Source organism: Dicentrarchus labrax, unplaced genomic scaffold, assembly GCF_905237075.1.
Source record: "Dicentrarchus labrax unplaced genomic scaffold, dlabrax2021, whole genome shotgun sequence".
Taxonomy (NCBI): Eukaryota; Metazoa; Chordata; class Actinopteri; family Moronidae; genus Dicentrarchus; species Dicentrarchus labrax.
The window spans coordinates 13853005-13923271 of record NW_026136705.1 but is presented as its reverse complement, the minus strand read 5'-3'; the positions used below and the strand labels follow the sequence as shown (position 1 = coordinate 13923271).

Genomic DNA, 70267 nt, shown 5'->3' with positions numbered 1-70267 from the left:
GTCCAGCAATAAATCCTGTATCACTGCCCAGTACAGTGTTTTGCTATAATGAGCAAAGCATACAGTGAGAATGTTGCCTGCCACGTTATTAATCTTCATTAGACTAACAAATCATTTCATGTCGTACGTATGTCCTAAAAATATTCTAGACCTGAAGAAAATGGAAACCGGTGGCTTTATGGACATATCTGTCTTGGTTGGGGGAAAGTAGACACCACACATTGTTACCATGGGAACACAGAGCGAACAGCAGTGCCACAGTCTAATTAATGACAGTCAGTGCTTCAGCAGAGGGACACGATGACATCATCAATACCGGTATCACAGATGTAGCCACAGGGAATATGGCATAATGTCTGAGTGATTATGAATATGATCCAGTGTGTCACAGATGTAAGGGCAAGCAGTGGGGACAAAGGTATAGGATGTAAAGATCCCAACACTGAGCATTTATAATGTAGTGAGGCCTGATTATGAGCACTAAATGTCATCTCATCATCCAATAGCATGACCTACATAAAAGAGCGGAACTAATCTCTATGTAGGCGGATGGTGAATAATGCAGTAAAATGTGGGAGATCTTTATGAATCTTAGATGTCTCACACTTGTTGGTCGCTGGCATAGCAACGATTTAGTCCAGAATGAGTCTATATCATCACTCTGCTATTGTAATTTCTTGCTGTAATTTGTGTACCAAGTAGTGTGCAAGTTATATAACTGAGTGCATGAGACAGATTTTCTTTTTTGAACCTCTCTTAAGTCTTAACTATTCTTTCATCAGTTGACTTATTTCTATTTTTTTCTCTATTTCAGCAGTTCAATCTTAGATGAAATATTTCTGTTCACCTACAAGGCTAAGACTAAGCATCGAGCATAGATAAAATTTAGCACAGATAAAAACCAACCAACAAACCGGGTTTACATTACAACAAAATACAAATTCGGTTGTATGTTTTAATGTAAGTAAAGAAAAATCTGTGGTTGCTATCAAATCTGATTTACTCGGCAGGGCAGCTAGCAAATCTAAATAAATGCAGGTACATAGAATACCTCATACAAAAACTCACACTTACTATTATTTACTTATTCTCAACATTTAACTCTGCAAGCTTCCATATGAGGCCCTAAACAAGGACACAACTGAGTGCTGCTTGCTGACAGTAGCAAAAGTGTTACTAGTAACACATTAGACAGTCGTTGCAGGCGCACTGACACATGCATGGGCAGTAATTTCATACTTTTTGTGTATTCCCTAGGGCAGCAACACCATTTCAGGTGATTGAATGGAATAGTCTTGGTTTACACTGGCTGATAGCATTGTGTCTTTGTCTGGGTTGAATAAGTCACCCCTACCATATAACTGATGTTGGATTTTAAACTAATTTTAACTAATTTGGTAGGGTACAGTAACAATAGGTGCATCATTCTTGTTGTGTTGTGTCTTACTCCAATTTTTTTCTTGTGGTCACTTGGTGTTTACTGGTGGTCGGCTGCAATATGCAAGCAAACTACTGCCTGATTAGCTGCGCTGTATGTGCTGCAGCCTAATTGGCTACATTTACACAACACCTATAAGTTACCATAGTTATTGACAAATGTATAATTGCAGCCCTACCTCCCTACTTTCTTCCAGCCACCTGACTTTCATGTCATTCGAACATGAGAGAAACCGGAGCAACCAGTGTGATCGCACAGTGGGAGCTCCAAGCAGAAAGGGAATTGAATGTGGCCAATGTAGTGGGGGGGCCTCAGTGGTGCCTGGTGGCTCCTGCTGTGTTTGGTCTGGATAAACTGTAGTCAGATTTACCGGATGTACACTGTAGGTATAAGCCTGCCATTTGCAGCGTATTTCATTTACGCGTTCTGCTCCCCTTCCGCTATCTGCACGTTACACCAAAACAAGTTAAGAAGTTACAAACAAACTGGGTTTTTTCCCCCTGTAGCAAAATAATAACAATCTCCAGCGCTGTGAAGAGGTTCAGGCTGAGCAAGACCAGATAAACTGTACTACAGCTTGGAGGTTTTAACCAATACACAGCATTGTCTACCCCGTGTGATTTACTGTCATTTTGTTCATAAACTCCAACATAATCAATAGTATATTTTTATTTTAGTTGCATGCTAAAAGGTTCAGCAGACACCCTACTTGACCCGCCATCACTTTAATGTATGTTGTGTGGAGGACTTGTGTCATAGACTGTTTACAAGAGATGCCTCAAAACTCTGTACCTGTTGTGGAGCAGCCACAGTGAGGAGTGGTGAGACAGTGGACAAAGACGCAGGCATTCAGTTGATGAAGGAGGTATAAGTGAGTGGGGGACCAAAGAGACTGGCTGTGCTGCTGTGGCTACATGTCTCACAAGCTGGTTAGAATGGCATCATACTGGTACTGGCACATTCAATCTGGACTACTATAACAGTTGCAGTCTGGGAAAGTGTGATTCATTACATGAAGATGGCCGTTGAGACAAGTGGTCTGAAAATATAGCATGCTACAACTCTGTCAGGCTCATTGAGATAAACAGAAACAGAGAGCTGGTTGGCTTTGACTTTTAAATCACGTGCCCACAGACCATTTTGTCTTTTAAAAGTAATGTTGGAAAAAGCTATTAAACACAACCACAAGACCCTGAAATGGGTAAGATGAAGAATTTGTGTCCCTTGTGCAGCTCAACTATACACACAGTATTTTATATTTTGTTATATTACATCTTATAACTTTTATTGCATGTGCTTGAAAGGGATACAGACTATTTCAACCTTTAAAATGATTTGCTGAAACCATCGTAAGAACCAGCACAAGCCAGCACTTGTCCTCTCCATTATGAGCAGCTCCGTTTGTCTAATTGGGAACATTCACTTAAGATTGTCAGTCAGTTCTGTTGTGCTCTGTTGTCTGTCGTCTTAACCCACATGACAAGTGGCCTTTATCACAAGACCGTCTATCATTAGGGAAACTCTCGTTCGAAACCTGAACATCCAGTATTTAAAGGAAAGGACGATGACAGATTATGAAAGAGATGGCAGCATTAGAGTAAGAGCTATACATGTATCTTCTAACACAGCACGGCACTAAGGCTGAGTGTAAATGTCAAGAGATCCTGACAGAAGTAAATGTTTCTTATCAGATGTCTGTCAGACATCACTAAGTCAACATGGCTCAGAGGGAAAAAAAAATCTTTATAGTGATTATCATGACAAACAGTTTAGCAGCTGGCGTCCTGGTGGATCAGTGTCAGAGTCGTAGCCCTGTACAGTAACAGTGATGGTCTTGGTTGGAATCAGACTCTGGACCATCGTTGCACATCATCCTCCACACTTGGCAATGTCGGTGTGTTGGTCGTTTGCCATTCATGGTGCCTATAGAATGAATCTGGGATGACTGACGCCGCCATGAGATTCACATTTGTGGTTTAGAGTGAAATGTCACGACAACATGGGTTGCCATGACGTTAATTACAGACATTCATGTTCCCATCCGGATAAATTGTAATCACTTTGGTGATTCAGTTTTTTCAATCTCCATCAAGTCAACATTTTCATTTGTCATTTGTGCCTTCAGAACTAATGACATTCCTATCAGCCACTACGATTTGTGTTTATTGCTAATTAGCAAATGGTAGAATGTTAACATTTAACAAAGAAGGTGGACATTAAACCTACAAAACATCAATATGTTATCACTGTCATTGTGAGCATTTCGCCATGCTAGCATTAGCATTTAGATGTGCCTAAGTACAGCTTCTGAGAGCTCCTTGCACGGCTATAGCCTCTTAACATTGTTCTACTTTATAGTATGAACAAAAAAATAAATGTCAAAAGTTGTTTAAAACAGAAACAACTGGAATAGCTAAATTTAAGGTTATATGTATCCTAATAAAAATGCTGTTTTTTTTCTTTAAAACACTGCATTACGTTATATTAACAAGTTAATAACAAGTTTTAATATAATTCAGGATGTAGTTGTTCAGTTGTTTATGAACAACAGACATTACACAGATTTAAAATGGCCTACCAGTGTCAACTAGTGCAAAACCTCCCATCTGCTTTACTAAGAACAACACAGGACTTATCTTGACCGCGAAAAGACTCTGAGACACATATTTACCAACTAACTTTCCAAGATTAAAAATGCTTCTGTTCACAAAACACAAGATCACAAAACACAAGATCACAGCAAGGTTTGTCATAAAAATAACAAAATCAAAACCAACCTCTAATCATTGAAGTCAGGACTTGTCTACAGTCGACTGCACAATTATATACTACATACAATCAAACACTGATATTGTTGTTGCAGAGTCTAACGTTTCACCTCCTCCTCAATATCTGAAAATAGTCTTAAAGTGAACAGGTTGTCTTAAAAGCTCACTTTCAGATGTTTTTGTCGTTTTAAAAGTTTTAAAACACCTGGATATATGTGTGCATCTGCAGCCATTGGCGTGATCCTTTGACAGAAGCGAAAACATTTGGACCCGGTCCATTACGAGCCCTTGAAATTAGTCATGCAGACTGCTGACCCACATTTGAGACTTCAGCTGAGGGAAAGGCAACCAGGAAGTTGTGGGGGAAAAAAACAAAACATAGGAAGTGGGGAAGTACTTGAGGGGAGAAACAAAAGCCTTCAGCTTCTTGTTTTTCTCGTGGATTTCAGTGTCATCTTTTTTGTACGGCCTAGGTCCTTTTTTCCAGACTTAAATGAGTGGGTTTTATATATTTATAAACAGGGTCAGACAGGCTAATCTCCTCTGTCTTGCTGGCAGGGAGGAGACACCATTTACCCTCACCTCCTCTAACTGCCTTCATACTGTGAAGTTACACAGAGGGGCCAGTCCTGATCAATCAATGTACACTTTTCTTTTTTTTTATCTTTCTGGATAAATGTGAGCCCATCCTGATAGATTAAAGGCTGCTTGTCATGCCTCCATGGCCAAGTGGTACTAGGCTCCACTTTAGACGGTACCATTCACAAATCCACAGCCCTCTGCAAACACACACTCCACACATATTGATCATTCTCCCGTCTTTTAGTGCTCAGAATGACATTTAGTGGGGTGCTGTTAGGCATTAAGCACGTGTTAAAGATTACTATCCCCCCCCCCCCCCCTCCTCCTCCCGGCCACTACAGGTTTTCTTTCGGTTGTGTTGCACAGCCGACTGCTTATGCTGCCGCTGCCGTCGTTAGCCGAGTATTGAGCTACCAGCTGACCTACTTTCTCTCAGCCACTCGGTCCTGTTTACAAGGCACTGCCAGCGGAGGATGTGGAGTACAGTGCCTGAAAAACAGACGAACACAGTCCGCAACTGGCGAATATAGACCGGATTGGGGCATTTTGGTCGTGTGTTGGTGATAAATTAGGACTGCCAGAGTCACAGACGGCGCACCGGCGATTAATAACAGCACGTTATTAACTTAAGGCGTTGTTATGCAATTTAACGCTTTCAGCGGCTGGTCAGTCGGACGCTGGTAGTTGCGCTCAGCTGCTATGTTGTAGTTGTTTTTTATATATAAAAAGATGACTACATTGGTTGAAGTTAAGTGTGGATCTTTCTTTCTGCTGGAGTCTCGTTGTCAAGGTACGTGAGATTTAATTTAAGCTTACGGTTTTTCTTTTTCCGTCACTCCTGACAGACTTCACTGTTCATAGCGTCAAAGTTCATATAAGTGGCCTGTTTCCAAATGAAAGCAGAGGTGGTCGACCGCAACCCCCTTTTTTCTCCTTAAACACTGTTTTCTACGAGAGACAGACAGTGAAGGCTGGATGTATATATGCTGTCATGTACAGGGAGTCTGTATTGGCAACGTTAGCGCTCTTGAACGCTGCTTACATGTTTTCAGCTCTCAGTCATCATGTGCCCTGGTTACAAGGTTGAAATAACCTATTCCCCCCCCATTCGTGGCAATATACACTGAAGGGATTTTTGTCATATTATCCTCAAAGACGTCAGATAGCAAAATGTTAAATGTCACAAGAAAAGAAATCATTAAATAATTTCTCAGCGGGCTTAGGTCAGGCTGATGTTACCCAACCTGGCAGCTTTAAGTCTACTGGAGTTCACATTTCTCTGACTAACCCCACTGTTTTCTTGATCAGGAGGCACTTTGGGCTTCTCCTTTGCAGTTGCATGGCTTACTTTGAGAGAGAGAGAGAGAGAGAGAGAGAGAGAGAGAGAGAGAGAGATTTCCTTTGTGTGACCCAGGGATGAAGTGTGCAGAATTACTTATTTACCATGTACATACTGGGGAAGTTAAAGGGTCACCGAGTGCACTTATTGGACTTCCCTCTGGTTTTCATTTGTAGGTGTGTAACCAATAGAAGTGCTTCCTGTTTCCTTAAGCTTTGCTCACAGCAGAAATGAGACTTGTTTTCAAATTTAGCAACGGATCAATATGTTATGAATCAATTTTTATGTTTACACTTATATGTATAGACTGCACATATGGACTAATATGTTGATTCAACCAAAGGTCCAGCAGATGCATTTGTCATCACATAGATGTTGGATATTGTTACTGTTGTCAGTTTAATTATAATACCTATCTTATGGGGAAATGAAGCAAATGAGTTCCAGGTAATTCTGTACAAATGTTATTTCGGATTATAAGCTAAAGCAACCAGACCTAGATACATGTTAAAACACACCATTCCAGATTGACTGAAACTAAGCTTGTCCAGGCCCAGTTAATGTTTACCTGACAGCTTGAGCTGTCGGCTCAAAACCAGATGCAGGTGGAGGTGGTCAGGCAATGTAAACTTTTACACAAGCAGACAGTAGCAGGCACTGCTCCAGACTCTACGGCTGGATTAGCAAGTAGCTTAAATTCATCTATCAGCACAGGAGCAACAAAAACACTGTGAGCTCTTTGGCTACAATACCATAGTATTTTGGAGGTGAAACAGTCATGTGCAAGAAAAACGCCGTGAAAAAGTCCTGTCTTCTGCAGCACATAATGGTTGGATTCATTGTGGTATGCCAGGGAATATATTTTTGGTAGTACTTGATAAATGATAACTAAGGGCTGTGTGAATTATTGCTTTTTAATTATTTATCGAGGGACAAATACAGTCAACAGCAATAAAGTGACAATAAGTATTTATTTCATTGTGAGCTGCTAGTCTGGGGACTTTATTACCCAGATTTTTGCTCATGTTTGGTCACCTGGCACCTGATTTGTTTCTGTTTTTTACAGGATGTCTATGTTTTATACTTGTGTGTCATTACAGCTAAATATTGCTTTGCTTTTTCAGTATGGGTGTAAAATAGGTCTTAAATTGCATTCATAATGGTCTTGAAAAGGTTTTAAAAAGTCTTAAATTGGCCTTGGACACCAGACAAATCCATCTGCTTCCTCACACTGATGCAACAATCCAGTATTGCCATAAAGTTGTCCTGCTCCTTGATTTGCAGCATTGCTTATAACAGCCTAATATGCTCAGAGTTATTAAAGGGCTGGCTACCACGGTATCAGCGGTATGGTAAAATCTCTGACGATGGACACATTATTTAGTCTCGCCCTAATAAAAACTCTCCAGTTGAATTATTTGTCTTTCTAAATGCAAGGTAATTGTGCAAGTCTTAATTCTAATTTGTGAGTTGTAGAAGAAATAAATGGCATGCTAATTACACAGCTCTTGTCCTGTATGATAGAAATCAACAAAGTTTTCTTTGGTCTTTAGGCTTACAGTAGATTGAAGATAAAAACCCCTCTTGACTTACCCAGTAAACATCATCTATGCTAAAATAATAAAGGTAAAAAGTCTGGGTGTTGCTCTTAATCTACTTCATGATTTGCAGACAGTAATATCTCAAGCTGCCTGTGTGACGATACTGGGCGTGAGATCTTAAAGCTCAGCATGGACATAAAATTAAATGTCTATCTACTAATCTACAGTCTGTGCATACCATTGTCAAAAATGTTACTTATGTCTATAAATCACGTCAGAAAATCATTGCAGCTCCAATCCTGACGTGCTGAAGCTTACGGGCTTGGCAAACACGCCCCAATCATTGATGTCAAACAAGTATTTTGTCTTTGACAGCTACAGGAAAATATCTGCTGTCAACATCTGTGCTCAGATCATCTACACGCCATCATCATTGTAAAGTTATTGATGGCATCAAATACAACCAGTTTGAGAGCTGCAGTCCATCATTAACTAGGTGCTCACATTAAAGCAGTCCGTGGTTTTCAGTGGTGGTTTAAAATCTGCTGGTTGTTTAGGAAAGCATCTCTGGGTGCTGACTTTCATTATGCGAGTGCTTCAGGAAACCTTGTGAGTACAGTGAAATTAAATATACAGATGGTCAGCATTATTTCCTATACCAAGCTATAGGGTGAGGTGTGAGGTTCAGGTGTTTTTCCTCCATTAAACTTTAAAATGAAACGTACACTCTTTCAACGCTGTTGTTCTACCGTCCCTCTTTGGGAGGTTATGTACAGTAAGGAGGCTATTCCTCCTCCTTATTGCACATAACCTCCCTTTATATAGCCTGTTGACATACTGTTTGGCCACGAACTTGAACTTCAGTTTACTGACTCGTGTGTCGTGAGTTGAAGTTGCTAGTCAAAGGCTTTAAATACCCGATGGCACGGGTGTAACTAGACTCTGGTGTTTTTTAGCTGTTAACCTTGCAAGGTGTGGTTTAACCTCAATACATTGCAGACTGCTGATATGTGAGGTGTTATTTTACACAGCTTGGCAAAGTTAAAGTTGCATACAGCGATTCAAGATTCAAGAAGCTTTATTTATCCCGAGGGAAATTACTGTGCAACAGTTTAAATACAAAGGTGGTAAAGTAAAGTGCTACAGGGTTAGAGTAAAAATAATTAAATTAAAATAAAGGCTAACATAAAATAACACAACAATTAACTAAATGCAACAAAATGTAAGCACTTACAGGTAACATAAGTAGAAAAGAAGAACACAAGTAACTAAATGTGACAAAGTGCAACAAAAATTGCAGTTAAACGTAGGTACAGTATATACAATATACAACAATACGCAGCGTGCAGTTTAGCAGCAAAAATTGAAATAAAATAAGTACGATTATTGTTGCATCTAAAGTTGCATATTTTTTAGTTAATATAAAAGTAGGTTAAATTAAATGATTGGTATTTACTAACTAGCCTTATGTTGCATATATAGGAAATTAGTCAACAGGAACCTCCGACAACAGTTTTATATTTTGTAACTCTTTCCGTCTCGTGCTGTAACACTGTTTGGTTGTAACTGCAGTAAATGCAGTAGTTGTGTTTCTAATTAAGGATTAGTTAGTTTCCCTCAGCTAATGGTTTTTTTTGCTGAACATGAAAAGTATTTCAAGATCAATTTGGGAAACATTAAAATTGTAATAACCCAATGGAATAATAGCTTGAATTTTCAGTAACGATTTCAGTCGTCTGTAGTTCAGCGTCCTGTGCTCTGCTTGCAAGGTTTCTCCCTGCTGCTTTCCTGCTCTATTTTCTCATGCGTCCGTGTGGGCAGGGGAGGAAAGGAGTAGATATCGGTTTGTTTACATTAATTAAGACTCTAATTGAAAGGTGTTTCAATTAGCTTGCACTGAAAAGTAATTCCTACCTTCTTTGAACTCGGTAAAGGGTTGACAGCATTACATCATTGAGGGAGTGTGAGATTATAACAAATAACCAACCAACCAAAAACAAAATGTCAACCTGTTAAAATCTTAAGGAGGTAAAGACTGTGTTCATGGTTCAAAGTTGCTGACTTGCAGTAGGAGATGGGATGTGAAACTGGGCCTCCTGTTTTTTAAGTCAAACACTTTGTCCATCGAATGCTACTTCCTGCTAAAGTAACTCACTATTGCAAATTAGATGAACATAATGTATTGAGGACATGGTTGCTCTATCCCCTGGTGGTTGTCTTTGGCAGAATCAACACTTGCTGCTTTTGATTTTTGAAGGAATGTCTCATCAGATTTTGATGTGTAAAATGTGAACCAATATATGCACAATATGCAGTATATCGGGGGGATTTTACTGTGAAGCAGTTACATAAAGCATTGACAGTACAGAGCTTGTGATAAGCATGAGTGCTATGCTTATAGCTTAACAGTGGTCTCTTTTCAACTCACATAGACTGTATAATTTGTGAGAGGTATTCTTCAGTTTTCAAATTCTATATATAAGGATTTTATATCACATTATATTATATGACATGATTTCAGAAATGATGCAAATGTTTATTGAGACTTAAGATGAAGTAAACATATATTACACATATGTTTTTGCCATTACAACAATCTAGTGACAAAAGTATTCTTTATAATAAAATATGTGTTGATTGAAATTAAACATTCTCAGCAGCTACATGGGGAAAAATATAACATGGTTTTTCTGCAAGACATTGCTGTTTAGTCATCGCCATCCACCCATCCATTAGCTATACCCGCATATCCGTCAGGGTCGCGAGTGGGGTGTGGGGCTGGAGCTGATCACAGCTGACATTTGGCGAGAGGCGGGGTACACCCCGGACAGATTGCACGTCAATCACAGGGCTGACACATAGAGACAGACAACCATTGACGCCCATTCACATATTTACATTTTTATAAGTCACACAGTGTTGAGTGTGAGTGAGCAAGTGGTCTGCAGCATGGCGGTGACGTGGTGCTCAAAGAGCAGCTACATACAGTTGTATGTTCGCACACACTTTGAGAAGAAAAAAAACAGGATTTTTATAATATTGTTCCTATTCCTTCAATGAAATCTCTCCATTGCAGGATTAGATTTTTCTCCTTTACATCACAAAAGGGTATAAGACTGCCTGTCAGCTCAGGCTAGTTTAAAGTGCCGGATGCGGACATTCAAGGTTTTTGTTTTGAGTAGTTAATTAAACAGGGTAGCACCACACCACTCTTAAATTTCCATGAAAGTATTCCCCCTCTGACGATGGGTCTCATCTTAATTGAAAATGATGGAAAATGCAATAACTGGTAGTTTCCCCTGAGGCTTTTTATGTGCATCACTCTCTCTGTGTACATGCGGAATAAAGACAAGCCCACAAAAACACTGACGGCTGCCTAAATTCACATTACCCACCAACTGTAATAATAAGTTGGACATAATTGATATATAATGTCAAATATTTCCCGACCACAAAACCACAAATTAACTTAATCAAGGTTAAAGGAAAGTAGTGTGTGTATAGTTTTCCTACTGGAAAATAATTACTCGTTGTTATTGTGACTATTTCAGTCCGAGATGATGTATGTTCTGTTAACCAAAGAAAGAAAAAAACAAGTGAAGTGTAGAATAGTATAGAATCCAGTGTGTGAGTTTGGTTTATAATAGAGGTGTCTGCTCCATGTTGTTTAAGCTTGCCTTATGCAGAGGATGTGAAGGAGGTGGCTGTTTTACACTCTTTTTTTTTTTTATGTTGGGTTATCAAAAGAGGCTTCTGCTGACATTTTTCTAGGTCAGGGAAGCTCCTCCTGTGCAAAAACACTTCTTTGGTGATGAAGTACTGTACCCAGGTAGTAACTGTTAATGCACTGTACATTGTATTATTAATGGTTAGCCAGCAAAACGCATTTGGTTGTTTAAGTAAAAAAAACAGACATTCTTTACAGACAAATGGAGGATCTTCCTGGATTTTTGTTAAAGCACCTCCAGCTTATATTAACATGAATTCAAAAACACAAAATTCCCTCTTTCAGGATGTTGCAATCAGTTATGTCTGTTTTCACAGGATTTGGCGTTTCGTTGGAGGATTCGAGGAGGCGGCGGGCAGCTGGTCCATGATAGATTTTTCCAAAAGAGTGTTCAAACGAGGTCAGCGCGGATGGGACTTATAAGACTTCAGAAAGGGCCTGGTTGGGAAAGGGAGTGAGTATGGACAACCTTTCTGACTTCGGTGGCCCCTGTCCATCCACCCACAGGGAATGGGAGTGAGTATCAAAACATGTTCACTTCACTTTGTGATATTAATTGTATTTGTGCTCCATATACAGTATTTTATACTTACATATTCTCTATTGTGCAAGTAGTTTTTCAGCATTTGAATTATTCATAACAAATATGTTGCATTAAAGGGTGAAAGGGTGCATTGGAGACCCCCTTTACTCTGCTCTAACAGGCATCTTATATCCTGGATGTAGTCCAGTTATGAAATGGGCAGTGAAGTATTCAACATAGGTATTTAACAGTTTTCTTCATGGATTGTTAGAATTAATGGACAAAACGAGTGTTTAAAAGAAGACAAACGTTTTTTTTTTATTAAACTCATCTATACCGTCTTAAATTTAATTGGACATGGCTGCACGATGTGGTAAAAAAAATAATATTGGAATTTTGGAAGTTTTTGCGTCACAATGTAAATCTTTTCACTAAAAAATACAAGTTGTTGGTGTCTGTACCAAACAAACATGTTTTCTTACATCTGGAGAACACGATTTGTAGGCCCTACCTCTTCAGAACTACAGTATTTCATTATAATGCTGTTTTGCCACACATTTATCCCTGTATCAAACAAATTGTAGGTTCTGCGATTGGACCACAATTTAATATTTCAATGGTCAATCTAAAAAAGTCCACACATAATATTCTTTTTAGAGCTGCTGAACAGTAGATCAATGTGCTGCATAGATCTATTATTATTCCTGTGAAAATAATCAAAAAGGAGCTGGGCTGTTCGTCAGAAAGTCTGAAAGGACGTCTTTCAGTCAAATTACAGCAAGGTTGCTGTTAAAGAGAAATTGATGAGTGTGGGTTGACTAATTAAATAATAAGATGATTGGCGACAAATGTGGGGTGAAATTGTTTCTAAGAAGGATTCAGCTGACTCAGATTTTTTTTACAAGAATTTGGCATTCAGGGAACTTTTCCATAGTTTCTAATTCTAAAGTTTATAATACTACAAGGCAAAAGGGGATATATTAAATATGCACTAGTGTAAAAACACATTCTAAGAATTCATTTAGTGAATTTAGCTCTGAATAATTGAAGAAATCTGTGTCATGTACTTTGCATAACCCTCCCAGTTTGAGAGAGAGGGTGCTACAATTTTTGAGCTATACATGTACATACTGCAGTGCATCTGCAAAGCACAGAACATTTCTCACAGATGTGATCAACATCTGCAAAGGGTAATGAAGCATTTTAATGAACCACTGCTGATCTAACACAACTAAGAGTTAAACTCACAACACAGGGGAACAAATTGAAGAAACCTCAGTAACATGGTAAATGTACATCTCTAGTCAATACTAAGTATAATTGTCTTATAATAAAATTATATAATTATTGATCGTTAGCTCACCAGGCTAATTCTACACTCTTTCACTCTTTTTCTTCTCTACTTGCAACACATGCTGTACATGGATGCAGACAGCTGTTAAAAGTGAGGGAGAGAAATTGCATTAGAAAATAACTAGACCTGACCTGAGCCTGAAGGTTTATACCAGAAGGTGGCACTCCTTGAAATTGATTATCTGTGGAGTAGTAACATGCACAGAGAAACCGCCGTAATCAGGGTAAAGTCTTTTTATTTATTTATGTACGGTTCAACGCTGTACAACTGATTATCTCCTTTGCCATTAATGAACCTGTTACTTTATATAAAACTCACATGGCAAGTATCTACTAGCAATAATGTGTAAAAAAGGAAAACATTGGCTTCTGGCTAAGTCCTCCCTCTGCTCTTTGACAGTTGACATATTGTCTTCTGATACAAGTGACATATAATGTGAATCCACATGTTAAACCCGCTGCCACATTTCTTGTTATTATCAAACTGTGTGAGCCTGAATATGCAGCATAACCCAAATATACGTATATTGAGTAGGGCATTTACATGCCACAGTGACCTGTTAAATATGGGAGAAAATGAAGGCTCAGCAACTGGGTTACCCAGTTATTTGAACAGTGCTTTGGATGAAGCCAGTGAGATCACAGTTTGTCTCTGTTACACTTTATTTACCATGTACCCCTCTGTTTTCTAGCACCAACAGCTGTGTGGACGATTTAATGGATGAAGATGAGAAAGACAGGGCAAAAAGGTAGGCTCAGTGTTCATGTTTGTATGTCTGTCAGTGTGGGATTTTTCCTCCCTGATCCTGCAGTAATGAGGATAGAAAACATGTATCTGTGGTGGTAGTTAATCATTTTAAAAGAAACTTCTAAGTTAAGAATGAAGTCCATGGAAATTAATACTATCTGAGCATAACTTACAAGACATAGTTCACAAAAAATGCATCCAAGTGATGATTAAGTTTTGTCATCTCTTGCAGCTGTATAATATAACTTAATATTCCACACTACTTAATTGTGCTAATAGTTACAGATTTTTTTTTTTTATGATTGCTGACCATAATCTAATCTCTACAAATTAAATTTGTCAGAGTTGCTCCAAAATGCCTGCTCTGACCCCGTTGTTGATGAAATGTGTAATTTGTTGCACAAACAAAAATGGCAGATGTAAATGTTCCAAAATAATTCCAGATTAGTCGACATTAAAATAGCCACAAACTAATTATTTCTCTTTCTCAATTCATGAGGAAAGAAGAATGAATGAATGAACCAGTATGATGTAACCTACTGTGTAAATTGGTCTAAATTGAACTGCTGTATTCTGTATTTAATCACCTGGCTCATATCCTTTGTATAAAATCCACCTCTGTGTTTGAGTGTGATTTATAATTATGTATTTGTATAGTTAATTACCTACTCTGTAATTGTCTGTTTAAAGAACTGAACTGTATTAATCCTTTGTCATGCTGTCTTTATAACATAGTTATTTTACTCACAGATAGGCGCAAACACATTCTCTGTTTTCAGAACTGTGCTGCTGTGCCCCCCTCCCCCCCACTAATTTCTTTGCTCATTTATTGTGAACTGTTTCGATTCTTCTGTCTGTCCTTGCAATCTTGGCTTGGTTTTTGTTTGGAAAAGCGATGTACTGCCTGAGCAGGATAAATTAATGTTGATTGGCTCGGCTTCCACGTATAATTCCCCAGACTTATAATTGTTCTCATGTGTTCACCGCTGAAGGGCATCGCGTAACAAATCTGAAAAGAAGAGAAGAGACCAGTTCAATGTGCTCATCAAGGAGCTATGCACCATGCTGCAGGGTCAAGGCCATCCGCGCAAGATGGACAAGTCCACCATACTGCAGAGAACTATTGACTTCTTGCAGAAACAGAAAGGTATGAATATGTAGTTAGCTCTTCTCATTTCATTTTTTTTTTAATTTTCCATCATTTAGTCGATTTAATCCTCATCTTTGTCTTTTTCAGACATCACTGCACAGAATGACACTTGTGATGTGAGACAAGACTGGAAGCCTTCGTTCCTCAGTAATGAGGAGTTCACTCAGCTAATGCTGGAGGTAAAGCACAAGAGGATCTTTGTAGAGAAGTAGAAGTCGATTAAGCTCTGCCATTGACTGATATTGATATTGAAGAAAGGAAATGTTCACCCATGGATACCCGGGCAAGATGACATGATGGGAATTTATTTTCAGCTGATCTATATTTACTGTTTTTTGGAAATGTAAGAACTCTGTGACTGTGGTAGAGTAGAGGAGACACTTTGAGGCAAATAGGGCACAGAAAGAGAAGTAAATAGTAGCACATGTCAATATAAGTGTGTCACGCATTTAACTACCACAGATGATGATGATGATGGTATGTGGCAATGCTGTTTGTCATCAAAGTACCCACTTTCTTCCTCTTCTTACAGGCCCTAGATGGTTTCTTGGTGGCATTAACTACAGATGGCAACATCATATACGTATCTGACAGCGTTTCTTCACTTATTGGCCATTTACCGGTAAGTGAAAAAGCTTAATTAAGTTACTTTTATTCTCTTGCTAACATCGTTTTATTGTTTGTCCTTTGTATTTGTTTTTCAGCTTCAGGCTCATTCTGATCCAGACATACAAACATATATTTATCTGTAAATCTCTTACCTATTTGTATCACAATTTAACTTTCTCATGATGTATCTTTACATTCCTACACAGTATTTATCTTACATAACTTCTTTCATGGCAATGAATTAAGATCAATTACGTCAATTACTGTATGTGCTGGTTCAAAAGTGCAAACTACTTTAAAACGCATTCAGAAATAAAGATATTTTGCAGTGTATAATAATGATATATACTGTATATTGTTGCATGTGAAACGCTCACCAGCAGACTGACCATCATATATATATCCTTTTCAACCAGTCAGATATGGTGGACCAAAATATCTTGAATTTCCTCCCGGAGCGGGAACACGGGGAGGTGTATAAACTGCTATCATCCCACATGCTGATGACTGACCCCATTGCTGCTGACTTCCTTGACAGTGAGTTATCCTACTGGGCACGCAGTCTGGCCCCTGTCTGTTTCTGTCTGTGTCTCCCATATCAGGAGGTCAAAAGTTCAGTGCATATTAGCCAGTCTTGTAATTCTTCACTTGGAGCTTCTGTTCGATATGATCGATGTCTGAAATACAAAGACAGTTGACTCTTGATATCAGTCTTGTCAAGTTCCTTTCCAAGTTTGTGTTTCAGAACATGCCCAACGATTGCTCTGACACTAATAATGGCGCTTGACACTCTTTATATTTAGAGCAGGTTGCTGAATTGGGATCTAAAGTTTATTGGATTGCTGATAAGTGTGTATCTAAGATTAGCCTTTTTGCTAATAATAGGAGCTAGCTTAGTATCATAGTTAAGACTTTAAATCACTGTTCTGTTAGCACAGTAATCCAAAGCAATGTAGTATCTGGGGCTCAAGACACTGACCTTAATCTTGTGTTACTATTTGGCTTTTCCGAGGAAGAGAGATGGTGATTCGCTAGTGTGTTGGTCTATCCTTAGAACCCTAAATAGCAAACTGTCACAGGGCCATGTCTGGAGTGATCATCATGTCTTGGGGACATTTCAAAAGAGACATCTATCATTTGTCTTCCTTGCATAAAAAGCTTTCAAGCAAAGTGCCTTACTGTGCAAATTATGCTAAATCGTGTTACACAAGATCTCATCTTCTTTTAGCCACTGGCTGAACTCACATGAATTCAAGTGGTGCCCAAACTACCTTGGTCTGTCCACCCAAAATGTAATGATTTTTGAGCTTCCGTGTAACTGCCTGCTTATTATGCACACTATAATAGTGAATTTGCAGGAAATTCAAAATCTTGTTGCAGTCAAATTGTTCCATTATTAAGTTTCTCCATCTGAGAGTTCACATTAGAGAGCGATTGAAGTGCATTTGTTATGCTGTCAAACCATGAATCTGCAACTTTGACTCCTCCAAGGGATGTAAGAATTGTTTTAACGACGGTATTAAAAGATTACATAAGCATGGTGCCATAACCCTGTGTTAATGTGAACTCTTTCTTTCTCCTCGGGCTATTTGAACATTTAATAGCAAAACATTATTTATTGTCAGATCTGAAGTATGATGAAGTAGAAGTACTGCAGATCTGTAACTACTGTGTTGTCAGTATCATACAAAACCTGATCAAAACACACCTCATTAAGAATTGGGACACTTTGTTATACAAATGCACATATACAGGCTTATAAATGGTCTGTTAGTCATGAAAATGCTGCTGTTTTTCAGGTGAGGCACACATTGAATTCTGCTGTCATCTAGCCAGAGGTAACATTGACCCAAAGGAGCCGCCTGTATACGAGTATGTCAAGTTTGTTGGAGATTTCAAGTTTCATAACAATGGTAAGGATTTCTATTTTCTCCTTGTTTAAAAGACTTAAAATTCAGTGAACTGTGTAACTCTCGTGCATTTAGTAAACACTTTTGTTAAGGTCAATAAATACTCTTAAAGGTCCAGTGTGTAACATTTATTATTCATGTTGTGTTTTTGTATGGCTGCTACCTTGGCCAGGTCTCTCTTGTAAAAGAGATTTTTAATCTCAATGGGACTTCCTGGTAAAATAAAAGTAAAATAAAATAAAAAACAAATTTATTGGGATCTATTGGCAGAAATGGAATATAATATTCATAGGCATGTTTTCATTAGTGTATAATCACCTGAATAGAGGAATTGTTAAGTTTTGTTAAGGTTACCTTATAATGAGTATTTTATATCTACAGACGCAGCGGGTCACCTCCATGTAGTCCGCCATGTTGAACTGCCATGTTTCTACAGTAGCCCACAAGGGACAAACCAAACACTGGCTTTAGATAGGGGCATTCCCTTTTTATCACGTTTCACAGCCACCATAGCAGACACCACTAGATGCCCCGAAATCCTACACAGTGGACCTTTTAACTAAGCATTAATTTAACCAACTGAATGGGGGGGAAAAAAGAAAGTAGTTGTCTTTCATGTGATAATATTAAAGCGGTACCTTGTCTTCTGTCACACAGTGCCTACATCTTCTTGTAACGGGCTTGAGTTGACGTTACCAAGAAGCCTGCAGTCATCGCTGGAGGAGCAGGTCTGCCTCATTGCTACTGTACGATTAGTCACTCCACAGTTTCTAAAGGTAAGACTGGCTTGGACCTTAAAATGTCTGCCTTTGTTTGTCAGTTTGTGTTGCACGTGTGTGGCGTCATTACTCTCAAAGGAATAAAACAGGTGGCTCTGAAAACAATAATAATCTAAATCTGCATGGTCCACTGCATGAGGGGGGTTTTGTCTGAGGGATCAGACATTTTGGTTCATACTGAGTCCATCATGTCAAGCACTCTCTGGAGATTTCTTGTGGCACGCTGTGTACCTTCCAACTGATTACATCAGTAGGATACATCTGCTCCCAAAGGTGCTCTACGGGTTGAAATATGGAAGTAAATTTGAGTCACATCAGGATGTCATGTTGGGGTTAGAGTGTGGCCTTTTTTGTACTAAGAAGCGAAGGACAGTCCAAAGAATAATGTGTTTATAAATGGGTTTTTTGTTCAGAGGCAGTTTGACAGGTCTTTTCGTTCTGACTTTTTTTTTTTATCCATGCCTTTTTCTGCCTTAAAATGTGCCAGAAGGACCAGATCTATTGGACAGGCTTCAACTCTTCCCCCACTACTTGTTCCAAAATGTAAAAGACACTGATTACACTGATTTGCCAGATGGAATGACTGTAACGGTAAAGTCTGGACCATATGGCATGGAATATTTTTTCCCCTCAGATACTCAGACACAAGACAAACCTAGTGCAATTACTGGTTTTAATTTGTAGTTTTTTTTTTTTAACTCTGCACCTAACATATTGTTCACAAGTTCTCCCACAGACTAGTTGCGGTCATCATTTGCTTTTTCACAATATATTTGAATGTTCAAGGGTACAGCTCTCAGCCAATATTGAGAGCATGCAAAAAAATATGATTACAAGTTGATTGCAAGTAAATAAAATCTTCAGGCACTATTGCTAAATGATTGATCATCAAGCCCCCTCCATGCCTCAGCCTACCAAGAGTACCTCTGCATTGCCTGAGATCTGCTGGGCTCTGTGCGTTGCTATAGACACCGTTTTGTATATTTGAATTTTGTAGACTAGTCTGTCATGACGATGTGACATTGTTGTGCAAATAAAGTTTTCGGATTTGGGCTTTTATTTGTTTAAAGCCCCTACAAAGAACTTCAAAAAGTTTTGTTTCATTGATTTCAAGGGGAATCTGACCAGGTGGTAGGCATCGAGAACTACTGAAGATAGATAGAAATCACCAGTCTTCTCATGGATAGTCTTGTTTGTTTATGTAGGTCATATAGGGGCATCAGTATTAAATTGAGTGTTTCATAACCAGTTTAAAAACTCATAGACACTTGTAGTACGTTTAATTTTCAGATACCTTTTTAACATTTAAGACTTTCCTTTCTCCTACAAAAATGATGAAATCTTCACAAAATATTTAACACATTATATTTAAACTGCCTACATCAGCTTGGTTGTTATGTATGAGCAAAGTCGATGATCTTAAATCAAGATTAACTTTAATCTGCTTCACTTTAGAGCAGCTGAATTGAGTGGACAAACTTAAACTCTCCCAACTACTACAACTACTGTGACTCACCTTGTGTCTTTATTTTTGTTTAGGATTTGTGTAATGTGGAAGATCCTTGCGATGAATTCACATCCAGACACAGCCTTGAGTGGAAGTTCCTGTTTTTAGATCACAGGTAAAAGATTCTCCATAATTACATCTCTGATCAATCAGAAGTGTAGATTTTATTTTCTTTCTCTCTTACATACTTATGATCTTCTTTGTGGTTTCAGAGCTTCACCAATCATCGGCTACTTACCCTTTGAGGTTCTTGGAACTTCTGGCTATGATTACTATCATGTGGATGACTTGGAGCTTATAGCACAGTGTCATAAGCAATGTAAGTAACTCATCTCTCTCTGTTGCTTATCAAATCGCCTTTGTTCCCACCACATCCAGGAATCCATCTGTGTGAAATCGCTCATAGTTAAATGCATTCTTCCACTGTACTTGTGCACAGAAAAAGCGTTGACACCTAAACACAGCCCTGATGTTCTTTTTTTTCTCTCCTCAGTAATGCAGTTTGGAAAGGGTAAATCCTGCTACTATCGCTTCCTGACCAAAGGTCAGCAGTGGATTTGGTTGCAGACTCACTACTACATCACCTACCACCAGTGGAACTCCAAACCTGAGTTCATTGTCTGCACTCACACTGTTGTCAGGTAAGTCTTTGTCAGTGTCTTGGGATGTATAAGGCATCGGTTGTCTTGGCAAAAATAGCAATTTGTTTAAATGAAGGTTAAATTAGTTCTTTCTATGTGTTGTTTTCCTTGCAGTTATGCTGAGGTGCGAGCTGAAAGGAGGAGAGCGTTTGGCTTTGAAGAGCTGTCTCCTCCTGAGATAGCTCCCTCTTCAGTGAAGGTAAGAGTCCAGACAGTATGTGACGTTAACAAGGTCAGTTCTCTCTGTCAGCTTCAGATCTGACCCTCGGTGTTGAACTCTGTGTTCCAGGCTCAGGAGCTGTACTTGGACATCTGCTCCACACTGGATCCTCCACGGGACAGAAACAGCGGTGCACGTTCGGTATCCTCCCACAGCTCCCGGAAGTCCTCCCACACAGCACTGTCGGACTCTGCATGTGAGTCATCCTCAGCTCCCTAAAGTGCTAACTCACTCAACAGCATGTCAATATGTACAGAAATCCTGCACCTACATGGCTGCAGGAGCTGTTGTTTAAATGTAGATTGTGTTGATAATTTATAGATGGTGACACTTTCCAAGGCAGCAAATAATACGACTCTTACCGTTATTCAACACAACAGTTATAACGCTCAAGCTTTGATTGGGTCAGAGTAATGGAGATGTTAGAATCGTTTTAATAGAATCAAATCCGAGAAGACTTTGTGATCAAAGGTAAAACCTCTGTAACTAAGCAGAGTTGAAGCCAATAAAACACCTACCCTAATATATGTGGGTGACAATGCATCTATGAAGAAATGTTTCCGAGGCTCACTTTAGCATGTTTGAGCCTCCGGTCTCTCTCACTTCAGCTGCTCTTCCACCCACCGTCTAATATACCAAATCACTTGGCTTCCATCTGCATGTTTATGAACAATACACAGTGGCAGATTCATTACAGCTGTGGCTCATAAACATAGCTGCTGCTTCCCTTAACCCCACGCACATATACAGTAAACACGTATTTATTATTTTCAAAGACGTTTTCATAAAAACTGCATCTGTCAGAAAAACAGTTGGTAGATGATTTTTTTATTTTTTCTTCCAATTTGCGTTGGCTACGTTGAAAAAAAAAAACATCCACTGAATGTATCACAGTTAGTGGGTTTAAGTCAGAGGCAGAATGAGGTGGCAATCAAGGGCTTGTGAATCAGCAGTATTGTTATACAACCAGAGAAGAAATGTATTTCATAAGTAGTTCTGCCATTACCTCAGAAAGCTAGTTACTCTGTTGAGTAAGAAACACAAGTATTAAGAATTTTCCCTTTTTTTTGTTAAAGTTAGGGATATTTACATTGAAAACCTAAAATGTCTGAATGCTTATATATTGCATTTATCTGCAGCCAGTAAACATCATGGTGAAACAGATCATCAGGATTTTCAAAATAATGCTAGTCGAATACGTGAAACAGCGTGTAGTATTATTAATACATTAATGCCAATCAAACTCACATTAGATCAATATCTTTTACTGTAAACTCAATTAAAGATCCAGTTATTTTTTCATTTGAAAAATCTTTCTTGCCTGCATCCTCTTCTCAGCAAAAATAGGATTTTGAAAAGTGAGGGGGACATGTTATGCCTTTGTACCAGTGTCTATGAAAAGATCCATAGTGGGAGGGTTTGAAGCAAACATTTTCAGATTACTTGTTATGTCCAGCCAAAAAGCCTTTTAAAAGAGAAGTATCACTTTCACTCAAATAAGTTGTTCTTGCACCGACTGCTGATGATTGACAGATTGTAAGAAGTGTAAGAAACCCACTCAAGAAATGAGTCAAACACCAAAGACTTTGAATGTATCTTGCCTTTGTTGTAGTTATCAGAAAAACAGTGATTATGATTTAACTGAACCTAGCCTCAGTCTAGTATGACTGACATGTATTTAGAGGTAACCCGTTGTCTCTCCTACAGCAGCTAACTCCTACACAGAGGCCTGCACACCGTCATGGCAGTCTGCTTCCATTGGGACCGAGAAGACATCTGCCAGACTCCAACCTAGTAGTTCAAAGGTCAGTTCATACATTGTTTACATGTCTGTCTGTCTGTCTTTGGTAGATAAAATGGTGAGTGGGAAACAAGTGCACAAAGTCAACACAATATCACAGATTGTGCTAAATTGTAAAACTTTGTCGTTTTCCCCTGTAGAATTTGGCACAAAGACAAAATTCCTTTGACCTCGTTCCCCAAATGAGCCTCCCCCTTTCTCCTACCTGCAGCAAGCACTCCGCCATGGTTAGTGTTTAGACTTCTTCTCCTGCCTGTTGCCTTCCTCTTGTCTGTTTGTGTACAATATCTTGTTGTTATCACTGTTGCTGCTGTTGTGTTTATTTCATCTGTTGCTTGTGCCTACAGTTCCCTTCAGGCCTAGTTATAAGATTATGTTATAAAACCAAGTGAGAAAGATGGTTAAAAAAGTATCAAGGTTACGTATGTCTTTTGTGTTGTAGCTTTTCACATTTTGCTTGTGTATTTCTCAAAGAAATCACTCATCCGTATAATTTTTTTGACCTATTTTGCAGAAAAGCTTGATGTGCTTTCACCACCAGAATAAACCATTATATGAGTCAGCTGATTATGTCCTCAGATGCCGTATTTACAGTAGAGCTGTAATGATTACTCAATCAAAAGAAAATTAGTAGCCAACTATTTTGATCATCGATTAATCGTTCTTTAATCCTTTTTCAAGCTAAAATGTCAAACATTTGGGTTTTTTGACTGTTGGTCAGCCAAGAGAAGCAATCTGAAGACATTCACTTTGGGCTATGGGAAATTGTTATGAACATTTTTCACAATTTTATAGACCAAACAATTACTTGTGAAAATAATCATTCAGTCTGCAGCCCTATTTTGCAGTTGGTTCTTAAGTAAAAAAAAAAAATGAAAAGCTAAATTTTTTGGATCATGTCCTTCCAGCAACAGCAAACGCAGCAGCAGCAGTCATCCATGTATCAGCTGCAGCAGCCTCAGCTCTGTGTAATGAACCAGCTGAAGGAGCAGCTGGAGGAGAGGACGCGCATTCTGCAAGCTGACATTAAGACGCAGCAGCAGGAGCTGCACGACATTAAGGAGAAGCTTCACCTCGCTAATCTCCAGGTAACACCCCCACCAAGATAAAAGGAAAAAGGACTCATGTCATGCAGTCAGAAGTAAATATGAAATTAACCAGTGCTCTGAAGTATTATCCACTATAGACAGAAGACAGGAAATGTGGTTTTCTGCATTGGGAAAACACTCAATTTCATAAAAAATTGGTAGCTGCAGATGAAATCTATAAAAAAAAACATGATTAGGCAAGCATGTAATTATCAGCTGTTAAGGAAGTCAACATCATATTGTAAGCTTGTTACCTAACCCCTCACAGCAATGGTGGAATGGCCCCACCAAGAGGCCAACACTAACCAGTTCAGCCACAAATATTCTAACTGCTACATGACCCAAATAACATGCACAGAGAGGGAGACTCTCAGTGCGGTACACAATGGCTGTACAGTAGTGTTTTCTATAATTAAGACAAGTTACCAAATACTGTCGCCTCCCGGGTGTGAATGCAACATGAGATGAGCTGTGAGCTAATCAGAATTACACCTGAACTGAACTGTCCTTTTTTGTTTGCCACTGTTGCCTCACCTAAATTAGAATGTATTTTTTAGGGGGGGCACTTTTGCCTTTATTTGATAAGCACAAAGGCAGACACGAAACAGGGGAAAAAGGGGGTATAATGTGCAACAAAGGCGATGGTTGTGAACGTGTGGCCGTGCGGTATGCACTGTAACCATTGGGCTCCGAAATATGAATAAATCTATGAATAATCTAATAACATACGTAGTGCCGAAAATAAACACAGAACAGAATAACTCAAATCTTCCTACAAATTAGGCAGAATAGCACGTGAGCCATATTATTGGCTGTAGTAAACCCCTAAAACGAATAGATTAATTTTATTTTAGTAAATGAATGATAAATTTGCTTATGTGTGTGTTAGATGTTGTTACAGCAGCCTATCCACAATGACTTTGGCCAGGCCCAGCAGCAGCCCCAGCAGCAGCAGCAGCCCCAGCAGCAGCAGCAGCCCCAGCAGCAGCAGCAGCCCCAGCAGAGCTCGGGAAGGCCGGCCCAGCAGAGCCAGTCAGGGGTGATCAGGCAGCTCTCGAGCCACCCTAAACCACCGTCCTGCGGGGCCCACAGTTCATCCCCTCACTCACTCCTGAGAGAAAGCAGCTCACCCTCATCACAGGTATAGAGCTGTAAAATCCAGATCTGGAACTAATTGTCAGAAAACTGTTTGGAGAGCTATCCTCTAATGCTAATGCTTTGACCGGTGGCTTCTACAGGTTTTTATATGCCGTTTGTATTCCTTTTGTTTCACTGTAGGTCCAGCAGAGGATTGCACGGAGCGGGCAGGCGCAGTCAGCAGTGAGCGTGCCCGTGCAGACGAACACGAGTCTGACGATGCCCTTCTACAGCAACCCTATGATGTTCTCCCAGACCAACACGAGGTCTCTGCAGGATGCAAACCAAAGACACACAGACAGCGAGTTCAACCAAGATGGACAACTACGGTGAGAGCCCTGAAAGAAACGGAGCCTCTTTGACATCACGCTTTGGGTTTTTTTTTTTAAACACTACAGATCGAGTTCTTCAAGTAACACATTTTATTTCCTGCAGCATGCTCCTTAACCAGCCAATGCAGACGCTGGTTCCCACTAGCAGTGTCACCTCGCAGCCTTCCCAGTGCAACATGGGCATCTCCCAAACCATGTGAGTACTGTTTTAATTCGACTACATAGTCTGTTTGTACAGTCTTATTTCATGTTGTGCCTGAGTTCTTCGTTCTGCCCTCCACACAGATACACGTTGGAGCAGCAGATCATCGCCCCTTCGTTCTCCATGCAACAGGTCAACTGCAACGCCGTCCTCGTGCCCTCCCCAGTCTTCACGTCCCCCATCATGATCCCGCACAACAGTTTCATCACAAACCAGTCCCAGTCAGCCTACCACTCTCAGCCTCAGGCTTCTCAGCACTCCTTGCAGCTACAGCAGCCCCAGCAGTTCTTTCAGGTACGATGCCCATCTGCTGCGTAGTGATGCAGCAGTTTTAAGTGCGTAGGTTTTTTTCTAGAAACATATTTTTGACTTATTTTGACTCATTTGTTATGAATTGTTGCATAATGCTGCTCAGTGTGATTACCCAAGGCTTTATATGTACTGATTTATGATAATCTTAGGCATTACACTGCATCTGAATCCCTAGTTACCACAGCAACAAGCTACTGTGCAATTCCCCACAGGCTTTCAACCTAGAGAGCGGTGTTATTTTCAATCATTCTGAAACCCCGGCTTGGATGTAAGAAAGCTGCACTGTGATCTAAAATTCATTAGGTCACATATTAAATCGGGTTACACCAGACTTGTTTATCATATTTGTCCAGAAGGGACAACAGAAGTTGCCAGCTGTTAAAAAAAACTAAATCCCTCCAAAAGCCAAAGACAATATTACATCAGTTTATTTACAGTCACACTGTGGAGCCACTTCAGACCACACATAGATGCCACGAAGTGATCACTTTAGTTCTTGTTCAAGCTATAACATGAGGTACAGTACAACATTTATCATGTGTAGGTTATGTGTTTTTGTTTTTACTGATTGGAGATTTGTATCATTTTATTGTGAGATTGACTAAAAAAAAAAATCTGAAACATTCCTTTTATGTGCAGCAATGATGCAGCCATGGATCATAATGCTTCTTGCCTCGTGCTGAGGTCTGTAGGGATTGAATCTATTCACTAGCCAACAGTCAGCTTCACTTTATTCTGCATTATGAACTATGGTACCTTCAGCTGCCACAGAGCTGCTGCCTATGCCCCATTCACTTATTCGCTGACGGTGGTAATAACTGCTAATGTAGCAGCTCTTGGAGAACTACTGGGATGCTTGGCAGACAGGACGCACTGTTCAATAAGTTTGCCATCATTTTGAAAGTTGTTAATTTCACTCCTAATGTGCGTATCGGGCGCAAAAAATATTGTTCAAGCAACATTAAGCTTGAAATCAGCCAAAGGTCTTGCTTTTTTAAGAAGGTCAAACAGAAGCCCTCTTCCTGCTTCCCACCCTGAAAACGTTCATTCAGCCCGTAAAGGTAAAATACTCAAATACTGGCAGAAGTCCACTCACCTATACACTATGTGTTACGGATCTTAGTCAAGGATTAGACTGGCAACAGCTCAAGAAAGATTTCACAGATCGAAACTTGGTGACAGGGGTTCTGTCAGCAGGTCAGAGTCCATTCATGTTCTCTTTTATGTCCACAGATGGCTCAAGGACTTGTCCATGGTGGATCTACTCCAACATTCTTACACACCGCTAACGTCCCACAGCAAAGCACCGTGGGATACATCCAGCAGCAGCCGCAAACACAGCAAGTGCCGCAAGCACAGCAGCAACAGGCGCAACAGCAACAAAGGCAATACCAATGTTCCCAAAACCAGACTGGCAGTGTTTCAGACTTCCGAAATATGCTGACTCGGTAGCGCTTTGGACCGTGTGACAGCGCTGAGATCACCCACTGTGTTGTCGCCATGTAGGCAGCAGCATGTTGTGGCATTTGGAAGTCAAACTTGACGTCAAGTTCTGCAGTGGAAATGCTCGAGTGGAAAATCGCTTCTAGTGACCTTACTTTTGATGCGAAGGTGCCCATTCAGAAGAAGCCGGTGCGTACGTCACCGGAGTGAAAACCACTGCACTGGGCCGCAGGATCTGAGGACAGTCTGAGGTGCTGGACCTTCATCACTGGGCCCGCATCACACTCACACGTCATCAATCAGTGAAACTGCCGGAACAAGAGGATTATCAAAGCTCTCGAGAAGACACCGCTTCACGCGAGGTTGTTTTTCATCTAGCAAAGAGAGTTTTCTTTCTAAGTGTCTGTTTGCACTTTGGTACCACCCCCTACCCAAAAGTAGAATATTTATTTTTGCCCGTGAATTAATATTCTATTTTCCTCACTCATAAGGCTTAATAGTGAGCTTATTGTTCAAACCTACACCTCGCTCCCCAGTTACATCAATTCGTCAACCCTGGTCAGATTGTCAGCTCGTGAAAATGGGGTCATCTCAAAAAAAGGGATTTTTGTACATGGGAACTCTTTGACTAGATCAAAGTGTACGTCAGTTGGCAGACATCAGACGTCGCTCCCATTTTGTTGGCATGGCAAGTCACTAGAGAGGGGCTTTATTGTGAAACATGCAGTGGTCAGATGTCATATCTGAAAGTCAGGTTTGATAAGAATTTAGATGCAACATACTACACTGGGAAGCTGGGAGGGAATATTCTCCAATTATTAGAAATGTCTATCTAGATTTTTAAAGCCTCAATCTGGGACTGAGGAAGGGCGTCGCACAACTATCGCACCACTTCTCACCGAGAACGACAACAAAGCTCTGAAGTCGTGATTTTAGGTGTTTCTGATGAGTCCTAAACAAGCTAGCAGAGGGGGGGAATTTGTGCCTTTAACCATGGTACGTACCATGGTGTGGTTTGATGGTTTTGGCGGATTATGGCTTTAAAAATCCAGCTCAGGTCCATTTGGAATACAAAATTATATTTTCATAGGTCATAATATATTATTTTCCACAGTGCATCAGATTGAAACAAAAGACATCTGGATTTGTAATGGATATATTACAAATATATAATGGATGCTTTTTGCAACCTTGACATCAAATCCAAACTCTTTCTATGATGATAGCATCTAATAAGATTCATTTAACATTTGAAACCCTAATGAACTCATATTTATTACATATAAATTAGAAAAGTATACGGGATTAAGAAACTAGTTTTCTACACTAAAGTTCTAATTGTTTGGGTTAATTTAGACATTGTGTAAGGTCAACACCGGTCTTAATGTCTTACCCCACCCGGGTTAATGGTTTAATGCGAGTGGTTTTCACGAGAGCAGTGCACCACCACAGACCTGCATGTGGCTCACAGTAATTTTCCATACCATGATACAACAAACAGCTGCGGAGGGGTTAGCTTAGTGATTTGAAACACAGGATGATGATTTTGGAGAGATTCTGCCTGCTACCTGGTTGTCAGCAGTATTACCTTGTTTATTCTACTCTGGATATTTGTTTTAGACCCTCCGGGAAGTGTACTCTAACCATGACCACGTGAGCTCATTTACATTGCTTCCTGCTTTGAATGTGATCTCATTGAAAAAAACCAAAACAAACATATTGCTCGCAGATATTAATTCCCCCTGAAAATGAACCTCCACTGCGTTATATTATGTAAATTATCATTCATGCAGTGATTACAAAAACTATATATATCTGACATTATTTTAAGTATCAAATACTGATTTGCCTATATATATATATATGGAAGTTACTCAAGTTCTTTCTTGTCAGTATTTCAAGATGTTATAATCTTGTTCTTTTCATACTGTAACTTTTCCAGTCCATCATATTTGAGAGAGATGTTGTTTTATGTTCGTTTGGTGAAAGAAATCCCTGCGATTTGTGCAACTGCTAATCAGCTTTATAGACTGCACTCCAACCTCAAACAGTCATATTATAGATATTATATATATTGAATATAAAGGTAAACGGATGCTAACATATTTACTCATGTTGCAATGTTGTATCTGGCATTCTTTGAAGATAATGTTGATTGCAGCACAGTCATACTGGTCAGAAGACAGTGTGGAGTATACTGGTGAAGCTGGATTAGCAGTTGAACAACATCCAGGAAGAATACGCACAAAACATACATACATCTCTGTCCCTATCTCTCTTTTGTTAATGACAATCAGAGACAACTTTTAACTGTACAGACACTGCTCGTGCCAGAGTCTGAATGTAAATTTAACACATTTCTACCGTTTGAATTTGCTCGTGTTACAGAGTCGTTCCTGTATAGCTCAGCAGGAAAAAACCCAGTATTTCCTGAAATCCTCACTGTGGAACTTGTGCTACACTTTATAAAAAAGCAGCCCTTCACGCTGGGCTCAGCCACCCCAGCTGTACACATTCGGGTTAGCTACGTCATAGTCCCTTTTCAAGACTGGTGCTGTTCATAGCGGACGACAAGACTCAACTGTCAGAAGAACGTGCGTCAACATGTACGTTCAGTGCCCTTTTACACTTTCCTATGTGCAATGTCAATTTGAAAAAGAAGAATGTTAATTTATACTGTTTTAAATGTTTCACAGCAGATGTACGATGTATATAGAGGTGTATAATAAGCCATTGTACCATGTAAATTATATGGAAGTATTTTTTTAATGAAATTGTCCTAACATTCCTTTAGCCGTTGATATCAGCAGTATCTTTTTTTTTTTTTTAAAAAAGGTACAAGATGTGTCCAGTGAAGAGTATGATTACAGTGATTATACAGGACTTTGTTTGGTGACGCTGAGTGTTAGTTTTTTTCTTTTCCCCCAAACGTGATGTAAAAACAGAGAAACTCTGGAGTAAAGGGTCATATGTTCACCATGATTGTGAAAAAATATTAAATGAAGAATCTTAATCCTTATGTCCTTGTCAAGCAGAATTACAGACACTCACATCAGGGTGCGGGAACAACTGTCCAGCTGTATGGTCGCTGCTAGTGATAACAACAGCTGAGTGTTTATTGTTTTTGTAAGTTTAATGGGTTTCAGTTTTTTTTCTTTTAAGCTTTTAAGAAAAAGTGCAATTGTACATCATCAAAATATTTATTTTTAGACGGCAGAGGGAAGTCTCAGTCTCCCTGTATGTATTTCTATACATCCGTCTGTTAAATGACAGCCCATATAAGTTCAGCTCAGCCAGCAACTCAGAGGTGCCATAGATGATTATATTTTTACTTCCCTTCACCACCCGATGTTACTTCAAAGATTTGTTTTTCCCGTCTAAAACACATAATTTAGAGAGGAGATTGTTATTTGCCTTGCAAGGTGGTTGAGGGAAATTCTGCTCATTAAACTGAACTGTGAGGTAATCAAGTTGAGATAGTTCACGCGTTGTGCTCCAGATGTGGGTTAGGACCTAAATTATTTTAAATTGGACAAATCATCTCAACCTCTGCCATGTTTGGGTTTTGAGATGATTTTTCTTTTTTTTTCCTTTTTTTTTTTAAAAAGGTGTGTATTGCTTCGCAGGAGTTATTGTAAATAATCCATCTGCTTAGTCGATGTTGTTTTTCTTTATAGTTGCACCTGTTTTCTTTCTTTCTTCATCGTTTCAGAATGCTTCTCTGCTTCATGGGGTTTTTCATTGAGTGTCATTGTTGTTTGAAGGCATGTGATTTGAGTCACATAGAACTTGTACTTTTCTGGTTTGTAAAATAATGACTGACACCTTTGATGTGTGAGTGGGCAGTCAGATCAATGCTTTCTGTGTAAGATTTACCAGGACATGAACAAAACAAACCTGGTTCACAGCCATTTCTGCAGTTTCAGTGCAGAAACAAACATTGAATATATTGTATAATAGAATGTAAAAAAAAGTTATACTATATAGTTGTTTATTTTATATGTCTAATAGATTACATATGTATGTTACATGATTTTAAAATTAAAGTAATTTTGTAACAGATAATGAAGTGTCTTATTAGAGGAGGTGAGGCTTTTTTTTGCGTTCAAGTTGGTGTTGCACAGTCACTTGTACGGCTTGTTTTCTCTGTATTTACCATCAAAATAAGCTTTAAAAAATATCGTTAATATTGTTTTAAAAGAAATTAACAAATTAAGTTTACATTCTAAAATATCTTGATATTAATTATGTTATTGAATTATTTATAAATCAACCTGGACATTGTGAAATATATGAAAATAAATATTTTTAAACATATGTATTGTTATTCTGAGCAAACTGTTTACGTAGAAAATGTATACAAGACTGTTCCTCAGCTGTGTGTTGCAAAAAGCTGTAGTTTCATATCAGAAAGCCAGGCTACTATTAATTTATAAAGAAGACTCGGCTGGACATAAAGGAAAAAGGTTTGACTTTAAAGTACCAGTGTGGAGGATTTTTTGGCATCTAGCGGTGAAGTTGCAGACTGAAAACTACTAGCATCCATAATTCACGATGTAGGAATGAGGCTGGGAAGTGTGTAGAAGAAACTACGGTGGCCACTATCTACAGCCAGTGTTTGGTTTGTCCATTCTGGGCTACTGTAGAAACATAGCCATATTGTGCAACAAGGTTTTAACACTTCTCTAACAAGTAGGTTATCTCTCACATGAAGCTCAACATTACGTTTGTTGATTGTGGGTTAATGAGCAGATTTAGGATGTAACATTACTTGGGGTGTGGGGGAGCTCATATAAGCCACTGTCACACCTCCCTACGATCTGATTTTCATGCTGATTCGTTTGATTGCAGTCATCCAAAATACCACTCCTTTCTCTCTGTCTGAAGTCTGGAGACACTATTTCCTGTTTAGAGGAGCAGGGACTTTTAGTGTGTAGTAAACCTTATTTGTAGCCTAAGCAGCATCCGTCAGTCACAGTGAAATAAAATATACAATTTTATGTATTTCAGTGTTTTAATTGGCAATTAAACATTTTACTCTCTATTTAACTCAGATTTAAGCATTACTTAAACTATTATGTGACATTTACAGAGAATGTACAGGTATCAAATTATAGTCTATCCAAAAACCCTAAAAACTGCCTAATTACATGATTAATGTACACTGATAATAAATACAAAGTCACACAACTGAACATGTGCTCTTCTGTATGTCCTAGTTGAGACAAACCTCTGTCACTCTGTACAACTTGCTGATAAGTACTTCCACGTTATCTCCACCCAGATGACAAAGGTCCAAGATGCACATGACATGCATGTCCTCCAGTTCACTGGCAGTCCTTAAGATATCCTCTGCAAGACAAACATTTCACATTGTAGCATCACCGGTCACACTGATCCTAAATATGATACCATGCACTGTTGTAGTGATAAGACTTCCCAGGTCTGCTGGGAAAGAATGCGTCAAAGCCAAACGGTGTGGTGACCGTTGACTGACTGGGTGCTGTGGTGTCTACCTGGCTCAGGAAGTGTTGATTCACTGTGGCTGGCAGAGTCGGTAAGAGGGCAGAGGAAGCCTGATGAAAGGCAGGACAGCATTGTGTTGCCATGGGGATTCTGAGGAAGCCCTACAGCCCTGGGCATATCTGAGCTCACAACAGGAAAATATGCGGCATCAACGGCTATTTGCTTGTTTATACCTGTCAAAAAGATTAAAAAAGAAGATTGTAAACTGATCGTCATCACCTTCTTTGCTAACAATCTAACAACATAAAAAAAAAGCAATTTTTTTAAGATGTTTTATTTCCTTTTTTAAGAAGTTAAATAAAGACGGGCTCTAAAGGTGGACATACCTGAGAATATGTGCCGGCTGTGTGCTATGATTCTAAAAGCTGCTGTTCGAAGACAACGTCATGTTCAACTAACCCAACCTAACCAAAGCTACAGGGGTGGGTGCTGGTTGTGAAGCAGGGAGAAGCTATAGAGGTTAGCATTGAAAGAAGAAACGGCACTGAAGGCTCTCGCTCTTCTCCAGTTCCTCCTAAGTAATATAATAAAAACTTAAAATCTAGGTCTACACTCGTAAAGGATTAAACGAATTGGACAGCAATTTTTTGTCTACTTAAGAGAGTCGTCCACAAGACAGATGCACTCAGAACATTATGTAGGAAACAAGAGGGTCTTCTGACAAACAGAATGGACAACAGAGGCTGAAACGCTGGAACAGATGAGAGTAATTCTTGCTATAAAACCTTACCTAGTATTGTTACTTGGTAGTATCCTGGACAAACCACAGATGAGATGCTGTCAGCGGTTTGCTCCGGTGCCCAGTGCGTTGGCTGAAGGTTGCTCCACTGCAGAAGGACATCCTTTTCGTTAAACGTGAACCTCCGAGAGAAGCTGCCCTGGTACAGACCACCCTGACACAAATGTTCAGACGCTTCTTGTTGTTGCTTCAGCCAACTGCTGCTTTCCCAGGATAACACATCAGAGTCTGGTAGAAACAAAGACAACCAGTGACACTTTATCAGAACACATAAGGTACACCGCAATAAAGCTGCAGCTCCAGTAATGCACCTCGATGCAGTTGTAAGTGAGATTCCACATCCTGAGCCTCTTCAGATTCAGAGTGGCTCTCTTCTTCTGCCTGCTCTTGTGCTGCCTCTGTATTTTTATGTCCAGCCCTCCTGTAAGAGCAGAGACAAATGAGGTCAGACTGGTTGAAATGGGCTACTGATGAACACTACCTGCTGAATGTTCAATACCTTTTTGCTGGCAGGCTACTGCAATTCAAGGAGGACTGTGTGGTGTCCCTGGAAAAACATGTTGATGTTAAATTTCATTCAATGAATAAAAAGTCAAACTCAATTTACGATTTAATATTAAGCGTACAAATCTGATAGTCAGGAGTCAAATCATACGTCGTCTGAATTCTTCTCTTCCCTCTACTTGCTGAGATTTTCTTGGCAGATGGAGTTAAACTGGCCTCCAAAGTCCGCTTAGCTGTTGAGGGATCTTTGTGTGTGTCAGGTACAGCTTGTTCGCACGCATCAGCAGAAACACCGGGCTCCTGCAAGAAACCAGTTGACTCATTTTACACTGTTAATGCTCACTGTTCTAGAAAATATGCTTTGAAATAATGTCTACTACCTCTTTCTCTTCTGTTGTTTCATACTCTGTGGACTTTGGGTTTTTCATGTAGCGTACTGCTGTGATCTGTCCTTGAATTGCAAGTCTTTTATGTTCCCTGTATTGCAGGGTCTCTAACTCCCTTTTCAAGTCAGCCACAGAAACCAGGGGAGCTTGGGCTGAAGACGGAGCATAAAGGTTTCAATATAAGAAACATCTACAGACAATAAAACCAAGTCACTTTTACTGTGGGATGCTACATTTTAGATGAGTATACTGTACTCTACAGGACAAACTGTTCTCTATAAATGCTCTTCTTATGGGTGGCTTGAAGAATAGCTTTTGAAAATTCAAATTAAGGTTATAAAGATGAACTCCCTGCAACTATGCATCAAGATACAGGCAGAGCAGAGGTGCAGTACAAATGATTTATGTGGGCTGTACACCATGCTGCACCTTGTGGCAGAACTGTGGGAGAATGCTGACCCAGATTTTATTGGATTCCTGCCACCCACAAGAGAACCGAGTGAATCTCATTTATGGTTCAGTACTGAAGTGGAGTTCAACATTTAATGATCTGAAATTATAAAAGATGAGCTATCTGCAATGAAGTTGTAGTAGAATGAGAGGCCAGAAAACCAATAGCATGCAAATATGTTCCTGAAAACTAAGGGAAAAAAAGTTAACTTGTGAAACAGTCTGTATTATGCCCTCACCTGAGGCATCTGCCATCGACTGGGTACATTTTTGCGGGGGGCTAGGGTAGCAGTAGTGACCACCGACAGCAGTCTTCTGGAGGACTAGGTTGTCCTTCAGAGTTTTGGTCCACTGGATGAAGCTCTTCACTTTGGGATCACTCACATATGGCTGACCTTTGTGGTAGCCTGTTGTGGAGACAGATAATTAAAAACAGTTCAGTTCCAACTCACCGATACCGTCACAACGTATATGTAGATTATCAGGTACTTGTTACAGTTGCACAAACCTGTGATGAACGTCTCTGTCTCGCAGCTGCTTGTGAGGTAGGGCAACGAGCCTTCCACTTGACAAACTCTCATCTGAGTGCATACCAGGTAGGTCACTGTGGAAGAGATGATGATATATTAATATATTAATCAATTCTTCATTAATTATTTGGGGGGGCAGTAGCTCAGCCGGTAGGAACTTGGCTTGTCCAGCACAGATCATAGTATGGCGTGTGGACTGGTAGCTGCCGGAGAGGTACCAGTTCCACCTCCTGTGGACTGCCCAGGTGCCCTCGAGCAAGGCACATAACCCCTAAACTGCTACCGGACTGCTGCTATGTGGCGGCCCGTCACTCCACCATCTCCCCACATTTGCATGTCTATAAGTTTGTGTGCATGATTGTATTTTGGGCCTATGTGTGCGTAAATATTGAATGAAAAAAATAATTTCCTCATTGGGAGTAATAAAGGATTTCTTCTTCTTCTTCTTCTTCTGAGTCTTTCACATCAAAACAACAATAAACGTCAGAGCTATCAGACTAGAGCTGATACAGTTGACTTACTCGGGCAGATACGACTGAAGATTTCTGGTTGAGAAGAGGAAAAAACCTCCAGGATAAATGGTCGGTCAGATGTTCCATCCACTGCGTGGATCCAGCGATACGTCCAGTATTTTTCTGGACCTAAAAAATAAAAATGGTCAATCACCAACAACTGTATTCAAATTGAAAAGAAAATTCAGCAGCTTTACTTCAGTTTTAAATAACAATTTCAATTTCTTACCCTTGTTCCCTTTACTCTTCACTCTTTCAACACGGCCAACAAATGTTACCAGACCTATGATATCACATGCAAAACTGTTGGATTGTTTTTCCAACTCTGACCTGTAGGATACAAACATAACATGAAGCACTTTTTCGAACAAAACTGAAATAATTAGAAAACACCTCAAGTACTAGATAAAGACAAACGTTGAACTGCTATATAGATAAATGCCAGTTCATTACCTGGTGGTGAACTGGTAGGAAACCTCAGGCAATCCCCACTGAGGCAGTACACTCTTCGGCGAGACCACAGTGATGACTGAAGCTGGGTTGCGAGGGTTCAGGCAGATTTCTTACAAAAATACATAAGAAGATATTACATTACAGAGAGTTTAGGCTAAGGATATACTGTGGTTCACCAGCCCTTTCACACACACCACAAATAAACCAAGACAAGAGTTCTTCAAAACATGAAAGATTTCTTTCAAGCCTTTATAGAAAAAAAGGCTTTAATGTTAAATCGTGAAGATAAATGCCAGAACAGGTAAAATGTTATGTTAAGAACAGCAACAAACATTCTCAAGATTGACCTGAAGTAAAAGCAGATTTTAACTGTATGTATAAACTATAAAACCCAGCGACTGAAGTAGTTAGCTGTTTATATATTTAGAAATGTGAGGGTTGGATAGACACGTTTCTACTATAAGACATTGGTAGTGTTATGCAACATGATAACAGAGAAAACTAAACTTCAAAAAGCAAAACTGTGGTCAGTAGTTCTGTACATACCTACAGAGTTAAAGGTCTTCATTCTGTGATGGTCCATTTGTGGGTGTGACCGGTTTGAGTAACTCTGCTTCAGGGTGTAATTCTGGAGGTATAACACTGTTCCCACATTCAGTCTCTGGTAAAACTCTGGACAAAGTTCGTTCCACAGCACAAGAGACATTGTCCCACTCTGGTCAGCAACTTCAAAGTATGCCTGAAATATGACAAAGCATGAGGTGAAAAACAAGTAGACTACAATTGGTCACAACAGGGAAAAATGTGTACGAAATATGAAACTGAGATCCCGTTTGCATTTTGTTACTGAATCTTCAAACTCTTGGGAAATTCAAACTCACCTGGTAGGGGTAATCAATCTTGAGGCCAAACTTCCCATAATAGCGTAATCTGGATTTGTGTATTATCTTCACTAGGAGAGGGAGAGATTTCCATGTGTTTCTAAAGGATGACTCCAGACTAGAAAGAAGAGTAATCTTGGACACTGTTGAAAAGAAGACATTGTGGACAACACATTTTAAGGGTTTTAGGCAATTTAGAAGCCATGAGAGAGTTCATGAAAAACAAACACAAAATACATTTCTAAATAGTGACGCATAACTAGACTAGACAATAGTGTTCCTCCTGTTTACAGTTTAGACTATAAATTATGCAACTAGTCCATGTGGAGTATAAGAGTATATTAATATCATATTACTTTGATGATTTAAGACTACATATTGCCAAGAACTGTGGGTACTGTAATATCTTGAAAACAGCTTGAAGCACCATCAATCATTTACCACCTTTCTCTGTTTGTGTAGCTGCAAAACCAAGTACCAAAGCCCACCCCAGTGGTATAAAAGAGTGTGACAAAGGGGGTCATAGTAGTATCTCACCGTCCAGCACTGTGTCAGATGTAGGAGACCCTGAGGTCCAGATGTCTCCCTCAGGGTCGTCGTTGTTCCACAGAGACAGGTAATGTTTGCGGCTCACCTGAAGGGGAACATCACTTTGCAGCACCACACTCCTCTCCATGCCATGCTTGACCAGTATGGGCAGTGAGCTGACATCCTTTATGCGGGGCAGGACAGCAGACCTCCCTGCACCACTCCCAAGCTTTTCAATGCAAATGTAACCATGCCCCAGTCTTCTCTCATTATAAACAAAAGTGCACTGCGTGATGCTGATGTCCGCCCCGGTCCTCAGGGTGTTTGTGTGCACCAGGTGATTTAAACTAGGGTGAACAAAGCATTTGGCTCGCCACACTCCGTCAGTGACCGTCACATCGTAGCTGTAGCTGTCGGGCTGCTGCTGCCCCTCAGTGGGCTCAGATAAATACCTCTGGAGAGCAATGACAGCGACAGGAGCCGCCTCCTCGGGCTGTAGTTTCAGGCACTGTGTGGAGGATAACCGCTCCAGCGTCCTCTGGAGGAAGGACACCTGAGAGAGGCCCGTCACCGTCGAAGAACAAGACGAGCTGTCCTCCATTGTGGAAAGTTTAACTTAGTTAGTTAACGCGACTTAGTTAGTTAGATAGTTAGTTAGATAGTTAGTTAGATAGCCGCTGTTGTCACTCATGCTAGCTTGTCGGCTAACTAACTTCTTCCTGTCCGTATTAGCAACAGTGTCCTGTAAGTGCGCAGAGAAAGTAGTATGGTATTAGTTGTTCTTTTTATAATCATACAGGACTTAATGTTTCACGGTGTTTTGAGAGAGGAGGATACTTCGGTAACGAAGGTAACGTTACAAATAACGCGCGTATGGTTTGATTCTTCTTCTGCTTCTGTTACATCTTCTTCTTCTTCTTCTTCTTTAGGTTTTATGGCGGGTTGCAACCTTGACTTTATAAGGTGCATACCGCCACCTACCGTACCGGAGTATATAGCATGAGTTATAGTTATGTGAGACTACTTTACAGCATAATAAATAAATAAATAACCTAACTAAATCCTATAATATGATTTATTTAACCCTGTGTGGTCAGGCTCCTCCCTCCTGCTCTTTCTAATCACACCCTGCACACTGTAATATTTCCCTCCACTACTATCCCTGTCCAACCTGTCCTGCCATTTCTTCATCATTTCTTTTTTGGTCATCGCCTTAGCTTCTCCTTTACCAGAGGTTATATTTATCACATTGCTCGTCATGGTTGATTTTCTTTTAAAGCTATTTTGTCTGCTCTCTCTTTCCCTTTTATACCTACATGATGATGTACCCAGCAGAATCTCACATCTATCTGATAAATGTTGATGGATTTTCAGCATTAAATCTTATCTATTAGATGTCATATTTTGAATACAGTAAAGGTCTGCTACAGAATCAACACAACACAACCAGTCTGTCTGGTTTTACTTCCTCCACCGACTGCAACGCTGCGATAATCGCCATCATTTCTGCTGTGTAAACTGACAACTGATCAGTTAATCTTTTCCCAATACTTACATTTATTGTTGGTATGTGTATTCCTATGCCTACCCTATCTTCTTCATCTTTGGACCTCTCCTTTTATGTGACTTGCCAGGTGTCCTCTCCCACTTTCTTCCCATTCTTTATTTAATTCCATAAATGATTCATTCATCATATTTTTATGCTAGCTTGATTCTTACTCTTGTATTACTTCTCCACTTTTGTATCGCAATTGTTGCACAGCACTTTCCCTCGGGATAAATAAAGCTTCTTGAATCTTGAATCTTGAATTATATATAAATCTACCTCAGTTTTTGGAAACAGCCAAATAGGGATATTATTTGATGTAATATTTGATTATATAATGTATATAGCCATCATCTCGTACTGATATTAACTCCTTCTTTCTTCATTATATCTTCTGAGATCTATTAGTACATGTTTGACAGTTTCTCCTTTATTACAGTGTGTGCATTGTCCAGCAGGGTGCTTTGATCATCCTGTACTCTCAGATGGGTAATGATCTCCTCCCTCTGGCTCCCACCAAAACCTCTGCTTTACTTAATGCTACTTGTATGTCAATTAGCGGCCGCTTTATTGATTGTTTTCCCAAATTTATAACCATCTCAATTTCCCATCAGCAGGAACCCAAAGAAAGGAGATATCCAATCCCCTTTAATGTAGCCTGAGTAGCAACTGAAACATTTCATATATAAATATATATCCTTGCCTGCATGACAACTTTCCACACATGACAGAAGTGCTGACAAGTTATATATCTGAAGGCACTCATTGTAATGCTAACAATATTAAGATAAGATAATATAAGATGTTCCTTTATGGATCCCTGAGAGTCTCTTGATCTTTTGAACCATCTCTAAATATGAATATCTTTTGTTGTTTGTACTATTTTAGTTTAGGTTTCTCTTACTTTCTACTACAGACTTGTATGAGTGGGATAATGAATCTCTCAGGAGGTGTAGCTGATGATGGAACAGTGGGCCTTCGTTTTACAGGTCAAGCATTACACCTAGCATTCCCTATCCACCCACAACTAAAACAACCTGGACTCATTATGCTCCCAACACTCCTGAAAAATAGCTTTTGTAGAGGGTGATCTACTATGCCCTTGAAGATTAACCCAATACACTAACATAAGCGTAACCCTACTGATTTGTAGAGCCATTTCAACCCATTTCGACCTGCATTGCAGATGATGTTTTAGATGTTCCACTAAAACTAAAACTGTTCAAGGTTCGTCAGGTTTTTTAAGGTTGGTTTCGGCCGCAGCCGTATAAGCCCTGCATCCATAATCTAGGACTGGTCTCATAAGAGCTTAATAAATATTTAATAAAGATGTCTTGCTTGTGCCCCAACCTCGCTCTGACAGGCAATATATTATTGATCTTTTAGCACTTGTTTTTTACTTGGTCAGTATGTTGACACCAGATAAGCTCTTCATCCCTCATCAATAAAACCACCTTAACCCGTCTGAGTGCTTGTCTATACAATTTCTTGGGTACTTGTTGTTTGGCTGTGTCACTATTTGCCTTAAATGGGTGGGTAATGCCTTCACCATCCTGGTACACCATCAGTATTAGTTGGTAAAAGAGATTTACAGTTATTCATACTGCTGACCTCTTCAGAAATCATCATTTCATCATCATCACTTCCTCTCATTTTCTTCAGGGAAGCAACCATAATTTAACTCTGGCAGTTTGGTGCTGCAAAGGCATTTGAGTTCCCTGCATTACTGGTGGGAATGAAATAGACAAAAAAATTGAAGCATGTTTAACTTCCTCTTAGAGCTGGTGGCAGATTCTTATTTTCCTCTTCCTGTTACTCAAATCATTGTGTCAGTTAGCAGAAATGTAGTCCAGACCCGATGATGTGCTGATCTCTGATATTGGTTCATTGGGCAGAGGTGCCTATAAAGACAATGCTGATAAGGGAATGCTCTGCTCTGTCATTACCTTCCCTAATAGTGTAAATACTGTTTGCCTTGTTAGCTCTTTGTGTCTTTGATAATAAAAATGTTTGGTCTGTGAGATACCAAATGTATATCTTTTGATTCATTTATCTCAACAACAGTATAAATACTACACCACTGAGAGACAATGTGTGGAAGTTTAGAAATTTAAAAAAAAATCTTTTAACATACATGTAACTAACATTACAACTAAAAATTAAGATAAAGAAGACAATTATTAAACCAAGAACACATACAACAGAAATGTAAATATAAACAAAATCACACTACTAGTGTACACAACAAAATACTGTCGTAAGTTCAGTGAAATATTACTTAAAATGTTCCTTAGCTCAAATAACCACTTTTCCACTGTATTGCTTTTCACATAGGACGAATTTGCCTTGGTACATTTGTGCATAAGAATCACAATGAAGTGTAGAAAAATATAAATAAAGATAAAAAGATATATAAAAAATAGAGACAATAAAAAGGAGCCACTATATACGAACACATACATACGATATGTATGTGTTCAATTTAATTTAATAATTAATTTATTATTTCTCTGTAATATCCTTATTATTATTTTGACAATTTGATCACAACCATGCAGATTATTTATTTATTGTTTTTTGAATGAAAAAAAAGAAAAGTCTTATTAAAGATTAGCATACATCATAGAAATAAATGAACCAATTGTTCAGTGGTCTCCCCTCCCATTCATTCATGAAATACCCTGTCCCACAGAATGAATCCGCTGCGACCGCCTTCTCATCAGAAACTACAATCCCAGAATGCACCGCGACCTCGGCAAGCATTTCTTGTCGACGTGGGAAGGGAGGGATTCGGACACAAACAAACGTCCACGGGTTTGATGTCGGGCTACGTTACAGATAACCGTGACATGTCAGGTGGATTTAATAGATAACTCCATGACATTTGAAACATGTGGCTCAAACCCGAAGAGATTCTGCTGAAAAACGCGTTTAAATTATGGGTCACCGAGAAGGATAACGAGTACTTCGTACTGCAAAGGAGGCGAGGGTACGGAGAAGGTGGAGGCGGTTTGACAGGTAACGTTAGCGGTTTATGTCGCCACCTCCTCGCATGTGTAGGACAGCGGCTGTGTAGCGGCTCCGTTGAACCGTATTTTAGATAAACTAAGTTATTAACGGGTTAAGTCGCCTTACGTTTTCATAGCTAACGAGCCTGTCTGCCGTGTACAGGGCGGGTGCTGCTGTAAGCCTACACGTCCACAGAGAAAATGCCCTCATAGCAACAGGTATGAGCCAGAATAACACGGGTCAGTTCAGCCACCGAACAGCTGCTTTTTTCCCCTCGTGTTGACGGGCCAGTCTGCGGGAGTGAAGGTATCTTCTTGAGTTTACGTGTCAGGACTTGTTTGGTTTGTTTGAGGCTTGTTGCAGCATAGAGTTGACATTGAGGGAGGAAAAGTCTGTGTCCATTTAACGGTTCATTTCCTTTCCTTTCCTCTGCCCTGCGGTTGGGTTACAGGACGCACACAGGCCTACTGACTCTGAGCCACTGTTGTGTCAGATTTGGGACTGAAGTCACATTACCAGCCCGACACAAACACTGAATATCAAGCGTTTTGGAGCAGCAAACTGACTGCATGTCCCAGGGCACTTCAGTCAGTTTGGTGGATATTTGCACCAAATTGGCTGAGGCTTGAAATCTAACAGGAAAACCCTTGAATTTCTGGTGGGACTGCAGTGTCAGGGGCTGCTGCTCTCTGGGCAGTACATGTGTCAGCATCTGTGGTGACATTGATGCTTAGTTGAGTTGTCACTATAATTTAGGTTACATTACAGATCTGCTAAAGTGAGACGTAATATTTTTAGCAAGGGAGAGAAAACCCTGACTGTTGTTTTTACAGACAACTAGTTGTTGTTGTTGTTTTCATTATTGAATAATCTGTTAATTATTAACAGTCCTAAACCTAAGTTATTGAATTTACACTAATATGATGCCGAAACATGGGCGACAAAGCAAAGTAAATGTTTGGCATTTTTGCTTGTTACATTACTGGCTGTTGATTATTATTGATCAGCTAATCGTTTCCTGAACTTATCCTTTCAGCTCTACTGCAGAACGTTTGTATAGCTGGTAGCTTTCCCCCTTCTCTTGCAATGGGACTGTGAATATATATGGCCAGTAATATTATTAGCAGACCTACTGATCAGATATTTTTGAAGTCTTTGGGAAGGAACCTGTCATTCTTGTGTTGCATCACTCCTTATGGACTATTGGGAATTTGTTTTCTTTTTGTTTTATTGATTCTTGTAGATTTTATATCTCAATTTTATATTTAACTATTATTGTGATATGTGAGGGGACAACAACTGAACTTAAATGGATTTTGTACTTCCAGTATTAGGAAAGAGTGCTGCACATTCAAAGTAACCCATAGTCAGTTATAGTAGTTGCGTAATAGTTGCATCCTCCTTTAAATCGTGCAGCATTCAGTGAGTTTCTGATTTAGACACAAGCTGTTGTCTAAACCTAACTGCGTGGCCTGCTTTGCTAACTTGGATCTGTTTAAAAAAAACAAATCATTGTCACCTGACAGTTTAAAAGTAGTGCTGCTAGTAATACCACCAATGATTGTAACCTACAGTTTTCTAACCACATGCCACAATGTGACAGCTGTAAGATAATTAATAGATAATTAATGATAATGAATGGTGTTCCAGCCAGAGACAAAAAGACTGATGTTCTGTCTGACTGGTTTAATGATAGTGGAGGTTAAATACTACCTGATTGTACATAGCATGCTTGCACTTGAAGCCCTCTCCAACACAAGAGTCTTTTATGTCTAGTGTCTTTTATGCATGTAAGTATATCCTCGACCGTCTGATGTTGTTCTGCACTGATGAGAACATAAATTATGTGGACTGTGTTTGATCCTTTGAATCCTTTTGTACATGACAGCTCCAGTGGTAGAACATGTGGAGAGCTGAACCCTGTACAGCGGGGCAGGACTGTATAATGCCGATACAGTGCATGAGTGTGGTTTCACTGCGACCTTGTTAATTATTCATGGAGGGCATGTCACAGAGAAGTAGTAAAGGTAACAGATTTAGCTAATTTTAGTTGTGTGAGCTGAGGGATTTGGACACTGCAAGGCACAGTCCACAATCCAAGTATAAATAAAATATTGATGGAAATGAATTTTAATACACTGCATTATTGAACACAGATTCAGGTTTTTGTTAGTGGGGTGCTACTAAAGGATCTTTAAGTTATTTATATTTTCTGATCCTGGTTGTTTATCAGTAAATACAGCCGTTAAACAGGGCTGTGAATATCATTCTGGTATATCTGTCTTTCTGATTTTTAAAGGCGTCACATGGCTAAAGGTCATGTGTAACAGTATTGGTTGAAAATATCACTGTACTGTGTGTTACAGGCCTCCTTGTGGGAACTCTGGATACTGTGCTGGACTCCACATCCAAAGTTGCTCCCTACCGCATTCTTCACCACACGCCAGACTCGCAAGTGTACTGGTCAATAGCATGCGGTATGTCTCTGTACTTTCATCTCATTCTGGCAAACATTGTAATGGTGCTGTCAAATGATTAAAGGGAGATTTTGCATATTAAGTCAAAAGTTGAAATTGCATAAAAATGTTTACTGTTAATGTACTGAAGTTCAGCAAAATTCAACTAGAACCACAATGAAACCAATATTCCCTAATTCAGTCTTTCAACTAAGACTCTTTTGACTATAAAACAAGTCCATTTTCTTCAGAGATACAAACAAAAAAACAAACCCAAACCTGATACTGTTTTTCACTCTTGATGTTGGTCAGGTGTCACCAGAGAGGAGATTGTTCAGCACTGGGATTGGCTGCAGCAGAACATCATGAGGACGCTCTCTGTTTTTGACTCCAGCGAGGACATTACCAGCTTTGTACAGGGCAAGATTAGAGTAAGAACTGTGGTTTTTACTGTGGACTCAGATCTCTCAGCAGGGTTTTAATTGTAATGCTATAAAATACTAAATGTGATAATGTCTTCTAAATGGTATTTGGAGTCATTTTTCTTGCCACTTGGTGAAAAAGCAAGTGTGGGTTCATCACCAAGAGCAACAGTCAGATTACAAGTAGTCATTTGTTCTATTGGTGATGTAAAGGTTATGATTTGTGCAGCTTTAACAAATGATGACGATTCATTTTTAATTTAGGGTCTTATCGCCGAGGAAGGGAAGTCGTCCCTGGTGCTGGAGGAAGATCCCGAGAAGTTCCGAGAAGCACATCTGAGGTTTGAGAAGTGGTTCGAGCTGCCAACGGAGGAAAAGCTGGTCACATATTACTCATGCAGCTACTGGAGAGGCAAAGTGCCCTGCCAGGGCTGGCTCTACCTCAGCACAAACTTCCTGTGCTTCTATTCATACCTGCTGGGATCTGAGGGTGAGCCATTTCTGTGCCATTTGTCCTAATAATGTTGATTAGTAGGAACGAAGGCTGTGGCAGCTCCTAACAGCCCCTGGAGTGGACTTTTATGGCCTGAAAGAAAGATCTTTGAACATTTTTGCATTAGAAAATAGCTCTAAGTAATGACAGCTTACATAATTGTTAAAAAGCCATTATACTGTATTGGGCTGCTGAGTGGAGGCAAACCTATAAAGCAGCATGGATAATGGATAACGCTGAATTTCATGACACAGTGACATTTGAAGAATTTTCCCAATCGTGCTGTCAACATTAAAATTTTTAGCTATCAGCAATTCTTTGTAATGTTTCTGCAGTGCATTTCATATATTTTAATTAATGATAAATGAGAATTTTTTGGACAAAAAGACTTACAATTACACAGGAATTACACAGTGATAATAACACCCATTTGCCCATTCATTCATGATCCTTGTCCTGGCAACTGCAAGCCTTAATCACTGATTTAATTTTCATTTATTGTGATGACTCTGCAGTGAAACTGGTCATCTCCTGGGATGAGATCTGGAGGCTGGAGAAAACCTCTAACGTTATACTGACTGAGAGCATCCATGTCTTGGCTCATGGGGAGGATCACTACTTCTCCATGCTGCTGCACCTTAATGAAACATTTGTTATAATGGAACAGCTGGCCGACTACTCCATCAAGCGCCTTTTTGATAAAGAGGCCTTCCAGAGAGAGCCGGCACTCTCCGACCCCCTGCAAATTACCAAGAGGTACTGTCTGTCTGCTGCACTGCACAGCTTTACATGATCCTGTTAGTGCTGGCTGCCATCTTGAAGAACCAGAGTAAACACAAAGTCTGACTTGAGTCAAATAACATTTATGTTTGTTTTACCATGCATGGTGTGGCAGGTAAATCATACATCATGATACCAGTACAATTTAGAAGCTGAACAAAATAATCTAGCTATTCATACTATGATATACAGTATTTGTAATAATATTTATATTTCTAATGATCTGTCTTAGGCACTTAAATAACTTCGTACTCCAGTACCTAAAAGATTGATATGGAGGGAGAGAGTCAAGAGCACAAAATGATGTTCTGCTCATGACTTTACTTTCTGCTTTACTTCCCCCGCAGAGGCCTAGAAGCTCATGCAAAGAGTGAGCAGTTCCGGACATTTTTCAGGCTTCCCAAAGAGGAAAATCTATTAGAGGTGCATGAGAGCTTCCTGTGGGTGCCCTTCAGCCATTTTAACACGCTTGGCAAGATCTGTCTGTCTGAGAACTACCTGTGTTTTGCCAGCCAGGATGGGAGCCAGTGCCATGTCATCATTCCAATGCGAGAGGTAATGTGAAACAAAGGCAGCATTACTTGATTGATAAAAACACTGCCAGTTATACTCTCAAATAGCAGCCTGCATACTGATGAATAGCAGCAACCTTCAAAAGTGACTGTCTGGCCTGCCAACGTTCTTCCAGGTTGTTAATGTTGAGAAGCCAGACTCCGGCAGCAGGGCTTTAACAGTGTGTGTGCGTGGCAAGAGGGCGCTGCGTTTCTCTGAAGTGCGGGACTTCCAGCGACTTGCCAACACCCTCCGTAGCAGGTGTGGGATCAGTGCCAGCCCTCAGCATTCTGCTTCATCAGAGGTAATGTATTTTATCACTTGTTTTATTTGTGCTATTGTACTCCTTACGTACAGTTTGCTTTGCATTCTGTAGTTTGCTGCGGTTTCTGTCATTGAAAAGTGTTTATCACCAAGGTCATACGAGGCGAGTGCCAGTCACTTATCAACCACTTTGAGGACAACCCAGAGGACGTAACACTGATGGTGGGACAGAAAGACAGCAGCAAGGCCGTAAGCACCGAGGCTCTCATGACTGTTTTCCACCCCCAGGATGTTGAAAACCTTGACCCCAAAATGGTAAATATCAGTTTTGTTGAAATTAAACATGTTTTCACCAGCATTTTGTGTTCACACATTCACTTAAAATAGAATCTGACTGAATTACTTTTAATGAAATAAAATAGCAGAATGGGGGTGTGCAGGTAGGCGTCTAATCAGTTCAGGGGTTGACTTAAATACAAATTAAGCATGCATCTGCTTAGAAATACAACCAGTTTAACTGCCCTGCAGAGCATGTACAATGAATGTGTGCTGTCTTCATGCTTGACAGCTTAAGGAAAAGATGAAGGAACAGTCTTGGAACATCCATTTCTCCGAATATGGACGTGGCACGAGTATGTTCTTCACAAGGAAGACCCGAGACTTGATTGTTCGTGGTGTTCCTGAGGCGCTGAGAGGAGAGCTATGGATGCTGTTTTCAGGTATTTATACAGCAGACATTAGTCTTGTCATGTTATGTACAGTAAGTGATCTGCAGTGATTTGTTGGCGAAGCCTTGCATGATTGAAAGTGGTAACTACTCAAGTGCTCACTCGACATAAATAATTAAGTAAAACATGGTTGATGTGGGATCTCGGCACCATCTGTTGGACTGACTGCGCTTCTGCTTCTGTAGGAGCTGTGAACGACATGGCCACTCATCCCGGCTATTACACCGAGCTGGTTGAACAGTCTCTGGGCACAAGCACTTTGGCAACAGATGAGATTGAGAGAGACTTGCACCGCTCTCTGCCAGAGCACCCTGCCTTTCAGAGTGACACAGGAATCTCAGCTCTACGCAGAGTCCTTACTGCCTATGCATACAGGAACCCTAAAATTGGCTACTGCCAGGTACTCTGATTTCTTTAGGCTTATTTTTACCAGGCAGTAACGCCCTGATTGACACTGATAACGAACACTCGGTATGTTATGTTATGAGATGTAAAAAGAAGTATGTTATCACAAAAGAACATATTGAAAACTATGAAAAACATGCACACAAAAACTCAATTACCAGGAAGTGTCCAGCCAATTTGCTTTCATGATCATTCTTTATCTCTTCTTCTCCTAATAATTTATGTTAGATTATAATTTGTTGTTACTTTTTTAGGTGAAGTGACTATTATGGTACAGACTCTTTTAATCTTTTAACCCTTACGGTTTTAAAAACTGTGTCTCCTTCACTGTCATTGGTCATTTCATGAAAATCAGGCGTGCAGCAGCTCTTGAAAGCAGAGATTTATTAGGAAAAGGCTCTGATAAATTACCCTTGTTGACACACAAACACATTTATAATGGCCTCCTCATTTATGCTTCCAGCTGAAGTAGTCTGGTTTTTATAAGTGTGTCCTTCTTTCCTGTTCAGGCCATGAACATTCTCACATCAGTTCTCCTGCTCTATGCGAAAGAAGAGGAGGCTTTCTGGCTCTTGGTTGCTGTCTGTGAGAGGATGTTGCCGGATTACTTTAACCGTCGAATTATTGGTAAGAAGGGAAGCTAAGCATGCAAAATACTGTTTCTGGTCATTTTGGGACATCTTAACTTGAATGATTTCAGGAATTTGGTCAGACTCTGAAATGTTGTCTTTCTTTCTTCAGGCGCTTTGGTCGACCAGGCGGTGTTTGAGGATCTAATTCGAGAACATCTCCCCCAGCTGGTGGAGCACATGACAGACCTGAGTTTCTTCTCCTCTGTGTCCTTGTCCTGGTTTCTTACTCTCTTCATCAGTGTCCTGCCCATAGAGAGCGCTGTGAATGTGGTGGACTGTTTTTTCTACGACGGCATTAAAGCCATTCTGCAGCTCGGCCTGGCAGTGCTGGACTACAACATGGAGGCTCTGATCAGCTGCCACGATGATGCGGAGGCGGTCACCATCCTCAACAAGTCCGTGGGAATAAAACAAAGCAGGACTGGTGTGTTTTAAACATTATTACTCTGTAATTTCTTCGTCTTTTTCTCTATTGTGTAATTTCAGATTCTTTGACAGTGTGACAAACAAAGACAGTCCGTTGCCTCCAACGGTGCAGCAAGCTTCAGTTGGCAATAACGATAAAGCATCCCACTTTAATGTGGATATCAGTGAACTGATCCGAGAGGCCTACGAGGTACTGCAAGACTTTCTGTGTGTCAGTTTTATTCAATAATAACAGTGTTGTGGTTGATTTAACTAACTGCGCTTCATTTTTAGAAATATGGAAATATCCGTTCAGAGGAAGTCGAGAGTTCACGCAAAAGAAACAAACTGCACGTAATCCAGACACTGGAAGATACAACCAAACAAAATGTTGTAAGTGGTCACTGAGTTTACAGTATTTAGTGTAACTGCATTGTTACCATGGTATTAAGGATGAATTTAAATCTATTTTCAGATCCGGGTTGTGTCCCAAGAAGTGAAATTCAGTGCCTCACAGCTTGATGAACTTTATAACTTGTTCAAAGTGAGTCAAAGACATTTCTACAGTATCTTCAGTGTCATCATACAACAAAATAATAAAAAAGAATTGACAAATATGTCATGTTTTTTGTTTTGTTTCCCATTTACAGAGGCAGCATTTCCTCTCCTGTTACTGGACAATGAAGAGTCCAGCTCTTCTCCATCATGACCCTAGCCTGGCCTATTTGGAGCAGTACCAGTTGGGTTTCCAGCAGTTCAGTGTGCTCTTCTCCCTGCTGGAGCCCTGGGCTTTCTGCACCAGCAAGAGCACCCTCTCCCTCTGGATCTTTCGCCTGATAGACGAGAACCAGGACGGCCTCGTCAACTTTAAGGAGTTCTGCTGTGCCCTTGGTAAGTTCCCTTGTTCTCTGCTTTCAGCCAATGTAGCCGTTAATCTCAGTATCCCAACTGCTATAATTCCACATTGCTTCTCCCACAGATACTCTGTACAGTGGATCTTTCACCAATAAGCTGAAATTCCTGTTCAAGTTGCACCTGCCACCAGGTGAGTGATGGACTTTTGATGAAGCCAACACCAGCTAATCTAAATGATACATTGATTTATTTTTATGGTTAACATTCATGTGACTCTCTAACCGCTAACCCATTGTGTTGTCTCATTTACATCTGTCTGCCTATTGTAAATTACAAAATAGATTTGTGTTAGTCTATCTTTAGCTTCAACCTCTGCTCCTATACTCCTGCAGGTTCACAGTTTAAGTGCAAGCAAGCAGACTGGATCCTTTACGGTCTCCAAATACTAATGCCGTTACATGACAGTAACAGACATACAGAAGCAGCATAAAGCAATTCATAAGATCAGATAGCATCGGTCTGTTGTCTACAGGGCCTGAGAATGCATGAGTTGTCATTTCCATAATCCAGTCCATAACTCAGCATTTGTGGAGTGAGCACATTGCCTCGGGGAAGAAACTGTCCTTGAAAATGTGCCTCTTGTCTGCATGATGTGGCGGTGTTTGCTTGAAGGCAGGGGTAAGAATAGTCTCTGTTGGGTGAAAGAACTTTGCCATGGCAACGATGGGTCTGAGGAGATGTAAGGGCATTTTGCAGTGGGCTAGTTTCTCTGTAAACAGGATCTGGGCTGAGGAAGAAGTGCTCAGATTACAACTGACAGCTTAGCAGCTGAAGAGTACTGAGTCACCATTTGTAATGTGCCAGGCTAGTGAACATCAAGCAGCACAGCTTTTTTTATGTCTCACGGAGAGTACATATTGCTTCAGCACCAAGGACAGGTCCCTTCTTGTTGCCACAGTCCAAACAAGATGGTAGAGGACTGGTTTCAATGTTCCGCCCTAAACTCAGACATAGTCACACAGTATTTTGTTTATTTTTCTTTGTTTATGATGTAATGATGTTCCACTGTCATCATTTTGTATTGTAGTCTTTTCCTTCAGGCAAAGTCTGCGGAGTTGTGCACTCGCATAAAGTGTGCAGAGCGAGCTGAAAAAGTAAACCACAGCGACCTCAAACGCTTGCTGATTTCACAGTAGGACAGCCCAGAGCTCTCATGGACTGAGTGGAGCCCACATCAAAGTCTGACATTGGAACTGGGCCAAAAGATCCATTGATCAAGGAAATGAAATCATGTGCTATTTAGAGCTGAGAGTCAGTCCAAACACAGAGTACAGCAGCTGTATCAGCTTCATTCAGAGAGGAGAGACTACACAATGACATCATCTGTGTCATGATTGGCTGTAGGGACAATAAAACGTCTCGTACCTTATAGCTGGGGCTCCGCTAGAGGCTGCAGGGTTGTACATACCACAGTATGAAGTGTTGAATGAAAATACTGAAGGTTTTCCCTATTATGAGAACATTACAGATAGCAGTGCTAAAAACATTAAGATTGTGATTGCACTATTAACAGTTCTACATCTGTGCAGCATAAACACGATAACACATGGCAAATAGACTATTACCTTATGCTATACTGTATCCAGTGTATCATTTAGTGTAAATGTTTTCACAGCTGATCATTAGTAGCAATTTGACACATTGTTGGCACAAGGCAAAGGTCAGAATTTGATCTTCTGGAGAGCATTGAAGTGTTCATTAAATCTGCCCATTAGATTTTAAATATTATTTTAGATTTTAGGTGGAAATTTGAGTGGAGCGATTGAGGAAAGGTCACTAAAATCATTAAGGTTCATTCTGTATCAGCAACAAATTTAATGGCACACTGAATGACTAACCAACATGACAATCCTCAGACTCTTCTGCTAATGCAGTATGAAGTTATCAAGCAGATATAATGACACTGTTGGCTTGTGAGGGTAATTGTTTAGTCCAGCAGTGCAAACTGACACGCATGCATGCACACAAACACAGTCACTGGTGGGGGTTGGAGCATAGAAATATAGCATATCTTAAATAATAGTACAATGAGAAATACAAATAATACAGGCAGGAAGTATTTTACAAGGGATTGGCTAATTTTATTTTCAATACAAAACTCTATTTTCTTTGCACAGGATTTTGAATTTATTTTTATTTATTGTATTTTTTTTAAAAGATACAATTTAAATATGCTTTCTTTAATCAAATTCTTTAACAAATTCCATCTACATTGCTCTTGTGGATCCTCTGTCTCTTCATCTTTCCTTTCAGTGCATTCACAGTCAGTATCTTCTAGCTTTTACAGGCAGTCCTTTGCACTTAAAGGAACAAAGAATCCAGCACTTTATTCCAGTGACTGAAGACTCTTCTCACTTGAGTAGACTCACTGGTTAGCTTCTTTACTCTTTCTTTCCCTTTGAAACTTTTACCCTTTCTTTCTAAATTCTGTCATAATTGTGTCTTGATGCTTGCCTGATTTACTTGAATGCATTGATTGTTCTTGAAGCATTTCTACGTAGTTTGTTCACATGCTGCTTATGTATTTCAGCATTTGATCTTCCTGAAGATGGTGTGATAAGGAAAAGCCCCGAAAGAGGTAGAGTTTTTCCACCCAAATATATCAGAAATGTTCCATGGCTATAACAAAAACATGAAAATGTCTTGATTTTGTGTGATAGTGTAGAGTCTGTGTGTGAAATTGACAGGTAGAGGAAAAGTGGACCTGCAGGCCTACCTGAAACAATGGCAAAATGAAATACTAAAGAAGGAGGAAACCATCAAGGACCTACCACGTATTAATCAGGTAACTCACTCCATGTTGCGTTTATTGACTGTTTACTGATGTCTTATGTTGAAGTACAACGCGCTTATTATTTATTTTTCTATCTCAGACTCAGTTCATTCAGTTCTCCAAGACCCTGTACAACATTTTTCATGGCAATCCAGAGGAGGAATCTCTGTACCGAGCTGTGGCTCATGTGACCAGCCTTCTCCTGAGGATGGAAGAGGTGGGACGCAGGCTGCAGGAGCCGAGCAGCCCCACAAAGCCTGCCAACACTACTGCTGCTGCTGCTGCTGCTGCTGCTGCTGCTGAGGAGTCTTCAACCGAAGAGGCTTCCACCACCCCGGAGACCTTCGACACCTCCGGCTCCCACAACAGTCAGGATGCAGCGCCTGACCTCTCAGAGCTAGAGTGGTCGTTCTCGTTCGAGCAGGTCTTGGCTTCTCTGCTCAACGAGCCAGCCCTAGTCAGCTTCTTTGAAAGGCCTGTCGACGTTCACGCTAAACTGGGACAAGCTAAGGTCGCCCAGCTGAAGCTAAAGGCAAATAAGTGAAAGGATACATAAGTGAATTGATACTTTGCTTCTGATTCAAACCAGAAGTCACCATGAATTTCCTTTCTCCACCTTGATAGGGCAGTGGGTATTAGTGAGGCAGACAGTAAGATTACTGTTGTAGTGGAGGGGACATCAGATTAAAAAATCTGGGGTGCAATGTGTGTGTGTGTGTGTGTGTGTGTGTGTGTGCGTGTGTGCGTGTGTGCGTGTGTGCGTGTGTGCGTGTGTGTGTGTGTGTGTGTGGGTGTGTGTGTGTGTGTGTGTGTGTGTGTGTGTGTGTGTGTGTGTGTGTGTGTGTGCGTGTGTGTGTGTGTGTGTGTGTGTGTGTGTGTGTGTGTGTGGTGGTTGGATGGTCAGGCAGATGGTAGGCAGCAACAATGGCTGATGAAACAAATAAGGCACAACATCTTTAAGATACTGTACACACTGTAGTAACACTATCCAACACCTTCAGTGCATTCTCATGTTAAACCTTGTGACAGACATACTGTACGCTGTCCTTCCTCAAGTCTGATTATGCATTTTCAATCATCATTGATGAAATAAATTCTCTTATGTAGCCTCAGATTTTAAGTTGAGTTTAAATGATATTCCCCCTATATGCCATGGAGCACATACAGTATAGATGTGTATTATATAAGGGACATTCAGTGCTTTCCCCTGTGTTCAGAAACAGAAGAGTTTGTCCTTCCCTCTGTCTCTGCTGAGGTAGGACTCCATAACAAATGACTTAGACAAGGTGGCAAATAGTCCACAGGAATATTCTCCTTCTGAATAGCTTGATATATTTCCTCTGTCAGACTACTAGTAGTGAAGCAAACTGTAAATGCTGTTGTGTCGTGTGACTTCAGTGTCTCCTGTTATTGGGCAATGTTAGTGTCACTTTGTAAACTTGTTAGAAACACCAGCTTTTCAGGTGACACAGAATAAAATAGTATAGTACAGTTAGTAAGGACAAGCAGTAATGCTGTCCCCTGGAAGCCATAAACAGATTTCAGAGATGATCTGAATGAGGATGTCAGATACATTATTTGAGAGCATAAAAGAAAGATTCAGTTATAATATTATACATTTGCAATAATGGAAATAAATAAAGAGAGGATGACACACTGCCACAGCACACTCATCTGTCTCATTCCTCCAACAGCAGCACACGCAGTAACAATATTATAGCATGACTTCAGTGTGTCATACTGTAAACTATGGTCTGTAAAGGTATAATAGTTTGAATTCTGCAGTGCTGCTGTAGGGAAATCTGCGTCCGCTTCTGAAAATGTGCAAGTTTGATTGGTTAATGTACTGTTTGCTTTTGTCCGTCTTACTGTATACGTAGGATGTTATGCTCTAGTATAAGTGCAGCATTTTGTACATAGAGGTCAGTTCAATAGTCGTTTGATTATTGTATTTATGAGGCTTGTATTGAAAATGTAAGATATGAGCTAGTGGACTGTTGTGGACACAACTTAAACCTTTTGAAGGATATTTTGTTTTATCAAATCTCAGGGTGCAATTTGTGTAAAATAAAAGGGAGAAAAGGGATATTTTTTCGACCTGGGACATATAAAGTATATGACTGATGAGTTATACATAGCTTACAAATGTCTGTAACATTAAAATATAGAGCATGTGTAGCATAGTTACAGGATTTTGCCACATTATGCTGGCCTTTAATGAACAGCAATTACTCACTACAGAAAGCCAGATTTGACTTTACAGTATTTAAGTTGTTTTCTTTTCTATCTCTGCTTTTTCTGTATTTGTTTCTGCTTCTGTCTCAGTGAATCGTTTGCACAGTTGTTTGAGATTCACAAATTGTAGATATGTCTGTGTCTTGGCCAGGTCTCAAAGGCTTTGAATTCCAAAAGGTCATGACTGCTTCAGCTGCAACTTGTCATCTCCAGGGGCCAAATTCATAAATTTATAGACCTTTATTTCTGCTTGTGTTGGGATAAAAGTGGTTTGGAAGCTCTTTAAGTGCAAGTGCAATTCTCTGTTTCCTATATTTTTATTATTCTGCCATTTGCTAGGAACATTTTATTATTTTCTTAATTAATTAAATTTTTTTTTCACTTAAGATTTTAGGACCCATCTGAAATGTATTGTGTAATTACTGGGTTGGCTTGTTGAAGTGAGTTTTACATACTCATTGAAAACAAGCATTTTGCAAACATCCGTTACTCATTAGGACTGAAAAGACAAATCTGTCATTGTTTACATGACTAATGTAAAAAAAACACCCCATTCATCTTTGATATGTTGTCACTCCTTAAATCCAAAGCTCGATGAGTGACTTCAGTTCAGTACCTTTTTAATGAACCAGTACTGAGTCTCAGCAACCTGGGCTCCAGGAGCTGATCATTTAACAACCTTTCTAAACAGTAACCCTATTTCCATTATTTAACGGTCACATCTGACCATTGTCCGACTATTTCAGATTGTGTTGCAGTATTTCTGTGTGGGGTTTTTCATGTCAGTTAGTTGCATGCTAAATCTATTTCAGATTATTTGATAATATCTTAGGAAATCATATAAAACAAGTTTACTTTAAAGAATTTGTATGTTGGTCTTTATAGCTCTTGGAAAATGGCACTTAAGATGATTTTTTTTTTTAGCCTAAAATTGTTTCCTCTTGGTGGGAAAATACATTAGAGGAGATGACTTTGTCGGAACAGAGGAAGGAAAATCAAAGGGTTGGAAATCTCTCTGGCGTGCTGTCAGTTTTGCCATTAAGCATTAGAGTGCATACAACAGGCATGAACAATGCTCCAGCTGCATTAGTATATGGTTAAACAAGTCTTTATATGTGCAAATGTGGTCTACAGTTTTTATAGTCTGTAGCATTTGATTAAAAGTTTGTTTTGCAAGTTATGTGGAGCCTATTTCTGTTTACCTGCTTGATTCTGATTTATTTTTTGTATCTCCATAAAGAGGTATCAGAATAAATGATGATGATTCTATGAATAATAAGGTTTGGCTCATTCTGAAGCACCCTTACATCTACACACAACAACATAAATTGAACTGACAAGCTAACTGGTACTTGTTTATTCGTGTTTTAAGGGTCATAAGTTTCTGTCTGTTTGGGTTATCTGTCAGTAAGTTGTGTAATGTTTATATTTGTCTGTATGCATCTGAAAAGCACATCATATAGTTATGTAGGATTTTATTTATAATAAACAGTCATAGCTGGACAACTAAACTCATTTTTAACATTTCTTGTTTGAGAATAAAAATCTAAATTCCTTTTGAAAAACATAATTTTAAGATGTCACAACAAAGAAAAGAAGGTGGCTCTATGTACAGAAAAATGAGGCATCTTTCAGCCATCTGGTTATCTCTCCATAGATTTGAAGTGTGTAAAATGAAATATTCGGCATAGGGAGACTAATATCATTTTTATTCTACAATATCTGAAATAGATTCTGTCCAGTTACAGATATGTTTAACTGAAATCAGTAACATGCCCATGTTGTAATATGTTTTGCTCAGTGCTTAAAATGATGTATTTTAAGCACTAGGAACTACGACCTACGCAGCTATGACTCAATAAGTACTGATTGTATCTGTCATAGTTGTTGTGAGAGAGGCTCCAGACTTCTTTGCCCCCTCACAACAGCTGACCTCCCTCCCCCAATAGCAAACAATAAATATCTACTGTCCTTGGCATGTTTCCTGACCAGATCTGTTGGCACACTAACCTTAAAGGGTCCCACCTCATACGGTGCCCCAACCACTGTAAGTATGATGGTTTTAATGGAAAAATCCTGGCATTAGGTTAGAACGGTTATGTTATAATGCATGTTGAAGATTACAGCTTCATGGTCAGTAAATAAGACCATAACTCTTTAAAACATTACTGCAATTAATGCTTGGTAAGGAAGCACAGTAAAGGAAGTTACTTTAGGTAGTGTAGTTTAGTAAAGGCACTAAACTACACTGGTACTACTTGCTCATTTTCTGGCTTTATACAAGTATACGTGCTAATGATGTGTATAATATGTAGACGTAAAGAATTATGGTGCTTCCATTTAGTGAAAAGCCAAGTTTTAATGTCTTGAGGAAAGGGAAACAGATCTCGTTTGTCACCCTATAGGTCTCTCCTTCCATTAGTTGGTAATATTTTGGCTTTATGTTTGACACTTACAGTCTTGACCGCTCACTGGTGACAAAGCAGCAACAAAAATAGCCTCTTTATGGTATGACAAAACCATGATGGGACCACATGTATTGGTCCCCAATAAATCATCATTAACAGTGAAATGTCTCCTCATTGACTCGTCCTAAAGCGCGCACGCCACCGGTGTGATTTATGAGCGGCAGTGTGACTCGGTGACGAATGCTCTCCGCGTATCACTCATACTATTCTGGCTCTGAGATTTGGTTGCATATGGTTGTAACCCAGAGTTCATAACCTTAACCCCCATCACCTGTTCAGTTTTCAGCCTTGTCCTGTCGTGAGAGATCAGGCTGCTCTGGAAGTTTGAGAGTTCTTATTTTGGTTCATAACCTTAAAGCTGCAGTTGGTAACTTTTCTAAAAATAACTTTTTGTCATATTTGCTGTAACTTTTACTATATCCTGACATTAGTACATGAGACAGATGACAGATGAAAAAAATAGGTTTCTCTGCTCCTCCTTGGGCTCCTAATTGTGTCTGCAAGAATTCACTGGGCCTGAACCAAAACAACCAATCAGAGCCGAGAAAGACCAACTTGTTGGGTTGGAGGCTTGAAGATTGATTGTTAAGTTTCATTCCCATAGTTTCTATTTTTGATGACCTGGGACTTTGAATCTTTCTTGACTCTGATTGGTTGTTTTCGCTGGATTCTTGCATATACCATTAGGAGCACAAGGAGGAGCTGAAGAACCTGATTTATTCATCTGTCGTCTGCCTGGCCTGGTTGATCTTTAATCATACATGCCACTGGCCTTGTTACCCATATATGATAGTAAAAAAAATATTGTAACTTAAAAATGCTGCTGATGCTTTTAAATTTAAAACTTCTCAGCTAGACTCATCAGATACCAGCAAAAGGAAATGAAAAACTAAAATGAGTTTAAATCAGATAAAGCATGCAGATTCAAAGCTTCATCACTCACAGCCAACAAGTATTTACATTATCCAACTAAATGAATGAATGAAACTATTACTGAAGTGATTCCTGCTGCAGGGCAGAGAACAGATGATACACTGCACCATCATTACCATGCTTTTGCTGTTTAATAACTGTGTCTGTACCCTCCAGTGCTGCTTCATTATTTGATGCACAGCAAACCTCTCTGTCTTCATTTAGAATAAATTGTTGGCCACAACTTGTTATCGTTGCAGATGCAGGAGAAGAAACTTTTGGTCCCCTACCCCCTTTTCACCCACAATGCTTCTCCGAGTGTTCATGGGAGCTATTTATAGCAGCAGTGAAGAAGTCTTTGAAGTATAGCTCTCACCAGTGTATGATGGTATGTGTTTTGGAAATGGGACCATCCACACCGCACTCAGTCTGTGTGTGTTTACTGCAGCTGGTGGAAACCAACCAGCTAAGATGGCACCTCCAGGCAAAAACATAACAGGGCTGCATTGATACACTGGGCAAATCCTGTTATAGCAGTGTTTGCACATCACAACACAACACAGTTGCACAAATCACTACAGAATATGTGGCAATGTTTGTATCAGATACAATCCCCCTGTTTATCTGACATAATTGAATTTTGATGTTTGAACACTTTATTTTATATGAATGGTCAAAAATGAATCTACAGGTTAAAAAAGAACCCAATCTGATCAATTTACTGCATCACTTGTTGCTGATTGGTTCCCTCACATAATGGTCAGCAACTCCCATCCAATCAGGTAAGAGTATAACATTTGAACAGACATTAAAGCAGTTGTCCACAGGAGACTGTTGCCTGATCGGGGTCCAGAATGGGACCTCCCTTTCTGGAACTAAACCTTTTGCTATATTTCAAGATCAGACCATCATTCTAAGGATCTAGTTTGTTTGACCCTAATCCAAATCTTTCAACATTGGATATCTGCTGATACCATGCTGATCTACGAAATAATTAAAAATGTAATTAAATATTGATTAAATATGTATCTGACACAAAACGGCTGTATCCTTCTTCATCTGACACAACCCTAACTTTCACAAGCGACTTAATCCAAATACTGAAGATGATTTTCTGTAATTGGTAATACATGCATTTCACATATAACATCACATGCATTTCTTCATGGCAATACCAGTTTTTCAGTTGTGATATTATGCTGATCTTTTAAATAAAATCAAAGCACTTAAACACTTGGGGTTGACTGGGTTGTGAGTTAAAGTAATCAGTAAGTAAATAATTTTTGTTCATGTCTGATATGTGTAACTGACTTGGAGGTAAATGTAAACAGTCTACATCCACTTAAATTATTAAAATCTTCATAATGAGGTGACTGCACTGCGCTGATTAAAGTATATGACATCTAACTTGAAATCTAGGTGTCACATATTAAATTCAAATTTGATGAATTGGTGCTGTGATCAACACTGAAACATCTTTCATCAGAGCTTTATACGAGTGCTGTGATAGTCTGGCTCTGAAGCTGTGATATTTGCTGAGCTGTGGGATGAATAATACATTTTTATTGCCTCCAGCAGTGGGTAGTAGCTATGTTGCAAAAAAGCTTCATGTGACCAGTAGAAATACCACCAGAGTATATCTGTGACATTTTTATGACAAGTGAGAAAGAAATGGATGTTATTTTTAGCCTCCCGATGATCACAGGACAGTAGATCTTATTTATACCTGACTTAAAACATGAATGCTGACACTTGTTTGCTGCACATCGGTTTAATCAAATTACAAAGTCACAAATAAGCAAGTATAGTAGTTTGTTTGTGGATGTTTACATATCATAACAAATATATATAGATAATCCATATTGATAAATGTTCAATGGAAACACTTGTCTCAAGTCTCCTGAAAATATAACAGCATTTGAGAAGTCTCTCATGGTAAACGACATGGCTCTTACATGTATAATTTACCTTTTAGTTGTGTGCACTCCACATTTACAGAAGCATGACAAACGCTGGAGTTTGTCTCTCCCAAGTTTTTCACATATTCAAACTGCAATAAGAGGTTTATTCTGTTTTTTTTGCTTTTGATTTCTAGGTAAATTACTTGTAAACAAAATTCTCATGTTACCTGCATCCCTATCACACATATATGGAAGTTCATTAATGCCAAAACTATTGAGCGAGTGCAAAAATATAGTTTTTATTAATGCATAGGTCAACATTTCAGAAAATGTAGGCAGTTTGTAGACACATATTTTTTGTTTTTGAGTGCAAACAAAGAATTGTGAGGAATTAACACTGCGATTTGAGTGAAAATTAGGGCTTGCTTAGCTTAGTGTCATCATATTAAACCTTGTCTGTAACGTCACACTGATTGTTCTGTACTGTTCAATTAGATTACTTAAAATATGACCATAAGAGCCATTTATGGGTTTTTCCAGTTTGTAATAATCTCTCACATTAAAAAGTACTGTGGGAGTTCTCAAAAAAATCCAGATTTTGCACTCAATACTAGTTCTACATTTACAAATCTGGCCCTGTTCCCAAATCTAGACTTACAAATTGATTACAACTATGGTCTGTTTTGTACTCTCTCGGTAGTTTTGTTCCTAATAACCTTCCATATTTTCACAGCCTAATACATGTGGTTCCTGAGTGTTGCTTAGAGGCAAGGAAGGTCCCTAGATCTTCAGGTCATCCAGTCTGCTCTTGTTAGTGCTGTGCTTGCTTGACTGACTGTTTCGACGCTGATTTTCAATGGGCAACTCAAAGGCAGGAGTGGAGGTTTTTCTTTCCTTCACATCATCTCCCTCTGCTTTTCCTTTTCTCTCCACAGCCATATTGTCTCTGTTCTGCTTGTAAACCACTTTGCTGTTGTATGGGCTGTAAGCAGAGTTTGGCTCTGCCATGCTGTACTTTGAATCTGTAGGAAAAGGTTCAGGATGACCAGCAAAGTAGTTGTAGTTTGGGACAAAGGGCATGACGGCCTCAGTTAGGGCCTTTGGAGCCTCACTTGCAGCCTGGGATCGTCTGTAACGAAGGCCCTGGCGGCACTTTGTGAAACCTAAGTGGTACATTTCCACCAGGTTGAGCAACAGGGAGATACAGGCCACGGCCAGCATGAAGAGGATGAAGATTGTCTTCTCAGTGGGTCGGGAGATGTAGCAGTTCACCACATTAGGGCAAGGCCAGCGGTCACAGGTGTACATCGGCTTGAGCTCAAAACCATACAGAAAGTACTGAGCTACAATAAAGGCCACTTCAAACAAGGTCTTGAAAATAATATTGAAGACGTATGTTCGCAGCAGTGTGCCACGCAAACGCACGTGGCCCTGGTTGTCTTTAATTGTGGCCTTCTTGGCCTTGTTGCCAAGTACCTGCTGCTGCTTTTCAATCTGGATGGCAAGGTCTTTCTCTTTCTGTGTCTCCTTTTCCTCCATGCGAACCAGATGAAGGATGTGGCCCAAATAAATGAGAGTTGGTGTGGAGATAAAGATGATCTGCATCACCCAGAAGCGGATGTGAGAAATAGGGAAGGTCTTGTCATAGCAGACATTCTGACAACCGGGCTGCTTGGTGTCACACGTGAAGCCGGACTGCTCATCGCCCCACACCTTCTCAGCGGCAGTTCCCAACACCAGGATGCGGAAGATGAATAGCACTGTCAGCCAGACTTTGCCCACAACGGTGGAGTGTTCCTGGGCACTCTCCAGCAGCTTCCCCAGCAAGTTCCAGTCCCCCATACTGGCTCACCAATACTGATTCAGTTTTATCCACAAAACCAGGAGACACACCTATAGGAAAAAATTTAAATGTATATATTTTATTTTTACTTGGAAAGAATAAACACAGTAATGTGGCAGGGTCTGTCCTAGTCATTTAAACATGTTGGTACAGTATGGCATCAAGCTACACATCAGGCCTTTACTTCCTACATTGTTTGGTTGTGATACTTTTTTGTATCCTTGCTTACTTGCTTGCTGATAAATATATGTAGGTGTGTGATTATGAATGACCCCATTCACATTACACATTGTCATTTGGTCAAAAGATATTGGTTCTATCAGCTTTAAAGGACCATCTGAATACAGTTCAGCCTTCCAAGTATCTAAGAGAAACTTGTGAAAGGCCCAAGAGCCAGTGTTTGGTTGGTGGTTCAATATGGTGGACCCACTCCCTCTATGGATAAAAACAGCTCATTATTAGGTAAAAAAACACACAATGATTATTATTCTAAGGTGATTATAAACTAATGAAAACAGATCTATGAATATTATATGCCATTTCTGTCAATAGATCCTCCTAAATGTTACACAATGGACCTTTAAAAAAGCAAGAGGTCACAGCAGGATCCAAATTAATCTGATATCAAATAGAGTAATGGATTTTATGCAAGCACGATGTTTCTGTCACACATTTAACTATGAGAACTATGATTTACAATAGTGCCTTAATAATTTATCTGATTAATCTTATTTTAAGATGACAATCTTACATTATAATCACATTTAATCAAATAAGCAGATTAAGTCAAAACAGTTTAGTTACTGTCCAGTTTAATCATGTCATTCCTCGTGTTTATATCATCAATATGGTATCCTCCCACAACTAAAGGCTATTGTAAAGGCTCAGAAAACCCAGAGCAGACTTACCAATAGAAACAGTGATTGATCATGAATTCACTGTTTGTATTCCCAAAGGTTGTGTCGTATCCACTGCAGGCTGATAAAAAAGGGTCAGGACACAGCTCACTGTATATAAGAGAAAGCCCTGGAGCAGGCTGGGGAGACTCTTAGCTTCGGCATAGATCTTGTGACACAGTACCCAACAGTGCTCCCGACTCCAGAATTAGGTTTCTAGTCTAGATTTCAGGGCCTAGTGGTTACAACATAGCAAAAATGAACTTTAAAAATAGTTGTACTTGTCCTTTAGAAACAGAAACAGTAGACTCACAGAATCTGAGCACCTGTTTGAAATATCACTACTACTAATAAAGTTTGTCAACCAGGAATAAAACAATTCTGTAAATACTTTTCACACAGTAGTAACTGTTGTAAGTATACTTCAAACTGAGCCAGGGCTTCATTCATTAATTCATACTTAGATATGGTGTGATCATTTATATAGAAGTAAGACATTCAAAGTAAATATCCCTGTTTTTTCATTAAGAAAGACATACCTTGTACGGTTCATCTCCCACAGCAGTGTCGATCCAGAGTCACTTGTTGACTGAGCCTCTTCAGTTCATGAAGAGGCCATGTTCTCCTGAACCACTGAGGAAACTGCAGCGCCAAGATAAACTTCTCTCACACAGTTTTCACTGGAGGCTCTGTGATCACGCCTGCTGCCCTCCCACTCTGACCTGATCAATGCCCAGTGTTCAGCAAGCCACCACAACTAAACCCCTGTCTGGTCCCAGAGCGAGCACAGATGAAAACATTCCCACTTGTAGAAAAGTATAAAAGCCCTCGCTTAAGAGGTGTTTCTATTCAGCTGAGTGGCAGCTCAAGGGTCCAGTGAGGATGCAGGTTAGTCGTACATGTCAGTGTGCTCTAAATATAATTCACAGTGAAGGGAGTGGCTTTGTTGTCACTCTCAGGGTGATCTGACTCTTGACTATGTGGAGGAGCGTCAGACAGTGTAGAGCCGTCCCTTGGTGCTGCAGTGAGCGTTACTGCTAGTGTCATCTGAAAGTTCATTCAGTTCTTTACTGCATCATGTTACTCTGGCACAGACCACACAACAGTGGCTGCATTCATCAGTACAGTACATTTACTCTAGTGCTATTAAGTACAATTTTGATGTACTTGACTTGTACTTTACTTGAGTATTGCCACCTTCTGCTACTTTTTACTTTAACTTAATATTACATTTATTTGACAGCTGACGCTATGTACACTTGATTGCATCAGTAAGAAAAAACCCCAATATACTGTAATATATCATAATATGAACCATTGTACATAATTATTTTAGTAGTACTTTTTACTTTCACCCAATATTACTTATAATGCTTCTTTAACTTACTGTAAGTCAAATTAAGTACATTTCTGAATGCTGGACATGTTTTATTTAGTGAAGTAAATTATGAATATTTCCGCTTTTGCCACACAACACAGTAGGAGTTGATCAGTGAGGACTTTTGCCATTAAACTCGCCATACATATTATCACACAGACTGATCACTGATTAATGTAAAAGCTGAGCAATGCTGTGGCTGAATTTTCTAACAAGCCAATAACTGATCATTTGCTTTAAACAAACAAACAAAACAACCTCCTTCTGATGAACTTCTATAAAGAAACTCTTCCAATCCTTACAATCCAAACAAAATGTGTGTGGGTGGGACTAAGATGCCCCACAAATAACATGAACTTTGCATGTGACATACGGTCACCACTAACACTAATCACAGACAGGAATAACAGATTGGAGGAATTTGCTTTTGGTACAGTGCTGCATATGCCTCTTGTCAGTCTTAACTCTATAGATGGTGTCTGTCGACGAGTTCCATAAAAAGAGAAGTGCCTTCATGCTTGGTCAAGGCAGGTCCAGCTGTCTGTGGGGTCAACCATTGTCACCCACACACTGACCCCTTACATGGCCAGGCTATTGATAACCAATGGCCTTCAAAAGGAAAAAGGAGAACTTAATCAGCCTGAGATGTGTCCTCACAGGTGGCATCACGGCTCCGAGGAGCTCTCGTCTAAAGACGGTAACGCTGCCACTTCATTTGTGATGAGGTTTCATTCACGTTTTTTGCTGGTTTCCTCTCAGTCACACTGCTGACAGCTGTGAAGAGTCACAGAAAGTGGCGCCACTGTGACTGCAGCTTAATTTCTTCTTGCAGATAACAGCTGCTCTATGGTGATAGGTAAGATATTACATGAAGTATTTGCAATTAGTCAGGAAATCCTATCAAAATACACCGCAATCCTCCTATTGGAGTCAAACTGGACAATTTAAGAAGCCATAGAGTCATTTCAGCATGTGTTATCCCTTCTTCTAGAATTTGTAAACCAGATTTTGATTTTAGTGAGAAAACCTAGCAGAAATTACACAATTACACAAACTCTGGTTGATTTTATTCTGCTGTGTACTGACAATATATAAACATCCAGCCTCAAAATGAATACATTTAAATAACATGTTTAGCAATCAGTAGTCAACTTCAGGAAAAAAAAAAATTCAAGTTTTTTTTCTGTTAGTTATTGCTTTGTTTATAACTGAATGAACCATTTAACTGCCAAATTAAATAATCTGTATTAAACAAATACAGTATCATATAACATTTATGAAATGCAACATGTTTTCCATGTATTAGTAACAACTCAGTAATAACAGCTGTAAAAAACGCTGTAAATTCTCCATTAGATTAACTTCATGGTGATTCAAGCAAAAACATTTTTAATGTAAATAATTAAATATTATAACTTAAAATGGCCCAAAGATTACTACATTGTATTTCCGGCACACTTTTCTGACACTATCTGACAATTTTAAAAAGCATGTGACAATACGTCACATTAAATGATTTAATATTTTCATTTCAAGACCAAAACCAAAACAAATCCATGACAATAAAAACCTATAATGGGGTCAGTTTGAATATTGCTTCATAGCGTTACTTCACTGATCTTTATTTGGCCTAACATCAAGCTGTTATATTATGTCAGTACAAAGTGCTGCTGTAGTCTTTGGTCATTATTTTAAGTCTGGTGAGAACACGCTGGTGTGAACGTGTAGTCTGTACACTAATTTTTTCCCCACGTTGGCAACAAATGTTTTGTCACTGAGATCATACTCATCACCATGCCAAACTTCGGTGTACAGTATATTATATGCACCTTACTTGCAAGTTAAATTAATGGATGTTACCTGGATCTTAGGTCACTTACATATGTCCCTTTGTGCAGGTATGAGTTTGGTTAGTACGAGCAAAGCTTTTGCTGGATCCAAGCCCCCATAGTCGAGTCTCCAGCATTGTTTAAATGCTTACTGCAGGCCTTCCCCACCAAGAAGACCACCTCTGCGATATTGAGCAGAATACAGACCCCTGACGCAGCCAACATGAACACGGTGAAGACAGTCTTCTCTGTGGGCCTCGACACGAAGCAGTCCACTGTGTTGGGACAGGGGTACGAGTCACACTTTACCAGCCGGATCATCTTGTAACCAGGGTAGATCATGTAAAACACATACATAAAGGTGACCTCAAAGACAATACGGAACAACAGGCTGATGACGTACGTCCACCAGAGAGCCCCTGTGATTTTCATCTTCTGGGTCTTTATCTGCTCCAGGTCTTTGGGGTTGGTCCGCCCTGATAGTTTGTAGAGCCTCTTGTCGACGTGACGGCGGTGGGCCACATGCATGGCAACCAGAAGGGCAGGAGTGGAGACCAGGATGAGCTGGAGTGCCCAGAGGCGGATGTGGGAGATGGGGAAGAAGTGGTCATAGCAGACACTGTTGCAACCCGGCTGCTGGGTGTTGCAAGTGAAACCGGACTTCTCGTCACCCCAAACGCTCTCTGCTGCAACCACCAGAACCAGGATACGGAAAATGAACAGGACAGAAAGCCAGATGCGACCGATGCCTGTGGAGTGTCTGTTCACACCGCTGATGACAGCATAAAATGATGCCCAGTTCATCTTTAGTTCCGGGTCTGATGGAGAAAGTGCAAACAAACACATCAGAGGGTCAACAACTGAGAACATATTGAGCTGAATATGATTTTCTTTTTAAAGTTTAAATTAAAGTTTTTCCAGTCCGTAAAGAACATAATGCAACACAAGACAAAGCAAACAGAACAGAATAAACAGAACACATCGGACCACATAAAAGCTAGCTGTAATAGCTATTAGAAACAAAAACACAAACCAGTAAAGAGAAATGAAAGTACAAATAAAATTCAACATGGCATTTTCACAACAAAAATAGGAATATTTGTTTCCTATATTGTGTCTTTCCAAAACCAAACCTCATGGAACTTTCCTTGATAATTATTAGTCTTTGTTAGAGAATTAGAGATTCAAAAGACTCAATAACTAATATTTATTGTAACCCTTCAGCAAAATCAGACTTTGTCAGAATCCTTGAGGCATCTGCCTTAATAATGAACAAAGCTTGGTAGATTCTGGCAGTGGTTTACTCAGCCACTCTCCAGAACTTCTTTCTTTCTTCTTTTTGGGCGTTTAACTAGTGTGTAATAATACATTTTGTAGTAAATTTTGTGTTTCAAACTGACTTCCCCAAATATCTTCTCCTGAACTTGAATTAAGAGCCCTTTCCCAAATATTTCTCAAATGTTCACAGTTATCATACAGAGTAATTACCATAATTTAATAAAAGATTAAACTGAAACTGGGAACAGCCGTACTTGAAATATTTTTTTTATTCCCGTTATCAAATCGAGATCACAAGTTATTAATCAAGAAATCTCAAAAAGCAGATTTCTTGAGATGACAAAATAATTAACTTGTGATTGCGAGATAACGGAATAAAAAAAAATTAATTGCAAGGACGGCTGTTCTCGGCTTCCGTACAGTCTGATAATTTCTTCTCATTTTGACTTAATACAGGATAACCTCCAGACTCTATGCAATTCCTGATTAGTAGATACCTTCAAAACTTTTTGTTGAAAAATTATAAATCACCAACAAATATTATTTTCTTATTAAAATGACATGAACTTGCTGAAGGTATCACAGCAGTTAATGTTACTATGATGATGAAGTATGCTCAACGCTGGCCTCTCAGTCACAGCTGATTTTAACAGCGTTTTATTGATCTGAAATAATTAGGCAATTATTAAATTAGTTAATAATAAAGTAATCAGCTACTATTTTGTATTTTGACAATATTTTCAGACATTTTATAGTTCAAGCGATTAACAGAGTAATTCAAAAAAGAATCAGCAGACTAATCAATAATGAAAATAATTGTTAGTTGCAGAAGTTGCTCAAGTACATAAATAGCATTGCAGAATAAGTAGCCACAGCAGCCTCACAGTAAAGAGGTTGCAGGTTCAATTGCCAATGCTCTGTTTTCTACCTATCCAGCCCAGAGACTTAAGAGAATGAGATTATTAAAGAAGCTAGAAATATGAATACTTACAAAATAACCCACATAATACTGTACTTTCATAGGTGGAACAATTTAGTCCATCCCAAATATTTCATCCCCTCTGTGCTGATCATTATTGGTTGTCCTGTGTCCCCAACATGCATGAATTTCCAGTCTAGTATAAATGTCTAAGTTGTTACCCGGCTCAGCAGGAGGTGTAAGAGGCATAGGAGGCAGCGTAGAGGACAATGTTGACCCGCTGGTTTGGCATGGATGTGAGTCCAGAGAAGAAGGAAGCCTCTCTGCCCCCCTCTGCAGTTGGCAGGCCACTTAAGAGTGCAACTCTGAAGTCTGGCACCATGAGTCATGTGACATGCTTTCACCAGTCGCCATGGGGTAGCATGCAAAGTGGGCATCTGCACCCAACGTAACGGTGTCTCTAATACTCTTTAATTCTTGGCTGGAAAATAATTTGCAGTCGAAAAGTGTCTTCGACGACGAGCATTAGAGAAGGAATCCTCTGATTCTGATGATTTAGAAATTATGAACTGTGTACTTGAACTCTACCTTGTGAACAGATGTATAGGTATAGGTAAATTATGACTGATGGACTGTGAAAATAATACTGTTTTGTTTGATTATCACTATAAGAAAGGGAACATCTTTTGGGTCAAATAAATAAAATAAATGACAAACAAACCTGCTGAAGTGTAACAGTTTTATCTGTAACTCTAACTATATATTCTTTGTTAAGGAATCTTCCCAGCTCTACACAGTTAAGTTCAGACATAACAGTAAAGCACAAACTCCCCATTAGCACAGATTTAACCAGCTGAACACACTGAAAACTATTTTCTCAGCTACATGATCTGACAACAGTTAGAAAGAGTTAAAAACAAAGCAGACTTACCTTCAGCTATAGTTTGGAATAAAGCACATCCAGAAACATTTACGTTGACATTAGCAGATTTTTTTCAATCTGTGACTGTGAACAAGAGTATCAGAGCACCATGACTTTGCATTGCTAATGATTTCTCTCACACTAGCCACTGCCCTGCACTGGAGAGGTCATATGCTTCTGTGCGCAATATTTGCATACAATAGGCCCATTTACAGAGGCCAAACAAACAGCTTCAGAATTCAGATCAAACATTTTAATTTCTGCCCAGCTGAGGAATCTGTGTGGGGACAGCAGTCTGTCCTCTCGTCCTTATTGTGCTGTGTTCTGCAGAGGAAGTGGAGGGTGGTTTTGACGCAGTATTGAGTAAAACATAAAGGTCTAACACAAAGAGTGGCCCATAAAATCTAAAGATAAGAGGACAAGAGTTTATTATCATAATAATCAGTCTGACATCTTATTTTTCTTTATTTTTTTGTTGCTGTACGCCTAACATTTAACCACTGATTCATTCTGCTCCCTCTGTATTAGGACCAAGCACAGTTTGACGTACTTCTGTGGGATTAAATGCTTTTTAGACTGAAAACCTCTTTAGCTCTGTGTTTTAGCACAGAGGTGTTCAAATACTCACATAACTCCTTTAAAATTTA

The 70267-nt window shown here is 39.6% G+C and overlaps 5 protein-coding genes across 17 annotated transcripts in view; 2 read left to right on the top strand and 3 right to left on the bottom strand.

Moving 5' to 3' along the window:
* The window catches only part of npas2 (neuronal PAS domain protein 2), a 39505-nt gene extending 10826 nt beyond the window's left edge, over positions 1 to 28679 (top strand). Inside the window, exons 1-22 of one of the 6 annotated variants that reach the window (XM_051402588.1) lie at positions 5135 to 5578; positions 11713 to 11911; positions 13964 to 14020; positions 15012 to 15166; positions 15257 to 15348; positions 15702 to 15791; positions 16195 to 16315; positions 17578 to 17691; positions 18346 to 18464; positions 20007 to 20089; positions 20187 to 20293; positions 20468 to 20615; positions 20730 to 20814; positions 20905 to 21031; positions 22546 to 22640; positions 22777 to 22863; positions 23545 to 23724; positions 24614 to 24865; positions 25003 to 25190; positions 25297 to 25389; positions 25479 to 25689; positions 26941 to 28679. In XM_051402588.1, coding sequence (XP_051258548.1) covers positions 11856 to 11911; positions 13964 to 14020; positions 15012 to 15166; positions 15257 to 15348; positions 15702 to 15791; positions 16195 to 16315; positions 17578 to 17691; positions 18346 to 18464; positions 20007 to 20089; positions 20187 to 20293; positions 20468 to 20615; positions 20730 to 20814; positions 20905 to 21031; positions 22546 to 22640; positions 22777 to 22863; positions 23545 to 23724; positions 24614 to 24865; positions 25003 to 25190; positions 25297 to 25389; positions 25479 to 25689; positions 26941 to 27159 — 2679 coding nt within the window. In that variant the 5' untranslated portion in view covers positions 5135 to 5578; positions 11713 to 11855 and the 3' untranslated portion in view covers positions 27160 to 28679. Of the gene's footprint in view, positions 1 to 5133; positions 5579 to 11712; positions 11912 to 13963; positions 14021 to 15011; positions 15167 to 15256; positions 15349 to 15701; positions 15792 to 16194; positions 16316 to 17577; positions 17692 to 18345; positions 18465 to 20006; positions 20090 to 20186; positions 20294 to 20467; positions 20616 to 20729; positions 20815 to 20904; positions 21032 to 22542; positions 22641 to 22776; positions 22864 to 23544; positions 23725 to 24613; positions 24866 to 25002; positions 25191 to 25296; positions 25390 to 25478; positions 25690 to 26940 lie in introns of those variants that run through there. The other 5 variants (XM_051402590.1, XM_051402586.1, XM_051402587.1 and 2 more) reach the window with 5 other exon arrangements.
* Positions 28680 to 32145: 3466 nt separating this feature from the next.
* On the bottom strand, positions 32146 to 38575 carry radx (RPA1 related single stranded DNA binding protein). Its single transcript, XM_051402065.1, has 15 exons — positions 37669 to 38575; positions 37132 to 37274; positions 36797 to 36989; positions 36251 to 36359; positions 36027 to 36127; positions 35807 to 35926; positions 35264 to 35359; positions 34995 to 35162; positions 34300 to 34457; positions 34071 to 34219; positions 33915 to 33962; positions 33727 to 33836; positions 33407 to 33643; positions 32667 to 32849; positions 32146 to 32502 (listed from the first exon to the last, which is right to left on the bottom strand). The coding sequence occupies exons 1-15, from the start codon at positions 38258 to 38260 to the stop codon at positions 32366 to 32368; spliced, it is 2544 nt and encodes an 847-aa protein (XP_051258025.1). The 5' UTR covers positions 38261 to 38575; the 3' UTR covers positions 32146 to 32365.
* Positions 38576 to 41967: 3392 nt separating this feature from the next.
* Positions 41968 to 56553, top strand: tbc1d8b (TBC1 domain family member 8B). 4 transcript variants are annotated; one of them, XM_051400819.1, is made up of 21 exons: positions 41968 to 42223; positions 44581 to 44691; positions 44983 to 45101; positions 45357 to 45582; positions 46101 to 46341; positions 46713 to 46920; positions 47054 to 47221; positions 47335 to 47496; positions 47750 to 47900; positions 48095 to 48309; positions 48824 to 48941; positions 49056 to 49341; positions 49433 to 49562; positions 49646 to 49744; positions 49827 to 49895; positions 50002 to 50242; positions 50331 to 50396; positions 52545 to 52637; positions 52797 to 52844; positions 52954 to 53051; positions 53140 to 56553. In XM_051400819.1, exons 1-21 carry the CDS (start codon positions 42097 to 42099, stop codon positions 53581 to 53583), a joined length of 3420 nt encoding a protein of 1139 aa, XP_051256779.1. In that variant the 5' UTR covers positions 41968 to 42096; the 3' UTR covers positions 53584 to 56553. The 4 variants fall into 4 exon arrangements, with proteins under 4 accessions (XP_051256779.1, XP_051256780.1, XP_051256782.1 ...); XM_051400822.1 differs by lacking the exon at positions 41968 to 42223 and adding an exon at positions 42271 to 42432; XM_051400821.1 differs by lacking the exon at positions 41968 to 42223 and adding an exon at positions 42271 to 42520.
* A 3853-nt stretch (positions 56554 to 60406) lies between these two features.
* Positions 60407 to 64161, bottom strand: gja2 (gap junction protein, alpha 2). Of its 3 annotated transcripts, none has more exons than XM_051400826.1 (3): positions 63834 to 64161; positions 63307 to 63529; positions 60407 to 62448 (listed from the first exon to the last, which is right to left on the bottom strand). In XM_051400826.1, exon 3 carries the CDS (start codon positions 62395 to 62397, stop codon positions 61336 to 61338), a length of 1062 nt encoding a protein of 353 aa, XP_051256786.1. In that variant the 5' UTR covers positions 62398 to 62448; positions 63307 to 63529; positions 63834 to 64161; the 3' UTR covers positions 60407 to 61335. The 3 variants fall into 3 exon arrangements, with proteins under 3 accessions (XP_051256786.1, XP_051256787.1, XP_051256785.1); XM_051400827.1 differs by having other exon boundaries at positions 63307 to 63376; XM_051400825.1 differs by lacking the exon at positions 63307 to 63529 and having other exon boundaries at positions 63834 to 64160.
* Positions 64162 to 65722: 1561 nt separating this feature from the next.
* Positions 65723 to 69740, bottom strand: gjb1a (gap junction protein beta 1a). Of its 3 annotated transcripts, none has more exons than XM_051402256.1 (2): positions 69630 to 69740; positions 65723 to 67319 (listed from the first exon to the last, which is right to left on the bottom strand). In XM_051402256.1, the coding sequence occupies exon 2, from the start codon at positions 67303 to 67305 to the stop codon at positions 66583 to 66585; it is 723 nt and encodes a 240-aa protein (XP_051258216.1). In that variant the 5' UTR covers positions 67306 to 67319; positions 69630 to 69740; the 3' UTR covers positions 65723 to 66582. The 3 variants fall into 3 exon arrangements, with proteins under 3 accessions (XP_051258216.1, XP_051258215.1, XP_051258217.1); XM_051402255.1 differs by lacking the exon at positions 69630 to 69740 and adding an exon at positions 68920 to 69354; XM_051402257.1 differs by lacking the exon at positions 69630 to 69740 and adding an exon at positions 68771 to 68902.
* Between the last annotated feature and the right edge of the window lie 527 nt (positions 69741 to 70267).

Excerpts from the sequence above, each read along its gene's own strand:
- gjb1a (XM_051402255.1), bottom strand. The coding sequence starts at position 68,947 with ATGCCTCTTACACCTCCTGCTGAGCCGG. Across the intron at positions 67,320-68,919 it reads TACACCTCCTGCTGAGCCGG|ACCCGGAACTAAAGATGAAC; the intron begins GTAACAACTTAG and ends TTTCTCCATCAG.
- tbc1d8b (XM_051400819.1), top strand. The coding sequence starts at position 42,097 with ATGTGGCTCAAACCCGAAGAGATTCTGCTGAAAAACGCGTTTAAATTA. Across the intron at positions 49,896-50,001 it reads AACTTTATAACTTGTTCAAA|AGGCAGCATTTCCTCTCCTG; the intron begins GTGAGTCAAAGA and ends TCCCATTTACAG. Across the intron at positions 52,638-52,796 it reads TCACTTGAGTAGACTCACTG|CATTTGATCTTCCTGAAGAT; the intron begins GTTAGCTTCTTT and ends TATGTATTTCAG.
- radx (XM_051402065.1), bottom strand. The coding sequence starts at position 38,260 with ATGGAGGACAGCTCGTCTTGTTCTTCGACGGTGACGGGCCTCTCTCAG. Across the intron at positions 36,360-36,796 it reads GAAGACCTTTAACTCTGTAG|AAATCTGCCTGAACCCTCGC; the intron begins GTATGTACAGAA and ends TATTTTTGTAAG. Across the intron at positions 36,128-36,250 it reads TCCTACCAGTTCACCACCAG|GTCAGAGTTGGAAAAACAAT; the intron begins GTAATGAACTGG and ends TGTATCCTACAG.
- gja2 (XM_051400826.1), bottom strand. The coding sequence starts at position 62,397 with ATGGGGGACTGGAACTTGCTGGGGAAGCTGCTGGAGAGTGCCCAGGAA.